This window comes from Stegodyphus dumicola, chromosome 11 (genome assembly GCF_044657685.1).
Source record: "Stegodyphus dumicola isolate Sdum_Otavi_A_Nest chromosome 11, ASM4465768v1".
In the NCBI taxonomy this organism is placed as follows: domain Eukaryota; kingdom Metazoa; phylum Arthropoda; class Arachnida; order Araneae; family Eresidae; genus Stegodyphus; species Stegodyphus dumicola.
In genome coordinates, this window is record NC_140778.1 from 86,387,787 (window position 1) to 86,459,875 (window position 72,089).

Sequence of the window (72,089 nt, forward strand, 5' to 3'; positions counted from 1 at the left end):
AAACACACGTTTAGAATCCTTTCGAGTACAACTGCGAAGAATCCAGAATGAGATCAAGTCTGACATTAAAAAGTATGCAGATGATAAATACTCAAATTATCTTAAGTCCTTAAAGACTTCTGACAATAGCCTTTGGGTTGCTAGTGCACGGCTTCGCAAACCTAAACATGACATTCCCCCCCCTAATGGGCACGGTCAATGACCGGATGGCATTAACAGATACTGAGAAGGCTGAACGCATAGCGGACAGTCTTCAAACACAATTCTCATTAAACACTGGACTCATGTTCGATTCCTGTGCAACGCACACGCATGAAGTCCAACACCAAGTTGAAGAATTTCTCCCCTCAGATACACATTCTGAGGAACCCATTACCACAACCATGACTGAGATTTCTGCAATTGTCAAAAATCTCACCCCTGCAAAAGCACCTGGCCTTGATAGGATTTCTAATCGCATGATTAAAAATTTGCCTATTAAATTCATATTTTACCTAGCAGTTTTGATTAACTCAATGCTAAGGTTAAAATATTATCCTGATAGCTGGAAGAAGGCTTTAGTCATTCCTATTCTAAAAGCTGGTATGGACCCAAAGGTCCCTCAAAATTACAGACCGATCAGCCTCCTGTCTTCACTTAGTAAAATCTACGAAGCTATACTGCTTAGATACCTGAATGATTTCTGCCGAAACCGAAATATTATTATTCCTCAACAATTCGGTTTTCGCGCAAAACACTCAACTCAGACCCAGCTACTGAGGGTAGTAGAAATCATTCACACAGGATCTCGCAGTGGAAAGCCTACAACTATAGTCTATTTAGACGTAGCAAAGGCTTTCGACAGGTGATGGCATATCGGAATTTTATTCAAGCTCATGCGACTTGAAATTTCGGCTAATTTCGTGCACATAATGCACTCTTACCTCAATAATCGTACCTTTTCTGTCAAAGTTAAATATTCTGTTTCTTCTCCTCGGCCTATCCTGGCGGGGGTGCCTCAGGGAGGAATTCTTAGCGCTGCGCTCTTCAACTTGTGTGTAAATGACATACCACAATCACCAAGTGTCGATCTAGCCCTTTACGCAGACGACACGGCCATCATTTCTCAGCACCCAACACTTAACGCCACTCTCAATCACCTTCAACTTTATTTAACAGACTTGGAGTCCTGGCCCATTACCTGGAAAATCAAAATTAACGTCGCAAAAAGTGCCGCCACCGTTTTCTTTTTCAGAAAGAGGAACGTCCATAGTCAACTCCCACCACTCAGGTTATTTGAAGAGGAGATACCCTGGGTGGATTCCTATAAATATCTGGGAGTTTATCTAGATGCGAAGCTGCTCTGGAGTACCCATATCAACTATACAATAGCCAAAACAAGAACTGTCAGAACCCAACTAATGTCACTTATCAACCGAACCAGCAACCTCTCTCTCAACAACAAGATCCTCCTTTATCGCAGTACTATCCTTCCCATCCTCACCTATGCAGCTATCATCTGGTCAACCGCAGCCAACAGCCATCTAAAGAAACTCCAAGTATTCCAGAGCGTCACGCTTCGCATACTCACCAATGCTCATTATTTCGTCCGGAATGAAGTGCTCCATAACGATCTCAAAATTTTACCCCTAGATGCCTTTTTTCGGCAAAATTCGGCCAAGTGTTTCAATAGACTTTCTCAGATTGAAAACCCAGTCTTGCATTCACTTCCTGCCTATAATCCAGCAGAGCCCAGCTCTGCTAAGCGACCTAGGAGCGTTCTTGATAGAACATTTAACATCTTTCCTAGGAAGCCAAAGCGGAGGTGCTTGCTTGACTAGGAATTCTTTCTAATCTTAAACTTTAAACTTTAACCAGCACTTCACGGGCCTAACCCGGCGACCCTTAACTAACTCTCTTTTTTACATCACTGCCCGCCAGACCTAATCTGGCCTCGTTCATCGCGACCTACATCTGTACCACTAAACATGACCTCCCCCCATTTATCAGGACCTCACCTTTTCATATATCACGGACCAGACTTATAGCATCAATGTTAAATTTAAAATAGGCAATAATAAAAATTAACTTATTAAACTAATTTAACTTCTAGTAAAAATTCGATAAATTTGAGACTTAATTAATCCTGCAATAAATTATCTATAATTTAATCATTCCTGCAGAGCACCTTTTACTTAAATTTAAGTTCCAATTCCTTATTTTTTCACAGGTATTACAAGCTTGCATTTCATCACTTCACGACCTAAATCCATAATTAAATTTAATCTAGTTTCTCTTTTTAATCCTTTTTCCTTCCTTTAATTCCCCTGCTTTCCTCCTTTAGCTCATTACTAGTCCCTTTAATTCCTCTTCCAAAAATTTCTCCGTCTTTTTCGCACTTAACTTTCTTCACGGTTCTTTTCCGCTCGAAAAGTTGCTCCTATTCTCTACTCGCCACGGGCGGTCGGAGAACTTTTCGCCTTCCTGAATAGACTATCCCCCCCTCCTCTTCGCTCCTTCTTCCCTGGATTCCAGTTTTAGTCGCAAGACTCTCCCCCCCCGCTCATCCCCAAGGCATTAGCAATCACTGCGGCTGTCCGTATTACCTAATATTACCTTTCCCAAGCCCTGGAACAATATGTTTCCCGGCTGTTCTCTTCCAACCTTTCCGATTCCATTAACGCAATGCGTTCCGGAATTCGCCTCAATCAACACCTCTCTCTCTCTTTCAATCTTGGATTACAAGTTGAAAGCAGAGAGAATTACTCGTCCCTTACGTGGACTCCTTATTCATCTCTTTCATAGTAAACCCTTAACGGTTTGTTCATTTTTCCTTTAGCCAATACTTTTTCTTATTCAACTCAGTTTTCCTTATCGAAGTTGTGGAGGTAATTGCATTAAGTTGCAAAGGTACTCCGGAAGTCAAACGCCTTGGGCCTTGGGCCAAGACACGGAGGAAGGAGGACTCAGACGTAGTACCTACGAGGAGAAAGTTATGCCAAAGTTTTTATGCTACAGATGTGTTAAATTTCTTTTACGATGTGAAAGTTATGCTTCAGATGTTAAATCGCTATTTTACCAAAGTTATGCCACTGTTACATACTGCCACATTGGATGTCATTCAACACTTCAAGTGTACTGGTTTATTCCAATACCTGGAATTTTTTTTTTTTTTCACTTTTAGGATTCCTATTAAGGACAGTTATAGATAGGTAAAGACTTCAGGGTCGTATACCTATTGAATAAGCGAAAACCTAAGACCTAAAGCATGTATGTTTCTCTCGCACTGTGAAAAAACCAACGAAATTTAGAGCCATCAAATTGTGAATAACGTAATCCTCCATCTGAATATGGGCACATGGACGGCCTAATTTCGAATTTGTTTTAATCCATTTCATATTTTGTAACTTTAACGAAGTTTTGATTAACAAACTCAACGATTTCAAAGCAAGCAATGGCAACCCTGTACAGAAAATAACATCTTTCAGAGTTTATCATTTTTTTCCTCATTACACTCAGAAAAGTTTATGCTTCAAATTTTATGAATTACTAAAATAAATAATCATCTTGTAACGTTAATAATTAATGAACACATAATCAAATAAATGATCATCTTGGTATGTTATAATAATTTTAAAAACTACTGCCGAAAATGCACATAATATCAAAGAAAATTATCAGATCTTGTTTAATTTTACCTTATCTGTTTCAAAGTATCATGTGCTATCAATATCATTTAATTTTACTTTATTTGTACACAAAAATAAGTTCATACGTTCCGGGTTTAGAATTTTTGGTACTATTCGGTTTTGAGGGCCGTAAAAAATCGCTAAACTATTGTTGATGCCAGTGCTGCCAAAAATAATTGCGGCAACCCTAATGCTAGAAAGGAAGTATAATAGTAAATAACTAAGATTGATGTTTTAATTTAGATGAAAGGTTAATTTCATGTAATACTTTTTTATTATTATAATTTATATAAAAAAGACTAAACATGACTGAATGGAAGCATAGGAGTAAATAACTATTTCAGATCATTATTGTAATTTATATAAAATTTGCTAAACATAACTGAATGGATGCCTGCATCGCTATTTCGCTACCGACTTATTGCTAATCGCTCACTTATTTGCTTGCCGCTTTTTACAAGGGTAAAATCAATTGGATTTTTTGCAATTTTCTTTTACTTTTCAAGTGAAAAATAGGTCGATGTGTACATAGTGGTCAAGGGTGTGCGCAGTGCCATTTTTGTGCAATTCTGGGATTTTTTTTTTTTAATGAAAACAGGTCGATGTGCACATGGATACTGAGCATGTGCAATTCTTAAAAACACGTCAAGCAGTGGGCACGTCAGCACTTTACCCAAAATTCTATTGCCGACTTTTCGTCATGGGCAATTCCCGAATTGTTAAATCCATAGGATATCAAAAAAGGATTTAAAATCAAAAAAGGATTTAAAAATTAAACTAGTATTTTAATGGCGTTTTAAGAAATATAGAACTATATAAACTTACGCAGTAGTCTGAAATTAACGCGAACGCTAGATTTGGCGCGCTGTTAAATATGCGCGCCCTTCAGGGGATCATCTTCTTGATGAGACGGGTGTCACGATCCTGGAGCCCCAGTGATCTATCCTCTTTTCCGTCTCCTCTCCTCTTGGCTGGAACTTTTTCCCTTCCCTTCTCCCTTGTGGTTTCTCTCTACGGAGTTTGGGGCTCGTCACGAGAGGCTGGAACAGACCTTGTTTCTAGTTTTCGAGTGGCGAGAAAACTGCCCACGTGTTTGCCGTGCGTGGAGACCCGTGTCGCTGGAAAGGAGGGTCCTGGTAGTTGAGGGGCGAGGTACTGTCCCCAACACACTGCTTTGGCCTCTGCTTCAGCTAAACGGGAGGCACCTTAGTCGTCCTCACGGGTGTCAATCGGCTGGTCACTAGTCCTTGTGTCAGTGGCTTGGGGTCAAGCTCTCGGGAGTACCTGCTTTCGGGAAAGCCGACTGTGGGGCTTCAGTTTGCGTATAGGTCCGGCTAGCCCTAACACAGGAATCTGTGTTCCCTTGTTGGAACACAGGAATCTGTGTTCTCCGTGGTGGGCGGGGCCGTCGGACCCGAATCTTTTCTCTTACAAACATGGCAAATTCACACATTTTTTTATTAAAAGATTTTGAAGTCACTCCAGTCTCTCAACCTAGTTCTGAAACGTCTACTACTAAACCAGTCACTCAACCTAGCTCTGAACCATCTACTAATAAACCAATCATTCAACCTAGTTCTGAAACGTCTACTACTAAACCAGTCACTCAACCTGTCACTCAACCTAGTTCTGAAAATTCTGCAAAAAAATTACGGACAGATGCAAATAAAAAAAATCAAAACAATAGTCCCCGTTTCCTAGTCATCTCTAGTCCTTCTGGCGAAATGCATAAGTTGTCTCCTTTCGTAATAAACAAATACATCCAGTCTTGTATTGGTGAGCCGAGAAATATAAAGCGTCTCCGCTCCGGAGACTTGCTTATTGATACAAACTCAGCCACCCAGTCTGCTTCTTTACTTCAGATAACTAAACTTGGGCAACACCACATAAGTCACTGAACTATTGTAGTGGTGTAATCTCAGAATTCGACCTTCTGTATGTTTCTGAAGAAGAGATCGCTTCTGAGTTATCCGAACAAAATGTCTGCGGTGTAAGGCGGATCAAGATGCGTAAAGAAGGTAAGTTGATAGACACGAAACACGTAATCCTTACCTTCAACACGCCTGATCTGCCTAAGAATATTAAGGCCGGATATCTAAATATTCCTGTAAGACCTTATATTCCAAACCCTATGCGATGTTTCCAATGCCAGCGTTTCGGCCATTCTAAGACCTCTTGTCGTGGCAGCCTCACATGCGCCCGATGCTCACAGATTGGCCACGATTCTGAAAATTGTACCGCTGCGCCTTCGTGTATAAATTGCAAGGGTCAGCACCCAGCATTTTCACGCCTGTGCCCAAAATGGAAATCCGAAAAAGAAGTACAGACTCTTAAAGTTACCAGGAACATCTCGTATGCTGAAGCCAGAAAACTAGTTCAAAGCACACAGTTCCAACAAAACAAATCATATGCCAGAGCCGTTAAAACAACACGTAGCACTGCCACCCAAACATCAATAGGCATGCAGACTGTACCAAATAAAACCCAACCGAACACATCCAACAAGAAAACGGAAAAGTCAACTCATTTAATACAAAATAAAGAAACAGTCATTCAAAGTAAACCCAAAACTGCCACTAAAAAAGTATCAAACAAAAATAGAAGTTCCAGCAATAGCTCTTTTGATGAAATGATTTCTGAATCTGGGGATTCAGACACTATGGAAGTAGAGGAGGGTCTAGAATTTCCCAGGCATCTACTTCCAAGAAAAACCAAAAAAGAGCACAGAAAGAACAAACACCAGTCATAATGGCCACCCTCGTCTCATGGAACTGTCGCGGTTTCCACCGAAATTTGCTCGACATCAAAGCCATAATTAATGCTTATCATCCTGTATGCTTCGCAATACAGGAATCAAATCTAAAACCAGAACAACAGGCAAAACTTCGGAGGTTTTACTTCGTCAGGAAAGATAACCTTGCAGGTGAGCGTGCCAGTGGAGGTGTAGGTCTCCTCACCTCACTGGATTATCCCTCAAATGTGCTTTCTTTGACGACATCCCTCCAAGTTGTCGCTACTCAAACAAATTTTGATATTGTTGTTACAGTCGTTTCTCTGTATTTGCCTCCAAATGAGCATATTGATCAGCAAGATTTAAATGGTCTTTTAGAGCAGCTGCCTGAGCCTTTCATCATAATAGGAGATTTTAACGGCCATAATCCGCTCTGGGGTAGTAAAGATACAAATTGCCGAGGAAGACAAATTGAGCAGATGATCGAAGATCATAGCCTTTGTCTCCTAAATAATGGGCAGAATACGTACTTCCATGAGCCTTCGAGGACTTTCCACGCTCTCGACCTTGCCATCTGTTCACCGTCTCTGTTGCCATTTTGCACTTTTAGTGTCGGAAATGACCTGTACAACAGCGATCATTATCCCATTTTTGTATCTCTTGCACGAAGAGGAGCAAACCCCATGTCGAGACTCCCTCGGTTTATACTGGACAGGGCAGACTGGGAACTCTTCTCTTCCTCCGCAGAGCTCACAGAGGAAATGGTAGAAGATGTGCATATCGATGACGCTGTGGAAGCTGTTACTAATACTATTATTCAGGCAGCTATGCTTTCGATTCCTAGAACATCAGGAAAAATACTAAAATATTCGAAACCGTGGTGGAATCGCGACTGTCATGAAGCACTGAAAAAACAGAAAAAAGCATGGGGTATTTTTCGTAGATATCCTACTCTGCGAAACCTCATAGCCTTTAAAAGAGCCAAAGCAAATGCACGAAAAGTAATAAGGCAGAGCCAGAGGGATTCCTGGATTTCATATGTGTCGTCAATAACATCCTCTACGCCTAGTAAGCGGGTTTGGGAAAGAGTTCGAAAAGCATGCGGCATATATAAAGACCACTCACTTTCCTTTTTGGAAAAAGATGGCCGAGTGATTAGCTCCATAGAAGAAATTGCAAATACTATTGGAGAGACATTTGCTGCCGTTTCTTCCAGCCGAAATTACTCACCTGCATTTCTTTCTATCAAGCAACGCTCTGAGAAAAATCCCATCGCTTTCAACTCTTCCAAATTTGAGCCTTATAATAGAGATTTTACTGTGCTAGAGTTAAAGAGAACTTTGTTACAGACACATAGGTCGTCTCCGGGTCTCGATGGCGTGAATTACGATATGCTAAAGCATCTGTCCTATAAGTCACTAAATGCCCTTCTCACGCTTTACAATAGAGTGTGGAAGGAGCATACTTTTCCCAGTGCATGGAAGAGAGCTGTTGTAATTCCTATTGCCAAGCCAGGGAAAGATCCAAGGAATCCCTCCAACTATCGGCCAATTGCCCTTACGAGTTGCCTATGCAAGCTGTTTGAAAAAATAGTAAACAGCCGCCTAGTCTACTTCTTGGAAAAGAATAATATTATATCGCCTTATCAAAGTGGCTTTCGAAAGGGGAGGACTACCGTAGATAATATGCTCCTCTTAGAGACATCCATTCGAAAAGCTTTTTTAAGAAGTCACCTAGTCTCGGTATTCTTTGATATTGAGAAAGCTTATGATAAGGCATGGAGATACGGTATACTTCGGGATCTTCACGAGAGTGGCTTGCGCGGCAACCTACCAATTTTCATTCAGAATTTCTTGAATACTAGGACTTTTCAAGTAAGGATTGGCTCTGTTTTTTCAGATATTTTTGAACAGGAAGAGGGTGTGCCTCAAGGCTGTGTGCTTAGTGTAACTCTGTTCAGCCTAAAAATAAATTCTGTCTTAAAACAACTTCCTCCCACCATTTCAGGATCTTTATATGTTGATGATATACAAATTAGCTGTCGGGGTGCGGATATGAGACATGTGGAGAGGCAGCTCCAGATCGCTTTGAACAGGATCCAGGAATGGGCAAAAAGACAAGGATTTATGTTTTCAAAACAGAAGACTGTGTGCGTGCATTTTTGTAAAAAGCGAGGTCTGCATCCTGAGCCTGAATTATACCTCAATGGGTCTGTAATTCCAGTTGCACCGGAAGTAAAATTTTTAGGGGTGATGTTCGACCGAAAATTGACTTTCCTTCCTCATGTCTTAAACTTGAAAAAAAAGTGTACCAAAGTTTTAAATATTCTAAAAGTCTTGGCGAACACCTCCTGGGGTGCAGAGCGTTGCTCCATGCTTCGCATTTACAGAGCTCTAATTCGCTCTAGACTGGACTATGGCTCAGTTGTTTACGGATCCGCCCGGTCATCAGTATTGTTAAAACTGGATCCTGTTCATCATCAAGCTCTACGGATCTGTTCAGGAGCTTTCAGGACTTCTCCTGTCCAGAGCCTGTATGTTGACTGTAATGAACCATCACTTTATCTGAGGCGTGAACAATTGTCCCTTCTGCAATATTTTAATATTCTATCCCAACCTGAACATCCCAATAAGCTGTGCTTACTTGATGATGTGTGTAACGCGTTATTTGAAACACGTCCATCTTGTGTTCCTACATTTCTTTTAAGAGTTCGCCCTGTCATTGAGGAACTTTCCCTCTCTGATATGCACCCCCAAGCAGTACAGAATTTTGAAATCGCACCTTGGGAAAATGCACAGATTCAGCTTCTTGATGTTTTTAAGTATCATGTGAAGGCAAGCACTAACTATTTACAGACAACTCTTCGCTGAGCACAGGAACAAATATAGCAGTTATCTTCCAGTTTATACAGATGGGTCCAAGTCAAAAGATCATGTCGGGATGGCATTTGTAATTAAAGACCACATAGAGGGCAGACGCTTGCACAATGCTTTCTCTGTCTTAACATCCGAACTAACTGCGATATATTATAGTCTTTTATACATCTCAAGGCTCTGCTACAAAAAGTTTATAATTTATACAGATTCGTATAGTGCTCTTAAATCAATAGAAGCTTTTCCAAATACTCAAAATCCAGTAATAGTGGATATTCTCAAAATACATATAAACTTAATGAATCGTGGATATGAAATCCTGTACTGCTGGGTTCCCGGGCATGTGGGAATAAAAGGGAATAAGCTGGCAGATATCACAGCAAAATGTGCTGTTGAACTGTCCAGTCGTCTCATCCCTTTTGCAGACATCTGTTGTGTTGTGAAACAAAAGATCCGAAAAAAATGGCAGCAACTTTGGGATGTTCAGCTTCAAAATAAATTAAGACATGTATAACCTAGAATTGAGCACTGGGAATTAACCAAAAATTGTAAGGAGGAAGTTCTTTTGACTCGCCTCAGAATTGGTCACACTAGAGTGACACATAGCTACCTTTTAAAAGCTGAAAATGAACCTGTTTGTTTTAACTGTAATGTTTGTTTATCTGTTCGTCATATTTTAATTGAGTGTCCATGTTTTAATAGGCTTCGCCAGAAATATTTTAATAGCTGTGACTTGCCTCTCGACCGTTTAATCGGAAGAGAGGTCAATTGTAATTTATTTTATTATTTAAAAGAGACTGGCTTTTATAACTTAATGTAATTTGTTTTGAAGATTGTGTCTTGAATTTTAAATGTGTGGTTTAAACTTGGTTTTATCTGACTTCATCCTCTGGATTTGATACATTTGTCTACTTGTTTTTATTTATTGTATTTTAACTTCATCACTTGTAATCACCTCATCTCTTGTTTGGCGCGTTTTAATCATCCTTGGTTTTGCGCCATAATCTCTCACTCACTCACTTAAATATGCGCGTTTGCTGGATTTGGCGCTTTTACGCATACATTTTCGCTGCAATTTTTTTAAGGTCCTCAAAACGCAATTGTACCGCATCCTCTATACCAGCAAGCAGTGACGTTTTTATTGAACTATTGTTTTTCATTATAAATGGTCCCTCAAGAAGGTTAGAACACATAGAGTTGGCGGCTGTGCAGTCAGCGTAAGAAGAGGGAGAAGCTGAGAACTTTTCTTACTTGGATTATTTCATTTTTGAATTTTACCCTGATGAGGTTCTGAATACTTATGTACTTTTCATCCGTAAACCCAGGTATTTATGATTTAATTTTTTGCATAGATTCGCATGAAAGAGGGCGACTACCTGCTACAGGTTTCAATCATGTCGAATATCATTGATTGGCTCACCTTCCTGTTAAATATGAAAGATTTTGAAATCTGGATTGACAACGCTAATGAAGCGAAATCAAGGAAGCCGCATGCAGATTACATGCACAAGTTATAAATCACCATGCCAACGGATCAGACATCTGTAGAGATGAAATCATCAATAAAGCAAAATCCACTTAAGTTAAAATTCTCAAATGCACCACTAACATATCGCACGATCACGTTTCTTACAAAGTCACACCAGACATGAGAACACAGCGAAACACAGTTAACGACAGGAAACAATCCCGCGTTCTTCGCTCGCCAAAGACAAATATATAAGAGATTTCAGTAAGAAGTTGCCCATGTTTACAAATGCAAAAGACATAAAAAATGCTTTAAAAGAACTCGACATACCAACAAGAGTCAGCAGAAAAGAAGCAGGAGAAATACAACACAGTAGAAAATAAGATGACACCACTAGGAAACTGCCCCACCTCCACTCTGAATTTGATAGAAACAACAAAGGGAAAAAAATCTATGATCTAACTAAACTACTACAGCGCAGTATCTTCGCAGAGCCTCTTAACATCAAGCCGGGGTCAAAGCAATGTCATAATTCCCAACATTATTGTCACAACAAAATAGGTAACAGAAAGTCAAAATAGATATTGTCACAGAATTCTGTCACATCTATATTGTCACAGAAACGTCAGATGCCTAATATGTGGAGTGGGCTATAAAACTCTCACATGCAAAAAAACACAAGTCACTACTAGGGAAGTGTAACTACTACCAGGAAGTAATAGGGAAATTACAACTTAGTAAGTATCATAACTAAACTAACAGTATCAGGTATCTTTCATATTATTTGGTAGATAAATAATTTTTTTAAATACACGAATTAGAATACTCTTACACCTTTCTTTTTCTCAGTTGAAAATATTTCAAGTATAAAAACACTGACATTTGTGTGAGAAATTTCATGCCTTACAAATTAGAGGGCTTTGATGGATCGGAACTCATGATCATCATTCTGAGCGTTGAGCTCCTAGAGCAGTGGTGGCGAATCTTTTTGGGGCCGCGTGCCCAAAATTCAACGAAAACCTACTTATTTATAGTAAAGTGCCAACACTCCAATTAAACCTGAAAATGGGGGTTTGGCTTAGCAAAACAACTCACATTTGTCTTAAGACTTAAAGAGAAAAAAACAAGTGGAGAGTTTTAACCCTTTGCGGCACGGTGTGTCTGGTCTGGGCACACCTAAAAATTTCCTTCTGTACGCACAGAAAAATTGAATGAAAAAGGATTTAGAAGTCACTATAGGTTACTCTGAACCTTCTTTATTTATAGTAGATGGCAGCTCAACACAAACCAGCCCATATATTTTAGCCATGTTTTGTTTTTTAAGACCCTCATTTTTCAAAGAAATCTTCCAGATTTTTTTTTAGGATATAAAAGCAATTGTTTGAAAAGAAATTTCTATGTTATTTTTTTTTGGCTCTATGCTAATCTCCTTATTCTATATTACTTTTAAATTTTTACCTTGAATTCTTGGCTAAAATCGAACGGCGAACCCGAGGTATGCCCAGACCGGACACACAAAGACATTAGGACTACTGATAGACTGTATTCTTTGTTTCTCCGCATCTCATCGGTCAGTTCATTGGCAACTGAAAGGTAGGTTAAGATTTTCTCTGTTTCATTTCCTGTTTTCCTCTTTCAGCTTTTTTCTCTCTCGCTCTCTCTCTCTTTCTTTCTTTCTTTCTTTCTTTCTTTCTTTCTTTTTTTTTTTTTAAGGATACGTTTGGTTATTAATTAACAAATTGTTGGGGTGATTTTTTGAAGGTCAAGGGTAATTTTATCAGTTAGCTGTTGGGTTTTTCACTAGAGCAGTTCTTCTTTTCTGTTTCGCTTTCGTTCAAAGTTTCGCTAGCGCTACGTTTAGTAGTTTTGAGTTGTAGACGTTTATTTAATTTTATTTTACAGTTTATAATTTCTAATTGTAGATATAATATTAGTTTATTATTTCGGATTTTTAATTATTTTCCAAACGGATCGGAGAGGGCTGACCATTTCTGAAGCACTGAAAGTGCTACATGAATTGGTTTAGATAGCGAATCTGATAAGGATCCTGGTACATGTGCACAACATAGAATATTCCGTTGTGCTTTTTCAAAGGTGTTGTCACTTTATTCAAAAAGCACAACCATGGAAAAAATAGACTAAAGTGTAAATATGAAATGTAAATAATATGAGGATCATATACCCAAGTTACGTTTTTTTTTTCCCTTCATACGCATGTATGAAGCATCATATAACCAAAAAAGAGCCTTTTAGGGGATGTAGAGCAGCAGGTCTCCCCGTGGCGAACACTAGGTAATGCTAAATCTGCTATGGTATTCAGAATCTAGTGTTTTTTTAATTGTAGGCAAAATCTCTTACTCTTTTATGCGCTTCCAGCAATACTCGTTTCAGCATTTTTTTCGAAGCTCTATTCAATCAGGCACACCTACAGAATTAAAAGGTAAGTGCTATGTTCACAAAATTTTAAGTGTATATTTCTCTAGGCCTAATTAGACTGCCTACCTTTTCTTTTTTTTAATCGAAATTCCAACTTTAAAAGGTAGCTTGCCGGAAAGGGTTAAACGGCACAAAAAACTTTTTATTACAGATTGGTTTTGCGTAATTAAGGGGAATTTCGTTGTTGTATACATACTGATAAATCGTCAAACCTTGGCTCATACTTCGTTAATTTAAGCGCAATACATGCAGCACTCAGGTTATCTGCCAATTTGCTTCTTGTGTCACATTTCATATATTGCAAAGCTAGAGACAGCTGTTCACACGCATAAGATGATCCAAAGTAAGAATAGACTCTCCAAGTGTTTTGATTGATTTAAATGTATTTAGCAGAGAATTCCAAGGTTAAGGGATTTCATTTTGATAACTATCAGTTATGTTGTCCTCTCTTTTGCTGCTATGCTATTATACTATTATGCTGCTATGCTCTTTACAACCATCTTCTCTAGTGTTGCATGTACATCAGAGAATTTTCTTTTTTCACGTTGTGCTTTCTTGAAATTTCAATAACTCCATTTGCAGATTTTCAAGATCTAACCATTATAAGCAAGACAGATCCCGTTCTACAAACTTAGATTTACCTTGAGAGAAAACACATGGTTGTATCCATCTGACAGAACTATAGAAAATTTGTCATTAAAATTCTTCGCTGCTACGTTGCTCGAAAATTCCTTGTAGATTTCTTCATGCCTTGAAAGATTATGTGCAAATTGTGTAGAATTTTTTAGATATATCCTTAGATTTGGAAAATATTTAAGCTGCTCACGCGCAAGATCTCTTTCAAAAGTATGCAGTTTTCTTTCAAATGTTTTTATATCGCAAAATAACCTTTCTGCCGTTTTTTTCGAAGCCTTGCAGTTGCTCTGTACACTGAAATGTTGTGTAAAAATCTGTAGAAAACATAACGTTGTCAAGCCAGACCATATAAGTGAGCTGTGGATAATCCTGCCCTTTTCCATTCAAAAATAGCCTAATTTTATCCAAGCAACATATACATCTCTCTAAAACCGGTCCTCTGCTTAACCATCGACATTATTGTACATAAGCAAAGTGTTATACAAGTGGAACCATCTTGCACAGAACAATTCAACTGATAGATTTTGCCAATGATATGGATATTATTAGGCGATCAAAACGAGCTATGGTGGAGGCATTTGTTTCATTTGAATATGCAGCAAGAAAGATGGAAATAATCATTAATGAAGACAAAACGAAATTTATGATTGCATCTAATAAAACTTTTGATTTACCCCCCATTGAAGGTAAACAGTTATACCTTTGAAACCGTAAAACAATTTAAAATTTAAATATATTTTAAATATAAGAGCATATTGATCATAAGTTGCAAAGATGTTAAGATTGAAATAAAAAAATAGAATATTTATGGCTAACAGATGTTACTACGGCCTTAAAAATAACTTAAATCGGAAGTAATCAACGTAAAAACTAAATTAAATTTCTATAAAACTTTAATAAGGCCTGTTGCCATTTACGGAAGTGAATGTTGGATACTTAACAGAGCAGAGAAAAACCTGATATCAACTTTTGAAAGAAAATTCCTAAGAAATATCTTTGGACCGGTTCAGCAAAACGGCATGTAAAGGATGCTCTATAATCATGAACTATATAGGAAATATGGTAAAACTGATATTGTGAGAATCGTAAAGGCATCTCGTATGGTATCAGATGGCTGGGTCATGTGTCTAGGTATGATGACGCATTTCCACTAAAAAGATAACCTTTTCGAGAATTGAGGGAGTAAGACGAAAAGGAGTACTCCTTAGCTCCTTAGGTTAACTGGAGTTAGCCAATGGAGGGCTGTCTTGCCGAATGGAGTCAGGCGGAGGAAACTTGGAGAAACGGCCTTGGCCTGTAACAGGCTGTGGACATTGTGAAGAAGAAGTGAGGCTGAAAAATAAAATTTGGCAATGTGTATGTTTGTGATATATAAATAACTTTTTATAAAATAAACGTTAGCATTATAACATTCATATCCCTTATAATATCTTTAATATGTGAATTTTCATTTAATTATAATGATTCCAATAAAAAAATAATAAAAAAAATGTAAACTAAATCATACATATAATGAAACTTTTTATTCATTTAAGAGTTCCGCAGACAAAAAGACAATGAAAATAAAATGTCATAAAAGGCAAAATTCTAGTTACCGTATATGCTGGCATATAAGACGCAGCGCTCCCTTTTTATAGATATTTTTGAGGGATAAAACTTTATTACTGATCATTATAATGAATTTACAGTACTTTAAATATAAAGTAATACAAATAAAAATATTATTTTAGTCTGCATACATAGCTGGTTTCTCTGCGTGAATCTTGAATACCATAATATTGATCCAATAAAATCGGCAAAGTCTCAATCAATCGCCATGTGTTGATGAATAATCATTTTTGTAGAGATTGAAAGTCCCTCTTTTCTGAGCTCTAAAATCCAAGTATTCAGCTCAAGTTAAGGCTACTGTGCACTTCCCCTTCATAGGTTATGCTTACTGTCAATTGCTTTTTATAGATCTTCTTCCTGATTTCGCCAAATTTTTATGATTTTCTCAGTTGGGGGTCGCCCGAAATGCCTCCCTGCAGACCTGCTTCCATGGTCTCTAGCATACGCAATCCCATGTAGCTTGTATACTATGATATAGTAATTCCGATATTGTTTTTGAGCCATAACTTACCAATAAATTAAAGAAAATTGAACAGTAGAAATTTCACACACTTAAAAAGTCGGCTTAGGCGTTCCTTTTGGAGCCGCGACTCGGGTACCTGAGCGTCAGCGCGATCCCAGGATAACTAGTTGAAGATTTTTGATCACATTGAAGTTGCTAAGTTCGTTAATATCGAGAATAACATATAGTCCATAGGCACAGTAGATTGCATAAGAATGTGAAGTCTCAGCTAGTATTACAATGGGCCAATCGAAACAAGGATCAAGGAAGTGCAATTTACGGAGTTCATAGGCAATTACTCCTTTACATCCACATCATCACAGGAATTTAGATCATCAAAAGAGGGGATTGTCTAATAGGGTAAAAGTTTTGAAAAGCCGAATGACTTGGAGTAAGTGCCTTCACACTGAGACAAAAAAAAAAAAAAAAAAAAAAAAAAAAGGCAAAAACTCAGAAGGTCTGAATTTTGTGCCTAATAAGGGCCAGAATAATTTAGATAGGGGCAGTCATCATAAAAGTTTGACCAGATTGATAAAAGGTGAAGTTTCCTTGAACCTTGAACCCGCGTTTTGCATACTTCAGGAGCGAAGAATACGCAGGGAAGAGATCAAAAGATCTTTTCCGATACGCGTTCTTCAGAGGAGGGAGGGAGGGGGGGACCTGGTTACAGGTCGAAAAGTTCTGCCAGTGATCAGCTGGGAGGGAGAAGTTTCGTTTTTGACCGCTATTCAATGCGGTATTTAAAAGGCCGAAAATGACGCTGTTAAACGCCTGAAAGAGTTCCTTCTTAAAGGAAGATAAGAGCTGTTATCAGTAATCTTTATCAGTTAAAATAACACTCATAAGCGTTTGCAAGAATAAAGTAGTTAAAAGAGATAATTTATATGCATTTTAAATCAGCTTTTTCAGATAAATTTTAGAATTTAATTCAGTCCTTTTAGACTATGATGTTTCTTATTAAAGAAACGTTAAAGCGGGTTTCTCAGGTTAATGCTGTGTGCATTAAAGAACTTTAGAGGCGGGGGGGTTAAGGAACAAGAGGTAGTTATTCACATGGTCGTCCGTGCGTTCATACCTAGCCCGTTTAAATGGGAGTGCTGAATATTCCGGGTTAAGAACCCCTCGGGGTCTTTTCCAGGAAGAAGCGACAGCAGGATCATATACGGGTAGCATATGTAGCACAGGATTAGCAACATGTTGAATATTTTTGAAAAATTTTCCCGAAAGTTGCTGTATTAAGCGATTTATGGGCATAATTTTGAGATCGTTATGAATCTCTTCGTTCCTTACAAACCACGGAGCTTTTAGTATTTGCCGAAGCAATTTGGATTGAAAAATTTGAACATGTTTTCTGTTAGTCAGTGCAGATGGGCCCCAGATGAGACACGCATATGTAAGAACAGGCCTTATCATAGACTTGTAGAGCAAGATCTTGTTATCAAGCGACAGGTCGCTCTTTCTAGCGAAAAAAGAGCGTAAGTTGGTTTTGACAGCTGTTGCATTCGCTATGATTTTGCGAATGTGAGGCTGCCAAGTTAATTTTGAATCTAGTAAAACACCCAGATATTTATAAGACACCCAGGGAATGGGTTCATCGAAGAGGATTAAATTAGGTAAACTTGGGATATTTCTTCGGATGAGCATAGTGGCAGCACATTTTGCGACATTAAGTTTGATTTTATACACACCGAGCCAGAGTTCTAAGGCCGAAAGGCAACTCTGCAATTGTGAGATTACCTGGAGGGTGTTGGAATGTTGTGAAATGATGGCTGTATCGTCTGTATATAATGCAAGATCGATATTTGGGGCCTTAGGAAGGCTACCTTGGGCTAAGCCGGCATAGATTGGGCGGGGAGAGGAGAATTCGTGGTTAACTCGCACGCGGAAACTGCGTCCGGTCAAGTACGAGTTAATAGTTTTAATGAGATGAGCCGAAAAGCCAAGCCGCATGAACTTGTATATAATTCCGTCATGCCAAGTCCTGTGAAAGGCTTTGGCAACGTCTAAATAGAAAATACCAGTTTTCTCTCGCTTACGAAAGCCTTCATGAATGAATTCCACTACACGTAGTAACTGGTGTCCCGTGGAGTGTTTAGGTCGGAAGGCGAATTGTTCCGGGATTAATAAATTTTGATTCCGACAGAATTCATTCAGGCGATTAAGTAAGACAAACTCATAGATCTTTGAGAGAGAAGATAACAGACTTATGGGTCTGTAATTGACGGGCAAGTTTAAATTTTGTCCCCGTTTAGGAATGGGGACGACTGCTGCAATTTTCCAACAGTCGGGGAAATAGCTTCTCCTGAGCATTAAATTAATGAGTACCGTGATCCAAATGCTAACCATTAGGGAGAAGTTTTTGATCATGCGATTCGAAATGGAATCTATGCCAGGTGCCTTGTTAGGTTTCAATTTATCTATGAAAACCATAACTTCAGTAGGATCAGTAGGTGGGAGTTCAGTTGTGATGGGTTGTGTTAAAATATCTTTAACCCGTGCTTGTATGCGCCTCTGTGTAACCGGACGGTTACAGTAGGAGTCGTGATTTGGTGTGAAGGCTGTCAGCAATGACTTCAGCCTTTTCTGAGTCTGTGTAGGCCATCTGTGCGCCATCTCCCGTTTGAAGGGGCGGAATGGGTGTTTTATGTTTGCGTAATCGGGCGGCCGCGCGCCAAATCGATTTGTCTTCAGTCGTTAGGGCCTCAAAGTATGTTTTCCACTCCGCTTGTTTTAAAAAGCGGGTTTCAGTCCTTATCTCGTTCGGGATCTTGGGAAACTGGGCACGGATATTGGGATCTCGAGACTTTTGCCAAACTCTTCGCAAGTAGTTCCGCTGTTTAATTTTAAATTTAGTCTCAGGTGGGGGCCTGGCACCTGGGTGTTTAAGTGGTTTTGAAGCCGCAGCTCTCGCTTCTTTTAATAAAGACTCCAAACTTTTAATATACCTGTCAAAGTCAGAATTGCTGGAAATTTTGATGGAAGGGAGTGCTGTTTTTTCCAAAATAAATCTAAAGTCGTCCCAATTTGTTGAGACTTGCTCCTCTAATTTTGAGTATCGATTTTGAATATCTAAGGTAACCAAAACAGGGTAGTGATCAGAATCCAAGTCCTGAAACACTTTAATTTCATGCCGAAAAATTATATTATAAAAGGCAGGCAAATCAAGAACTGCAGGGGACCCTCTTGCAGGGTAGTAAGTCGGGAGGGTAGGAGCTATGATCCGTACATGGTTACTCTGGCACCATGAATTTAGACTAATACCATACCTGTTCCTATTTGGACTAAACCATGCGGTATGGCGTGAATTTAGATCACCAGCAATTATTAGGTGATTTGAAACATTCAGAAGTGTATCAAAATCACTGACAGGAAAAGTTGGCCTTCCACGTGCTGTTGATTGTGGAGGTAAATAGGCTGAAACTATTGTCAGCGGGGGAGAATTTTGAAGGAAAATTTTGATGATAGTTGCTTCCAAAATATTTAAATCAGGGGACGGTATCAAGTGATGCTTTAAAGAACGCTTCACATAGATACAAGTGCCACCACTGGGATTTCTGCTCTGTGACACCCTGTCGGTACAGTAAATGTCATAATTCCCAATTTTAAGAGTATTCCCTGGGGTGAGGTGAGTCTCTTGGACTAAGAACACGTCAATATCATGCTCTACGACAAAATCACGAACTTCGTGAATTTTTTATGTTAATCCATTGGCATTCCATGTGCCAATGGTCAGTTCTCTGATGGTGTTTGAACTATTATTCACACAATTGAATTTTAGGCAGTTATATAGAGGTTCATCACTGAAAAACAGAAGACATGGGTCTAAAAATATGCCGAATTAATTTGAAAGCTCAACATAGTTTTCGTACAAATAAAATGCCCTCATTAAAGCATCATTAAGTTTGCCTGAGTTTAGGCATTGCTTTTTTGAAGGCAAGAAGCAGAATATGCTTATCTACCGCTGTGTCGTGGGAGATTTCGATTAAGCATTTTAGTGTAGATGAGAAGACATCTTCTGAATCATTGCTACACTCTGCTGTGGTTGATACCGCTGGGGCTGCAGGGGCTTCTGCAACCGGCAGTCTTGGATTCGTGGATTTGAATCCGTGCTCGGTGGTGTTCTTTACCATCTGTGCATAAGATGGTGTGCTGACGTTGCTTGAGGGAGCAGGCATGGGACGTCTTGTCTCAGCGGGTACTGTGGGCTTAGAAGAACTCTGCGGGGGGGGGCTGCCTGTGCAGCTGCCCTATTTTTAAGCGTGGAATTTTTGCCACGAGCCCGTTTATTTCCTGGGCATCGAGGACAAGATTTATAAGAAGCAGGATGATCTCCACCGCAGTTACAGCAAGTTGCAGGTACGTCTAATCCTTTGGTACACTCACGTGCCCAATGGGATCCAGAGCATCTGACACAACGGATTGGAAGGGTGCCGAGTTCCGAGGAATGGAAAAAGCCCTGGCACCGAAAGCATTGAGTAGGGCCCTTGCGGCCGCGGTAACGCTCAATACAGATCTCTGTGCCCCACATGTCAGTGACGGCCAACAGATGATCGAGGAAAGAGTGTGGGATGACTTGTAAATATACAAGTGGCATTGGGTGTCTGGAGCCAGGCTGAGTAAGCCCAACGATGCGATGCAATTTAAATCCCATCGCCACTACTTCCTCTTTGATGTCCCCGACGTCAGTTTCAACAGGGAGGCCTCTGATTACAATTTTGACTGGCCGGTCTTGCTTCAAATCAAAAGTCTTGAACTGGATGCCGGCTTGTTTCATCCAGCGGGTGACCTCCCTGAACTCCAGCTCTGTCTGTACAAATAATTTCAGATAAGGTCCAGTCAGAATGCTCCGTAAATTTGGGGCAATTTCCCTGAAGAAAGACACTTGTGTCTTCCAGTTCTTGCTACTTTTGAGATGTATAGCCGGAATCTCCGGCTGCGGGTGGGGGGGGGGACGTTCCGTGCCTGCTCGGAATTTTCTCCCTCAGTAATACTATCGTTAGTCATTTCAGAATCATTATTTACAGCATTAACATTTAAATTATCATTAATTATTGAGTTCTTAATTTTCTCATATTTATTTAAAGTCCTCTCCTTTTTAGGAGTAGCATTTTTTAAATTAGTGGGCAATTTAGAATTTTGAATAGTACAATTAATTTCTTTAGCGTTAGTAGCCAAATCATTCATTGTAAGATCAACAATAGGTGCCTTTCCCTGCTTTCGAGCTGCGGGGTTATGAATCCGTCTGAGTCGATTGTCTGCGTCTTTCGCTTCCGCGATGACGTCGACTGAACTGGTTTCCCCCGTAGGTCGCCTCGTGCTTTTTAAGATCTTCAGCAGATTGAGCGGCCGCCATCATGGCTAAGCGCTCAGTTTCCAATATATTCGAAAATTCTTCCTGGTCGCAGGATCCCGCTGCCTGTGGCGCCAGCCAATAGGGGGTACTAAATTCAAGCAGACAGAGTTCATGAAGGCAGAGATCAGTAATCAGTTGATGTAAAAAGCAATACCAAAAATTGCAATCGAAGAGAGAGTACGTGTGGGTACGGTCAGTAAGTGCAAGATATACAGTAAGAACATAGTAAGCCAGCATAAAGTGCGTAGTAAATGAATAAACAAATTAAGAAATAAATCAATCAGAGACAATTTGGAAAATAGTATAAATTAAATTAAATTAGCATGGGTGTTAGGATGGGATTCAAAGAAAACAAGTGTGAGGGAGGATGTACGGTAGATGTAATGATATGACATAATGGAGTAATAGAAATGGTGATTACTGAGTAATCAGATTAATTAACATTTGGGAATTGGGATATCTCCTCGAGTATGAGGTGTAGTATTTGCATTTCGACTAATAGGTTGGTGCATCTTTGACTTAAAAGTCGGTCACAAAAATTGGAAAGTTTAAACGAACCCAGCTACGATCGTCTATGAGAGCGCATGCGCACTCACTGAACTCTACGTAACTTTAATATTTCCCACACTCTACAAGGATACAAGGAAAAAATCGCACACTTCTGAATAGAGGAAATTCTAGAAATGAATGTAATCAAAAACTGAGTGTCGACGTATAAGACGCCCCGCGTTTATCAGACCTACATTCACAGAAAAAAGAAGTACGTCTTATACAGCGGCAAAAACGAGCATTGTCCAGCCTGCCTGGAGAAAATAAATTCACTTTTTAATCAAAAATGAGCTGCACTCAAAAGAACAATAGAAAAAGGAAAAAAAACTAAAAAAAAAAAAATTAAAAGCAAAACATATAATCACAAGCACGGACAAATCACAAATCATACCAACATACTGCACACATACACGCGCGCAGAGAAGGGGGGGGGAAGGAAGAGATCCCTAATAATATTTTAATATTCTGCGCGAATTTTATATTTCTCTTAGAGAAATAATCACACTCACTAGCAATTTTAAGATCACCTCACAAGTGACTTAAACTTTCCCACCTAATTTCCGTTATGCTATATAAAATCTTCACTCTGTTAACTATATTAACATGTATTTCATTATTTTATTATTTGTATTTTCCCAATTTCATGTATGTTTGCTTATTCTCTTTACACCACTTCACTCAGGATCACCTTTCAAATTTGTTAGGATGTCACAAACCTCGCGACGTTGGTACTTGCGTCAGTACTTTTGCACGGTATTCTCGGCCATATCATATCACTTAGTCATTTTAAAAGAGTGGATTCGCAAGGTACGGTCTTGACAAATTTTGTGGAAAGTCGCCATGGCCAATAACAAGCTGATTGAAGTCGATGTTGTTCACGACCCTCATTTTCTTTTTGACTTCTAAAAACACAAGGGACCTTTATTTTTAGACTTACACGACCATGTGTTCCAAGATTTCAGTATATTTTTAAACATCATAGAAATGGCCTTTTGTGCACAAAATTCCCCGCTGTTGAAAATGCTCTTCCTGCATCCACGGTGGTTAATAGTCGGTGGTTGATAGTACTGTTAATAATAAGCAATTTACTTCTTCTAAATATTTGCTTTGAAGTCATTATCTTCTGACAACTCCGTCTCTCGTTTGACGGTTTTGAACAAATATATATGTGTATCACATTTTTATTATCATTTGTGGCAATTTTTTTATTTAGAGCTAACTGTAATTTCTTTCCGAGAAACAATTCTTTCCGATATTAACATCAAAATCATCTAATTCAGAAGTCAAACAACAAAAATCAGTGTTATATTTTCAAATTTTCACAGGACTAGTTTCGATGGTTTTACCGAACCAAGCTGCAAGAGCGCAAATGAACGAGAAAGGCTATAATGATGAATTAATTATGTTTTAGTTCTGCTTTCATCAACAGATGGCGCCACTAGCTTATCTTCTGTTCAGGCTTTCTTCTATTACCTAATCATTATATCCTATCTCGTTCATTTGCGCTTTTGCAGCTGAGGATGGTGGTTCTGTAAAACCATCGAAACTAGTCCTGTGAAAATTTCAAAATATAACGCTGCATAACTTGTCATATATACAGCATTGTGGAAGAATCATGCCAGTTTTGGTTTTTTGCAGTATGAACTGATTTTCCGCTATGTTCAAAATTTTCTCAGGGCCACCTATTCACATATTTGGTTGGCGGATCATATGCAGAGAATATATCTCTTTCGTAAAAATTTTTCAGTGAATAGTCACATTTTTCTAGTGTTTCCTTCATTTTATGCTGTTACAAACAGTATTCTGAAACCACTAAACCAACTGTTAAAACATATACTTTTCTTTCATTTGCAAATTTTCAAGGTGCACTTCTAAATGCTTTCACTGATGTGAAATTTTATTTACTGTCCAATTTTGCATATTCGAATGTGATGTAAAATATGTGCATTTCTTGAAAGAAACATATAGCAAGCTTCTTCCTTACTTCTCAGTAAATTATGAATTTTAAGATTAAAATATAAATAAAATTCATTAACATGTACTGAGAGCTCTTCTTGTGATGAGAGAACTCTGAGTGATTATGAATTATTAACATTTGCATGGTAAGAAATATTATCACATGATCTCCTCAAAGCTCTTCTCATTATAAGCAAACTGTAAATCATCATTGTTGGGGCTCCCAGATGTTTCAGAATAGTTTACATTGGTGATTTATCAAAAATCTTGACACCTTTAAAAAACAAGATCCATAATAATAAGGAAGAAACAATATCACATCCTTAACAAACCTTGGCTTAATTTATTTGATTATAGTACGTAAGGGCTATCAACCTAAAACGATGGATGCCTTTGTGAAGGACTTTCTGGGGAAAACTGGCTCGGATCTACACTAGAAAAGCCTGGAATCCATCTTTGAAGTCATATTTAAGCCTTAAATTGATATTAGCTTTCTATGAAAATACCTTGGCAGCTTCACAAGAGCTCATTCATATTAAAATTTGAGTGAATTTCGCAGGATAAAAATTTGTTATTTAAATTTAGTGTGGGTGCAATATATTTTTTCAATTTTTTTCAGAACAAAATTATATACACATTAAAAATTCTGAACATTCAAAAACTAAAAAAAAAAAAAAAAAAAAAAAAAAAAAAAAATCATCCAGTAGATCTTTTGTTTAAATACATGATAGTTTTTTCATCCAAAGATTGTGTAAATAATTTATATTTAAACCAGATTCCTTTCAGATATACAATAAAATAAGACAAGTTGTCACATTTATTACAAAATGTTCGTAATTTTAAATTCATTAATTATTCATTTGAATATTATATAGAGAAACAAATATTAATTTTTTTTTAATACAATGATGAAATTAAAGCATGAAACACTAATTATTACATGAAATGTACTGCAAATATTAAAAGAATTAATTTACAACTGAAATCTCATATATTTCACAGTGATTTGTAATAAACACAAGAGTATATTGGAAAGCTATACATGCTAAAATGTTAATATTTGGTATGTATTTAGTTAGCATCTGTAGTATTTTCAGAAAAATTTTCTCTACTGAAATTCATATTGCACAAGCATTTTTAAATTTATGCGCAGAAATTTACTGAGCATAAGAAGCGTATCTCAATCAGTCAATCAATCAGACAAATTATTGCTGGGATAGCGCGCGAAGCGCGCTGTTTCCAGCTCATGAAGAGTTGCACGACTTTAAAATTTCTGAAGTTGAAGCTGAACTATTGAAGTGATGAGAAAGAAGGCCTAGAGCATGGCAGGCGTAGAGGGAGGTGTCAGTCATGAAAAGTAGGCGTGTCTACTAATCAGAGCAGGAACGCAGAGTCCGAAAGGCGGTGCTATCCCCTGAAGCCCGAATACACTAGAAGTTAAGCAAAGTTAACATCAAATTCATCATGCTACAAAATAGAAGAAGAATTACAAGTCCATTTTTATCATCTGTTCAACCATTCCCAGGGCAAGTAATATTTTGTCCTGCGCCGAATCAATTTTCTTACATTTTCCAACAAATTCAAGGAATTTGACTGCAGTCTTCTGAAGGTTTTTATCCATCGCGAAATCCACTTTAGCTGGAGTACTAGCACCTGAGTGGGAGTCTGATGGCATACTATTTTCTTTCTGTAATGGTTTTTCAGTCAACGGACACAAATTCATAGACTGCGACTTCCGCGCTGAAATCCTTTTCATCCTGTCAGAGACAACACGAGTTTTTGGTTTAAATTTGCATAACTTCGAAGTAGCAATACGATCCTTTTTACAGTTCGCGCAAGTAGGTTTCAGTTCTTTGGCTAATTTGCATGTGTAGGTCAGGTGTCTCTGCCCACACTTGAGACATCTTGGAAAATTGTTACAAAACATCTGACCATGTCCATATCATTGAAATCTGAAGCAAATCATGTTGCTTAGATTGCATCTGTAACTTCTAAACTTGACTCTAAGGTCCAGCAGAGTTTTCTTTCTTTAGATGTTTCTGCTCATATCATTCCTCTTGAATGATGCAAAGAAAACAGATAACTTCATTTCTTTTCCATCAATTTTCTTGGTAAAGTGCGTTACGTTTAACACAGGGAATCCATCATTAACCAACTCAGCCTTGATTTCCTCCACAAACGAGTCGTCAGGCAATCCACGAATAACCACTTTAAGCGATGTATCTTTCTTAGGGCGAAAGATGCTAAATTGCACTCCATCTTTCATTAGCACAGCTAGTGCTCTATCTCTTTGCTATTATCCGGTCTTGGGCAGAAAATCGGAGGAAGTCGTTCACTTTTATGATCAGTCTTGGCATTAGAAACGAACATAAGATCTTTATCAGCTTTCTCGGAATTATCAGCACAGTCCATAGCCACTGGACTAGGAACTGTAGCGAGAGCTTCAAAACTATTCGACGTTACTACTTTGGAAACCTCAGTAGCAGCGGGTCTTCTTCGTAGGTGGTTTCAACGGTTCCTTAACAGGAGCATCGAAAATCATAGCAGTCTTCGTAGGCGTTTGCCATTCATCATCTGTAGATTTATCTGATTTGAGAAACTGCTTTCTCTTCCTTTCAGCTTGCCTTCGGTGAAATTCAATCAATCGGATGCTTTTTGGGAAAGTCTTTCATGAAATCTTTATCACAGAATTGATCAAATGAATACCTTTCCTTCTCCATAAGGGCAAGGAAAATCTTCTCCGCTTTCCTTAGCGCTGACTTCATTGGCCTGCCGTTTCGTAATTGTTCTTGCAAAACATCCACATTGTTAAGAGCTTCGTATATCTCTTTATTTGCAGGATCATCCAAAGCATGACCAAATTTCTTTAAAACAGCATACGACTGGTCCACAAAGACCGAACGATGATCATTAGGCATAGCGAAAATGCATGAGGCAAGGGACGTACTTCGAGATATTCACGTGGTTACTAGAGAAGTGTCGGAGACAGACAACCTTCACGAATGAAAGCCACACCTCGAATGAGGGGCGTATTTTTGTTGACGTGACATCATCTTGCACGTAGTTCGGATGTCACGTGACCTCCCTGCGCGTTTGGGGATTTAGCGCTGACCTTTGTATTGTACCTGGCCGAGGCTTTACACCTCCACGTGTACAGGAAACTGAGAAACACGAGTTAAGATGAATCAGTCTTTGACTTTTCGCGATATTTTTAACTCGAATTTTCGTGCTTTTTTGATTTACTTGTTGAACTTGCCTTATCCATTTCACAGTGTGATGTCTGATTTTATATCTGTCAATATATAGGAAACAAAAGTGAAGTCACACAGCTTTAAACTCTTGATAAACGTGACCATCGAACCTGTTCGAACTTCGACATCAGCTTCGAGCCTCTTGGCGACAGATATTTCACACATACTCAGTTATGTCTCTTTTCGTTCGGAGGGAGCCACTACAGCTAATACATTTTCCATGGCGTAACCCTCGCAGAGTAAACACGCTACTGGGACAATTCCAAAACTATTGATATTATACCGTCTTATTCAACTGCCGCAACAACACTTAAGGAATCACTGCAGCTATCTTGAGATGTAGCCTATGGCAGAAACTTCCACACGTTCATTCATTCATTCATTACAAATTATGCCGAAATATTGCATGTGATGCAACGTGTCCGGCTCATGACAAATACGCCCATTGGGCACATGACATAAACAGTGTCTGGGCCGAGTAATAGGAGGCAATAGGAAATGAAAAAAGAGGGGTGACTACATGACGCCACAAGCAGAGTAACGAACTTAAAGCCCAAGACCAGGAGAGGCAGCAATGTGTGAAGTGTCAGGGTGAAAGTTATTCCTGATAGGTATGTTACGATAAATCGTGAAATATTAACAAAAAACAATAAGGTAATACATACGGAAAATACAAAAAGTGAGCAAATACAATACAAAATACAAAATAATACGAGTTATAATACGACAATTTATGTACAATATATACAAAAGATGAAGTTTCATGAAAAATAGTTTAAGTCGGAAAATTAGTGTCCCTGGTAAGGAAGGCAGCTAATGGTCTGATTTTAATATCTTCTGGGAATACAGTGTATTCGAAGACTTTGAAATGATTCATGTACGAGCAGTTTCTCGCCTTGTCAAAAAATTTTCGATTCGCATTATGGAGAAAGTTCTCGACATTCTCTATTTTTAAGTCTCTGTGCAGAGTTTCATTGGAAACATAAAAATGAGCATTGGTGATTTGCCTTAAAAATTTGTTTTGTGTGATCTGCAACTTCTTGATATTATTTTTCGAATAAGTCGCCCAGGCAGGAGACGCGTAAGAAAAGATAGGCCGAATAATGGCAGTATAAATATGTCTTTTTCTGCGTAGGTCAAGTTTTGATTTATTTCCGATTAACGGAATAAGATCTTTGATAGCCGCAACAGTTTTGCCTCTTACTTTCTGGATGTGGTCTTTCCATGTGAATTTATTGTTTAAAATAACTCCAAGATAAGTAGCTTTGTTGACAAGCGGAACTTCAACATTAAAGATTTTAATTTTATTAACAAATGGACTTCTAGAGTGCCTTTTTCCAATAATAACCAGCTGGGATTTTTGTGCATTGATGGCAATGCGCCATTTCGTGCACCATTGCTCAATTTCTGGAATTTTATCCTGTAATTTACAAATGGCAAGTTCTTGATTGTGAGATTTATATGCAAGCGCCGTATCATCGGCGTAACATCCTAAATAAAAATTTGAGTCAGTGCAAATTTTAGGGAAATCAGAAACATAGAATATAAAAAGAATTGGTCCCAAAATTGATCCTTGAGCTACACCAGCATTGAGTCTTCTGGGATCAGAGTTGTCATTACCAATATTTACGAAGAATTTTCTGTGTTTAATAAAAGAATAAATGAGTAATATCAGATCTCTGTCAAAATCCAAGGATATAAGCTTGAGAATGAGCCCCTCATGCCAAACGCGGTCGAAAGCTTTCGCCACGTCTAGCATGAGTAAGGCGACACTCTGATGTTTAAAAAGTGCAGAACCGATGTATTCACATAGTCGGACAAGCTGCTTGGTCGTAGACAGTTTCTTACGGAAGCCAAATTGTTCAGGAGGTATCTTATCCATGTAAGGCTCGATTCTCTTATAGATAACTCGCTCGTAGATTTTGCCCAGACCGGGCAGTAAGCTAATTGGTCTGTAACCCTCCGGGGAGGTAGCATTTTTACCAGTCTTGGGTAATAAAATTACTTTAGCAGTTTTCCATTTATCTGGGAAATAATTATTTTCAAGACAGGCATTTAAAATGCTGACATATTTCGTGATAACATTAATAGGCAAGTTTTTGATGGCGACGTTAGTGATGTTATCAAAACCGGGAGCTTTTCTATTTTTCATTCTTTTGATAATTTCCTTAACTTCATTAGGTGAAGTATAATTAGTCTTGTTTTTGGGTCCCGGGCCATTAATCCAGTCTTGAACAAAATATCTAGTGTCATATGAAAATAAAGGGTCGCTTGGATCTTGGTTGGGAACAAATTGTTTCTCCAAAAAGTCAGCCATTACATTGGCTTTGTCTTTGTTAGTGACAGCTATAATATTATCACCGTAAATTGGTTTATTGTTCGGTTTTTTACCTCGAAGATTCCTTGCAAAAGACCAGAAAGCATTATTTGGCTCATTGAATGTTTCAATTTTTGCATTCCAAGACTCATCTCTGTGTTTATAAATACTTTTCTTAATTTCTCTGTTCAGTTTATTTAACTCTTTTTTGATCCTAGGATCCCAGGCAATATGCCATCTTTTGCGCAGTTTGTTTCTTTGTGAAATCAGGTTTCGAATGTTACTAGGCAATCTAGCACTGTACTTATCAGCAGGAATTTTTTTAGTAGCCCTGTTATATGCACTAAGTATACTATTATTGAGAACATCAATTGCATAGTCAATATCAAATTTTGTTTTAAGTTGCTTAATAGCCGGAGGGTTTTCAAAGAGGAAATTATAAAATTTATTCCAGTCCGTAGTGATTTTAAATCTTTCGTCAGTGTTTTTATTTGTACCAAGCGTAGCTAAAACCGGCACATGATCTGAAGTTAATTCAACTTTCACATCAAGATAAATCGGGATTGAAGTGGTGGTAAGAAGAACATCCAGGATGTCTCCTTTTCGAGGGTCGTCAGGAAGATAGGAATATTCAGTAGGCGCATAAAAATAAATAGGATAATTATTAATAAATTCTAGTAAAAGTTCTCCATTTCTGTTGGTGCGTCTGCAACCCCACTCTACATTCTTCGCGTTGAGATCGCCAGCTAAGATGATATGTTCTGAATTAGGCAGCAATTGAGCGAGTTTATGTTCATCAATAGGAATATGTGGAGGGTTATACAATGCAATGAAATAAATTATGCCATAATTTGGTAATAAAACAGAAGCTGTAACAGCTTCGTAGCCGTTATCTCTATCTTCGCTAATCAGGCATGATTGCAAGGAGTGCTTAACATAAATAGCTGCCCCCCCACCACGGTGACTCAGTCTGTCACATCTGTAACAGTTGTAATTTGCGATCTTAATATTCATACAAGGAGTCGCAAACGTTTCGGTGACAAGAGCAACATCAATATCATAGGTTAGTAAGAAATTATGAAATTCCTGGATTCTATTTAAGATGCTATGAGCATTCCAAATCATGATTTGGATAGGAGCTCTATTAATTCTGTGCGGGCCCATTATCAGTATTGTTGGGTTGATTGCTTTCATGATGTTTTCTGTTCAAGTCCTTAACTTGTTGTGTGAGCTGGAAAAAACCAGCGGATTTTATTGCTGAAACCAGTTCAGCGAGATCAGTGAAAACTTTTTTGGCCTCAGTAATAGTATCTGTGTAGATACCAGTCGAAAGAGCAGCTGCGAAAGATTTACCTTCAACTATTCTATTAGAAAAAGTTTTAGGCTTTTCAGTTTTATTTTTTGGAAATTTTTCACATCCTTTGAAACTGGATGTGTGATTGCCACCGCAATTTACACAAACTAAAGGAACATCTTTCTTATTTTTGTCCGGACAGTCTTTTACATAATGATTTTTACTACACCTGACACATTTCGGTTCATAGTTACAGCCCGCCTGAGTGTGGCCAAAACCCTGGCATCGAAAACATTGCAATGGTCCCTGTCGGCCTCTGTATTCAACAATTTTGACTCTGAGGTCGCATAAATAGCGTTCATGATATATTTGTTTAGAGTTTTCATTTTTTGGTAGGGTAACAAGGAAAAGTGGAAGTTTCTGAACTTCACCGCCTCTACGTCGTGACATTTGCTTTATTTCAATTATTTGATAATTTAATTCAGTTAAACTTTCCTTAATTTCATCAGTTTCAGTCGTGAGAAGTAGTCCATTAATTACTACCTTGAGATTTTTATCCTCTGGCAGAATGTACGAATGATGCTCCACTTTCATCTCTTTTAAGATCCTAACAATTCCCTTATAACTGTCAGGATCAGAAGTAATAATTTTAACACCATCCTTGATATTCTGTCCAATGAATTTATATTTATGTTGATGGAATAATCCAGTCAACGCTTTATATTTGAATTTGGTTTCTTTGAGAATTATCGGAGGGAGTTTGTTCTTTTTAGGTGTTTTGACCTGTGTGTTATTATCATTAGTGGAATTTTGCTGATCATCAGCATTAGAAGTATCCATTTCAATGTTATCAGAGATAGTGTGTTGTTCAGGAATGACTGATTCTTGACTAGTATTCTTTGAACTTTCCTGCGGTACATTCGTACCATTGTTATCTATCTGAGTGATAACTGGTGAAATGATTTGCGTGAAATTATCTAATTTAATCTTTTTAAAACCCTGTCTGGGATTTCTTGTACGGACTGTTTTGTCTCCAAAACGTTGTGGATAGTCTTCGTCAGAGCTAGTATCTTTATCTAATGTTTTTTCATCTTCAGAAACAATTGCGTTATCATGAATACTAATTGGGCTACGTGCCCTCTCATTTTCTTCGTAATTTTTACTTGTGGTTGGAATTTGAGGTTGTGTCTTATCTTGATTTAAAACTGAGTCAGTTTTACTTTGAGTAAGGAGTGCATTGACAATTTCAAGTGAGCTTAACAAAAAATTTAAGAATTTTGTTTCAATTTCTGTGAGTTCACCTTTATCCAATTTGAGTTGTTCCAACTCATGTATTTGTAATTTGTAACTTTCTACGAGCCTCTCCATGGTCGCGCTAAGCCAAAGCAAAACGCAGAGAAATCCAGAAATCCAGCGCCCATAAGGCAGTAGTCCTACACCCCGGAATGGAGCCCTGGCTCGACAGCCTTCTCCACAGACGGATGTGTAGGCGGAAAACACACGAGGCCCCTGACAATCACCTGAAGCGAAAGCTTGGGGGTAACTACGTGCGTTATAAAATCCAAAAAATTCGCGCAGAACAGAGAGAATATATCTGATTAATTTAAATCGCGCAGTAAAGCGAAATTTATCGTTATATGGCAAAAAACAAGTAACCAGCAATTAGGCTATTTGGCAAGACACGCGGTATTAAATTTCATAATTTTAAAACTCAAAAGGCCAAAATAATCGAAAATAATAAATTAGTGAAAGCGTATCAGCATTTCACAAATCATACAAACCATAAATAGCATTAAAAAATGGTGATGCAGTCAGATAAGCAATGCACTTGTTCGCAAAGGCAAACCACGTTGAACGGACGTACTCCAGAGACAGATCGGAAGCAGGCACAATATGAAACGGTGAACCTTCACCCACCAAGTCCCCGCTCAGATATGACACGTTTATAGCATAATTTTTATGTATTACACAGCTGTTTATAATGTTAGTGGTGGTAGAGAATGCATATTCAATATATTTTCAACGAAATTAAGAAAAGCATTCCAGCATTCAGTTTGCAAAGGAAAAAACTTACATTTTATTCTTAATTTGCAGAGCGCTGCTGTGAGTATAATTTATAAAGTTTAAAGATAAAAAGAATGGTGCAAAAGTGCGTTGAAATTTCGCGATCACTAGATGGCAGTCTGGTGCGTATTGACATTCCTAATGGAATTAGCCAGAAGAATCATCGATGTTACTTCCTACCTCCACGGTTAGAATAAATGGAGACAACTGTTCCTTTACGAGGAATATTTTTTTTTTTTTCTGGCTCGTCAGCCGTCACCGAGGAAGGTCGGACATCTCGCTGCTCCTCATCTCTAGTGGATTTCACCTCGAGTTCCGGCTCGTAGCCCTGCTGATCTACCTACTATTTTAGCTTTCCTTGTATCTCGCTCTGAAAAGGTTAGATTCTCGTTGAACCTCGTGTTCTGAGAACTGTAAAACGGCCTTGTGTGGGATACAAAGCGCACAATTATTTTTCAGACGCAATTAAAGTAGGCCGTCTGAGCTTTCACTGAATTAATTTTGTGCATTTATTTTCTTGGATAAATATCTCTGTGATACCTAATTGTAAGATGGCTACCTTCATTCAACAACTGGTTACTGAATTCGGAAGATTGTCTGATCTCGTTAAAAGAAACGAGACTCTCACCCCTGCTGATGAATTTGCCTACCGCATCCTTAACAAGATGATGAATTTCATCTCGACGGAGGCATCCGCTCTGAACCCAAAGGATTTTCCTCCACTTACGGAGGAAGCATCAAAAACTGAGGCAATGGATTCCACGGATTTCATCCAAACAAGATCTAAGAGACCACGCAGTCCCAATAACGAAAACCTGGAAGCTACGGAAAATCTGCATCACAACAAATTCTCCGCATTAGAGGATGATGTGGAAGATCCCCACTGCCCCACGACAACCGACATCTCTGCTAAGCAGGGTAAGAAGAAAAGCAATAAGGCAAAACCTAAAGCACCAAAATTACCAGAAAGTGCTTCTAAGGTTTTATCCATCGGAGCCATGAAATCACCCAAATTGCAGGAACCCATCTCTGGAACGCCTAAACCGCAGGAAACCATCCGCACACCAAACCCCCAGGCAGCAGCCAATGAAACTGCTACTCCAACCAATAGCTTACTTCCGACCAATGAGGAAACACGGGAAGAAGTGCTAAGTGGTTCTGCAGACACGGAAGGTTTCCAGTACCCCAGGAGAAATACAAAAATTCCTCCGATTATGGTCCAGGACACAAACATCACCTGGAAAAAGCTAAACGATCTCCTTGAAAAGGAAAAATTGGACTTTAAAGCGAAAATGAAAAGCGACTATGATTTCGAAATCAAAGTATTCAGTAGCGATATGCATAGGCAGATCACTGCCTTACTGGATAAAAACGAAATCAAATACTACACGCATATGCTGCCGGACGAAAAAATGCTAAAGGTAGTTATCCGTAGCATTCCCTCATATACTCCTCCAACAGATGTCGGAGAAGCCCTTGTGAACCTAGGGTTCACAATCAATAAAGTGGTTCAGCTTACAAGAAAGGCGGCACGGAAATCCAAAAGATGCCCCTATACCTCGTCATCCTGCCTAAAAGTGACAAAGCCAGGACGATTCATGAACTTGAATACCTGATGAGACTTCGTGTCTCAGTCGAGACTTACAGAGGCAGACGAGGCCCCACTCAATGCTACCGCTGCCAAAATTTTCACCATGCCCAAGCACAGTGTCATCTCCCTCCGCGGTGTGTAAAGTGCGGACAGGGGCACGAATCTAAAACGTGCACCAAACCATCGGATGAACCAGCCACCTGCGCAAATTGTGGTTTAAGCCACACTGCATCCTTTCGTGGATGTAGTTATTTCCCCAAACCCCGGCAATATTCACAAGGAAAAATGTTGTATTCGGACAGAGTTGTCATGAATAGTGCTCAGCCACCTCAAAACAGGCAACCACCTGAAATTGCCGAGCTCACAGCAAAACTCGAAGAGGCCAAATCATTGATAGCAACCCTCACGGCCGCTATCTCTATCTTAAAGGACACTACTGCACAGCTCAATGCTGCCGCAGTGCAAAATTCAGTCATGCCTCCTCAGAAAAATCATGACTAATCCCCATCAAAGTTTTGCTCCTATTACGATTACTCTGTGGAATGCACAGAACATTACTCAAAAAATAACAGAATTTCAGGACTTTTTAATTAGGCATGAAGTGGACATCTGCCTGGTCACTGAAACGCACGCAAATTCAAAGCACAACATCAATATCGCAAACTATAGCACCTATCGATGCGATAGAATCAGACACCGTGGCGGAGGTGTCGCCATCTACGTGAAAAGGACTCTTTGCTCTGGCTTATTATCTGCGGATAATACAAAAGCATTCGAAACTGTCAGTGTTAATGTGGTTTTACCCAAAACCGGACATACAAAAATTTGTGCACTCTACAACCCACCTGACAACAAAATATCTGCGAGTGATTTACATCATTACCTGCAAGACTCAGCTCCCACAATCATTGGAGGTGACTTCAATTCAAAGCATGTGGACTGGGGCTGCAATCACAGCAACGCAAACGGACACACCATCAGAGACTACGTAGAAAATTATCCCATCTTCCTATACACACCCGAAGAAACTACATACCGCCCAAACACTCCACGCAAAAGACCTGATATCCTTGATTTTTTCTTCACTAATTTCAACATACCCCTTGCAATGGAAGTTACTCAAGAGCTGACCTCAGATCACGTCCCTGTAATGGCAAGACTGGGTTACAACAAGCCGATAGATGCAAAGAAAGAGAAAATTGTAGACTGGAAATTATTTCACAACCTTGCAATTACATCCCCCATAAACCTGGGTCCTCTAAAAACCACAACTGATATAGAGAAAGCTGCAAAAATTTTTACGAACTCTCTTCAGGATTTCCTTGCATTAGCAACTACAGAAAAGAGGCATTCCTCTCATTACGGCGCCCTACCCATGCACATCAGAGAATTAATCAAGCAACGGAACAGAACCCGAAAACTTTACAATCACACCTGGGATCCTACCTTAAAACCAATTATCAATAGACTCACCAGAAAAATTAAATCTAGTATCCAGCAGCATCGAAACGAATCCTGGAATTTAAAAATTGAAAACTTAAATCTTGAAGACGGTTCCTTCTGGAAGTACATTCGTAAACGGAAAAACCCTACAATTAGCACCCCTCCAATCAGAACGCAATCTAACATTGCGTACACCAATGAAGAAAGAGCAGCAGCTTTTGCCGATCACCTGACCCAGCAATTCACGCCCAACGATTTCCCTGCAGACCAAACAAGCATTGCCGCCATTACTGACCACGTCAAAAACTGGCTCAGTGCACCATGTGAACAAACTGGGATCAAACTCACTACCCCGAGTGAAGTGACAAATTTAATCAAAAACTCAAATAATAGAAAAGCTCCTGGACCTGACCAAATCTCAAATAAACTACTTAAACAGCTCCCGCACAGTGTCATCTGCAAACTAACATCTATCTACAACGCCTGTCTCACGAACTCTTACTTTCCAAATGTATGGAAACACGCTTCGATCTTCCTTATTCCAAAACCCAAGAAGCCACCTGACAAACTTACCAGCTACCGACCTATTAGTCTCCTGTCTACGCTGGGAAAGATTTTTGAGCGAATTATTTACAATAGACTGCAAAACCACCTTGACTTCATCCCAAAAGAACAGCATGGATTCAGGAAAGGACTCTCGACCACCCATCAGCTGGTTCGTATTTCTGAATTTATAGGATCGGCGCTCAGAAATAAACAAAGTATTGCTTTCCTCATGCTAGACGTGGCCAAAGCTTTTGACCGCGTCTGGCATGAAGGCCTCATCTATAAGCTTATACAACTGCATATCCCGAGAGAACTCGTCCTCATCCTGAAGTCATTCCTCGAGAATCGAACTTTCTCAGTTAGACAGGGTGATCATCTTACTAATCCTTATCCTATCCTAGGTGGGGTCGCCCAGGGTAGTATCCTAGGACCCATTATCTATATCATTTACGTCTACGACTTTCCTACCTTCTCGAAAGACTGCAACTTTCAACTTGCCTGTTACGCGGATGACACCGCACTCATACAAAAATCCAGGAAACCTAACAACGCTCTCGTCCAACTCCAAAAGAAAATGACCCAGATAGAAGAATGGTGCACGAAGTGGAGAGTCAACATCAATGCTGACAAATCCCAAATTCTGCTTATCCGGCGCTACAAGCACCTGGATAACATTTCCACTACAGTTACCCTATTTGGCACACCAATCCCGATTGTAACTCGGGCCAAATATCTCGGAATTACTTTCAATAGAACTTTCACCTGGTCTACGCACATCAACATCACCAGGGGGAAAATCTTCGGCATCATGTGCAAACTGTTTCACCTCCTGGCTGAATCTTCAGGTCTGAGCCTCAATAGGAAGAGACGAATATACACAGCAATCATACGACCCATCATAACATATGCATCCCCAGTCTGGGCAAACGCCAAACAAAACGATCTCAAAAAGCTGCAGATTATACAGAACAAGTTTCTCCGAATCATCACAGGAGCCCCATACTACATCAGAAATAAAAACCTGCATCGAGATTTAAAAATTGAATATGTGACAACGTACATTAATAAGCTTAACGAAAACTTCTACAAAAAAGCAAACCATAATAGCATAGCAGACTTCTCCAACATTTTAAATTACGAAATCATAGAAGACGATTACTTCAAACCAGCGCTGGCTTCTGATTCGTCAGCTCATGATCCTGGCTCTCCGCCCACGGACTGTGAATTTCTCGTTAATCAACATCACCGCCACCAGATGGCGACACACCGGACTGATGCTACTTCATTCTTTTTCTCACTCACAGCTCCCTCCAAGGGGCTTCTTCAGGTTTCTCTCATCACCATGCCCATTGTGGACTTACTTCAGGTTTACAGGGAAGTACTGCAAAAGCAGTAGACCCCCTGTATAAATACTTCTGTATCAAAGTATTGCGAGGAGGCTAATCGCCGCGCTTGCGTGGCCACGTGCCCAGAGATTTCGAGTTTTGACTATCGTACATGTAAGACGTGCATCTGCTCGCTCCTGATTTTGTGATATTAGAACTCTTCTTTTATTATACCTGATCAGAGTGCATGCCGCTGTAACAGTAGGCCGGCATTGCAATAGACTCTGATTGCTTTCCCCGTTGCTATATTCTCTGCCATCCGCTCCACCATGGATCGAATGATTGATTTTATTCCCGCTGAGATTACCAACTTAGAATGCGTTGAAGAAGCTGATGGATCTCTCTCATCTAAAGATGCACGAGACCTTAAATTCCTTCGTCGTCTCAAACTTTTCATCGACAGAGAATTGAATGCTGATCGTTCTTCTACTTCTCTTCCCAAACCAAACATAGCTCCTAAGGTTAATGACAACGATTCTTCAATAACTGGAATCAACAATACTAATGCCAGACGAGCCAGCAGCCCTGCGCGCTCAGATGAAGAGCAATCGAAAAAATATAAAGCATTGGATGAAGACAGCTCCGATACGGACTCAGGTCCTAAAGGAGATATTACTAGAAGACCAAGAAAACCCTCTCGAAAGCCTACCCTGACGAATTCCTCTGATTCGACAGCTGAGCCGACCACGGAAACAACTTCTGATAATATGGATACAGCCCCAGAAGTACAGGTCGCAGATCCGGCTACTGAAACACCAAAAAATAACGTCATGGACACTTCTCCCAGTCCGCAACCAATGCTGACGCTACCATCGACCAATCCTAACACGAGCTCAAGAAAACCACCGCCTATCATGGTTAAAGATGAAAGATTCAAATTTTCAGAAGTTAAAGCACTCCTCATCGGTGCAGGCTGAAATCTGCAGGCTGAAAAGGATTACTTTGGTCAATTAATTCAGAGTGGATTTAAAATCCAATCCAAATCCCCTGCGCTTTATAAACAAATCGTACAGGTCTTCAAAGACAAAGGTATTCGATATCACTGCTTCGAATTGCCTGAAAACAAATATGTTAAGGCTGTTATTAGACATCTCCCCAATGACACGGACGAAAGCGAAATTGCTGAGTATTTAACTCAAAAAGGTTATAGCATCATCAGAGTGAATCAACTCAAACGAAGACGAGACGGAAAAGTCATAAATATGCCTCTCTTCTTGATCACCCTGGATCGTAAGGAAAAAAGTAAAAATATCTTCGACGAAGAATTCATCCTAGGAATGAGGATTAAAGTAGAAAGATACCGAGGTAGAGCTGGACCCCTGCAGTGTTTTCGCTGCCAGGGATTTCACCATGCTCAGACACATTGCCACCATGAACCTCGGTGCGTTAAGTGTGGAGACGCTCATCAATCGTTTTTATGTAAAAAAGACAAGAATACTCCCCCTACGTGTGCGAATTGTAAGATGACTGGACACACTGCGAACTTTCGTGGTTGTGAAAAGTTTCCAAAGCCTAAAGCTCAGGTTCAGCCATCATTTTATGCAGATCGAGTAATTAGTAACAAATCCTACTCGCAAGCCTTAGCCAATGGACTTGCCCCTGAAGCGGTAAGCGAAGCTAAAACCATTCTACATGAACTTAAAAGCTTTGTCGCAATTATTCAAAATTCTGGACTTCCCCTGCTCTTCAAGCAACTAACCCAAGAAAAAAACGCTCTACCTCAAGAAAATGTGATCTCAGATAATGGGCCAACACACTAATAAGGCAAATTTAATCCGCTTCATGGTGTGGAATTCAAATAGTCTCCGCAATAAAATCTCAGAACTGCAAGAATTTCTGTACGAGCACGATATTGACTTCGCGCTCATTACTGAGACACATGCTCAAAGATGTTACAGTCTGAATATCTCCAACTACAGAATCTATCGCTGTGATAGAACTAGCCATCGAGGCGGAGGTGTCGCCATCTATGTGAAGAGAAATTTACCATCTTGCCTAGTTAAAGAGTGTAAAGACTTTGGTTGCGAGCTGATTACAGTGTGCATTACCCTTCCGGTGTACAAAAATATTTATTTCAGTGCTTTTTATAATCCACCGCATAATGTGTTAACTTATAACCTACTAGACTCAATCCTTCCTCCTGATACTCCTACGATCCTCGCAGGAGACCTAAATGCCAAGAGCATCGCATGGAATTGCCGTAAAGGAAATACAAACGGTAAAACTCTACAAAATTACATTTTAAGCCATCCTGTTGTTATTTACACACCGGACGAATACACTTATCGCCCGGACAGAATAGAATATTCCGACATTCTGGATATTGTTTTGTCCACCACAACTATCCCTATCACGCTTAAAGTATTGCACGAACTATCCTCGGATCACTTACCGATCATTGCTACTTTAGGAGTGAACAAAAGTAATACTGCTTCCACTAGGAAAATTACTGACTGGCAGCGCTATGAACTCTTCATGAAAGACAGTGTTCTTGATGTCAGAAATTTGATCTGTGTTGATAACATCGACTCTGCAGTATCCTCATTTACCTCAAAAATTCAAAGGGCTATTGAAAATGCTAGTGATACAGTTGTAAATACAAACACGCTCTTCCGACTGCCGCCTAAAATACGTCAAATGATGAGGCATAGAAATCGCCTCAGAAAAATTTACAACCTTACCTGGGATCCTGTCGCCAAAAGGGCGATAAATCGCCTAAACCGGGACATCAAAACTGCTGTGAAGCAACACAAGGACGAACTCTGGTGTGAAAAAATGTGCAACTTAGATTTCCGTGACGGATCTCTTTGGACTTTAATAAAAAACCTCAAAGCAAATTTTGTTACCAATCGTCCCATCTTCCATAACGGAGTTGTTGCCCTTTCAAATGAAGATAAAGCAAATGTTTTCGCCTCGCATTTGGAACTACAATTTACGCCAAATGATTGGTCTGTGGACAGAAACTTTGAACTTTTCACCCTTACTCATGTGAAAGATTGGCTAAATGCCCCCACAGCACGAAATATTCCCAAATTTGCTACCCCTGTAGAAGTGTCTCAAATTATTAAAAAACTCAAATCACGCAAAGCTCCCGGAAATGATGGCATTTCAAATACTGCAGTTAAAATGTTACCTCCCTGTGCAGTAGCGAATTTCACTAGCATTTTAAATGCGTGTTTATTTAACTCCTACTTTCCACAGCAGTGGAAAAGTGCAAAAATTATTTTAATTCCTAAACCTGGAAAGGACCACACGAAACCAGATGGCTATCGACCTATTAGTCTCCTGCCTGTGCTCGGAAAAATTTATGAGCGCATTATTCTCTCACGTATGCAATCCTATCTAAACATGTTGCCTCCGGAACAATTTGGTTTCCCCCAGCACCTTTCTACTACGAAGCAGTTGTTACGCATTACTGACTTTTGTGGCTCTGCTTTGCATAACAAACAAAGTGTTGCTCTCCTCATGTTGGACGTGGCGAAAGCCTTCGACCGCGTCTGGCATGAGGGGCTCATATCCAAATTAATTACTGCTAACGTGGACCGAGAAATGATCTTGACAATTCACTCCTTCATTACAAACCGGACTTTTTGTGTTTGTGTGAACGGTGCTATCTCCTCGTCTAGAAATATCCATAGCGGTATTCCGCAAGGGTCAGTTCTAGGACCTTATATGTATCTATTTTATGCTGCTGACTTTCCTCAAGCATCTCAAAATAACGCTATTTTGGCCTGTTATGCAGACGACACTGCCCTGGCAGTAAAGTCTGTTAATATGAATCACGCCATCAAAAAACTACAAGATGTCATTCCTAGCATCGAACGATGGTGCGCGCAATGGAAAGTCCAAATAAACGCAGCCAAATCTCAACTTCTCCTCATACGCAGAAATAAAAGGAACACACCTGTCAAAAGAGGACTTTATCTATTTAACGAAATTGTTCCAATTGTTCCCCATGCCAAGTACCTCGGAGTGATTATAAATGATCGCTTAACGTGGACTAACCATATAAATTACGTCAGGGATAAGGCCTTACAAATTATCAAATGTCTCTTCCCAATTATTGGTAAATACTCCACTCTCGACCTGGGAAAAAAGCGGCTCATCTACATGTCTGCGATCAGACCGATCATGACTTACGCCTCCCCAGCGTGGGCCGCCCTGACCAAAACTGACCTCAATAAATTATGTGTTGTGCAGAACCGCTATCTCAGGATTATTACGAATGCTCATTATTTCGTGACAAATAAGTGTCTACAAGATGACCTCAAGATCGACCCCTTAGATAAGTTCATCGCAAAGCAAAATCGGAATTTCTTCAGAGAAGCCCAGGACTGCAATCATATGCGTCAATTTAACCTCTTTGAATATGAAATATTGCACGAAGACAGGCACCTTAGACCATTTACTGCATTTATCCTCAATGAAAATCAGAACTTTCCAACCTAAGTTTTTACCCTGTGTTTACTTGGAAAACTGAAATGCTTAAAGTTAAGCAGCCACTATCGGGGTCAAGGCACGGGAGGGTGACCTCCCACGGGCCTACGAACTAAAGTCTTCTACTGCTTACTGTAGATCTCTCACTGCTCCTATTGGTTTCAAATTTCTTTTATTTTATTTAATTTAACTTTTAGTTTACTGGAAAGTATGTTTTTATGTCTCTGCAATTGAATATTTTGTAAATAGCAAATTCTCATGATTTTCGCATACACGTCTCAACAGCCAATCAAAAGACCTCTACTAAGAGATATCTTTGACTGCTTCTGCTGGACTCCCTGCGGAATTTTACTTTTGTATATAGTCTTTCTAGTTGTGAGAAAAATGCACTTTGATGAGTTTATGCACTGAATATTTGTAAAAATGCACACTGTACCTGAAACTCGGACCAGCATCTCTCCAGCCTACCAGACACCGCTATAGCCTCACGTGACAAAGTAGTCACACCTTCTTTCATTTTGCATCCTGTCCTCCGGACACACTCAAGCATTTGCTATACCTGCAATGTACTTTTTAATTCATGACAGCCGGTATACAGCTTGCTATCAGCAAGCTACACACGGCAATAGTGGGAAAAGGAAAGGAAGGAATATTGCGAGGAATATAAAGCGGGTGAAGCAAATGAAGAACCGCCAAGTGGAGGCATTCCCTTTAGAAGCCAAATTAGGCCAAAAGTGTACTTACACAGTTTACAGATTGTTTCTGCAATTTTAAAGCGAGATGCAACAGGACTAAAAGTTCAGAAATTCTTGTAGGAAAATAAAATTTATATATTTTTTTAAAAAAGATTAAAATATAAATGAAATAATATACGCTTGAATAATATTCACATAAGACAAAGAAAGACTTTTCTGTTGAAATAGATAAAAAAATATGATGCGCGCCAAAATTCTCTTCCATATTATTAATCTGCTCGCAACTGGAATTTGATGTAAAAAACAAAGTAGGCGGAAAAATGCGGAAAAAATAGAAAACTTGCAAAGGCTAGAGTACAGTTTAATATGCCTTAATTTAAAGGGTTACCATTTACATTACAAACGTGTGTTTGTAATGTAACTTTTTTGTGTTTAATTTTATATTATTATTTCTCCCTAATTTCTGCATTTTTATTTTCATAAATTGTCACGCATATATATGCACTAATCTTTTAGTTCATATTGAGAAATGTTGCATATTTAAAACACATTAATCAAATAAATACATCTCCATTTTCAAAAAGTAACACATAAGTATTAAGTAAAAAGCAATTAAGAAAAGAAAATATTCCGGTTATTAATTTTTTTAATTTAGAAAATATTCATAATCGAATTTTAATAAGAAGTCCAAACATGGTTCTTGCATGGCTGCAGACCACCATGCATGGGCACAACCCAGTGCAACGCAAGTCCCGCCTATTAAGATTAGTAGGCGGGACTTGGAGGGCATCTTTGCTGATGTTCTTACTTCCAGGATGCCATATTAGAAAGGCTGCAAATTTATGCCTGCTATGCCCAGTATAACAGCGGTAAATGGAATGGAGTGGAACTTGGCGGGATTAATCTGAGACTAGCTTCATGTTTAGCTTCTGTATGCGAAACAGAGTTTGCAGATGATGATTTTACATAATTTTAAGCAGTCTTGGGGAAAAATAAGATAGATCTTTAATTAATACTATATAAGAATCTAGTTCATGTCAGGTAATAGCTCCAAATACCGACCTAAGTAAATTAGACGACTTTTCTAAGCACATATCGGTACTTGCGTATTATCGCAACCAGGTTGGCGCGATTTGTAAGTTTGAGTAAAAAAAGTATGAATAGAAAGAAAATGTACATTTATTAATTACAGATAATTTTTAATACAGTTTTTTATATTATTTTGTTTTAAAATATAAAATAGGAATTAAACCCTTCCGGTTTCGAATTTGAATAAGTTGCAGAATTATTTTTTCAGCGGAAATCTGTTGGCTATTGCTTTTAGCACTGATTGAAAACCGTCTTCGCCATTAACAGCTTGAGCTTGGCGCCATATAAATTCGATAAGGTATGAGTCAAGATGATGATGGACTGTTCCTCTCTGTTTTTTGTTGCGCCATTTGGCTGAGCCCCACATGCGCTCTACGTGTTGTGTGTGAACGCCCGTGTTGGGATCCACAAAGTTATATTTGTGATTAACAGTTCCATGCAGAAATCCAGCATTTTCGAAGTCACTTGTATTGTATCCTTTCCAACAATCCGAATAAATGATGCTTCCTTCCTTTATATTTTCGCAAATTTTTTCCATGAGGGTAACGGCGCTTCTGTTAGGTACAGTAACCAAAAAAGTCTCTTTCTTTTCTCGGCAAATTCCGCCGAAAACCCATTGCTGTGGTAGTACACGCCCAGTGTTATTTTTTCATTTTACAAATAAATTCTTTTTACAAAACTACGTATAGCACGTAGGGTTGCCGTAAGTAGGGTCGCCAAATTTGGCGATTAACGCGAATTTTGGCCTGGTTGCGTTAATACGTAAGTACCCAGATATCATATAAGGGCTTTAAATAGTTGCAAAAATTAGGATCCACATTCGGAGCTACTTCAAAAAATTTACACTCAGGCTAAGTCTAAAGAAACGCATTTTAAACTGGCTCAGATGCTGCTCCATATCTAGGAGACATGAGAAAATACATACATTTTGAAAACGTGAAAATCTTTGTTATGTTCATTATGTCTTCGTAAAAGATTCATACGAAGACATAACGAAGATTATTTTGATGATTTTGCTGTTTTAGCCTCTTTTTACGAAATATAGAGCTTTCAGATTTAGATTTTGTAAATCTTTGAGCATAGTTTTAGAGACATCAATGAAACAATCTTTAATTAATAGTATATAAGAGTTTAATTCCTTTAGCGCTAACTTTATTTAATAAACTTTAATACTTTTAATAATGGCAGAGGCGTGGTCAGTACAAAACGACACAAGAAAGACGCGTTTGATTGCAAGACCCGCAGTCCCATCCCAAAGATGTCGGAAGGAAGTGCTCATTCTGCTTAATATTTTCGAACTTGAAAATAATTAATTCTCCTTCAGCTTTCCTGACAACCGCCTGGATTTTTTATGTAAGTTGTTCACCACGATCTGACTTAGTCTCTACGGCGCGGTTTTCAAGCAGTCCGTGGCAGTATGAGGACTTGGGTGGGTGACCACCTGGGAACTCCCTTTGCTCCGCCCACTCACGTTGCAGGAATTCGTGGTCGACTCGTTCAAATTTTAGGTAACTGTATTTTTCACGTTGTGATCAAGATAACATCTTTATGGAACCTTCCCACTTTCATGACTTGTGGACTCTATTTTTCGGGAATGTTTTTCTACTTGTTATTTGCATATATGTTAGAAAATCATCAACAGTTAGTGTGGGTTAGCAACAGTTAACATCAACAGTCAGTTAGTCATCAACATTTAGTCTTGTTAGTCTGGGATAGCGCAACAGCGTATGAGCCCGTTTACGAGAACTGCGTCGTCAGAAGGAAGAGAGTATGTCTATCTTATAAATCCTTTTAAATTCAATAATATTTATTTGTCTTTATCTGTTATAAATCACACATGGCTTAGAAAGAGTTAAGCACATTTCTCTTACTCTTTCTAATTCCCACCTACTAACGGCATGCTTTCTTCACTTTTTGGCTTCACTTGACTGCAACGAGGGCATCTCCGTTTATTTTAATCTCCTTGCCAAAAACACCACCGAGAATTCCACTATATTTTTTAGTGCTTTGTGGCAAAGTTAAACAAGAATGTTTCTGTAAAATATCCATAAATGCATTTAAAAATTTTAGATGTTATACATCATTATTTGAGACTGTAGAATGTTCCGTATTTACTATACGTTATATATGTCATTGTTAGTACTTTCGAACAAAAATTTTAAAACGGTCTTTCATTTCTTTAAAACTTATCATATGTTATTCTTTAAACATTTATTTAGATAACATCGAAGAAAGTGGTGCATTTGTGTTTAAGGCCTGTTTAAGAGGTTTGCTCTTTGCAGAGGCGGCTTGCCGGCCATTTAAACAAAGATTCACAGCCGAAAATTCAAATGTGCAGATACAAAGTAAAACAAATTGTAACTTGTAAGTTAAAATACCGTAAAGTTTTCACAAGTTAAAGGAAAACAGTTCAACTAAAAGAAAGTAAGTTATCATAAGTAACAGAAACATTTTATTTCTTACTATGGAATGTAATAAAACCATACGATTGTTTACAATATACCTTAGAAAGTTGATTATAAAATAGTCAAATGCAGTTTTTGTAAATTAAATGTTAGTTTTTTCTTTTATTTAAGCATACAGATTAATAATTTTTAGCGTTTCATTGTCTCATTTCAGTGTTTTATTGGATTTAGGTGTATTATTTATCTTGTTTATTTAGTTGAGAGCATGGTTAGAGTGTTTAGACGAACGACAAAAGTTCTTTTCCTGCCAGCTGGTTGTAGATCATCCAGCTTCGATGTATATTTTGACTACTTCCTTCTGTGGCAGCACTGCTTTGGTGATTCGCTAAGGTTAATGTAATTTTCACTGTCTTTGATGATGGATATGGTTAAGGATTTAGATCCGATTGTTAGGATTAATGTTTTTAGACAAAATCTGATTTATTCGAAGGGAAATTTGATTTCATAGAATTGGGAGAATTCAGTCAGATTAAGAATGAACCTTCCCTAAATATTGTAAATCCACTTAGAAATAATGATCCTCACATAAATGAAAATTTAGCTTTAAGAGCTCAAAGGCTTATTCAAGTTATTAACATTAAAATTTTCCAAAGTACAAATCAGAAAGTAGCTAAATATAACCAATCAGAAGAGCGCAAAGAGCTTACAGGCAAAACTGTCCCAGCTAAAAAATCTGGAAAGGAATGGATTCACCCTCGTAAAACTCACAAACAGTCAGATATCAAAAATTCCAACCCTGATTGCATTCACCAAAACAAGTACTATAGTACTTTATCAGATAATATTGAAATTTCAGTTAATAATGTAAATGCAAATCCCAATAATGGCTTTACTACACCGCGGAAATGTCAGGAAGAATTCCCCCTATAATTAGTTGCGAATGTTGATGACTGGACACTGATCAGGGATGACATACGTAAGCAGGGAGTAAAAAAAATTAAAGTAAATTCGAAAGGTGGAGGCCTCTACATCAAATATTTTACTCCCGATAACTATTGTAAAGTAACTGCTCTGCTTGACGAGCGACAACGCTCCTATCGCACATTCCGTCTAGCACAGGATAGGCCTATTCGTGCAGTAATAATAAAACTCCCAATCTGCACTCCAGTTGCTGAAATCGAAGTAAGCCAAATAGAAAAAGAAATACCTGTTTAAATCAGTAAAGCAAATTAGAAAAATTTACAGCGAAATTAAACTTTACCACTGTTCCTAGTGGAGGTAACTAGAAATAAAAAAAGCAAACAAAATAGATGACCTAACCCAGCTTACGGAACTTGCTATATCCGTAGAACCATCTAAACTTACGATTCTCAACCGGTGGTACGAGAACCACTGGTGGTGCGCAAGAGAAAAATAAGTAAGAGAAAAACTCTATGGTGATTCAAATACGATGAGCCTTCAGAACCGAGACCCCACGTGGGATTCCTTAAGTGATTTCCTAGGAGCAGATTAATTCTTGCTGTACACCAAAATATGTACCAAAGCATGAATATGACCGACTCATCGCAAGTAATACCAGGAGTTACCCATGCTAGTGTTACTCAAAATTAAAATGTGAAAGCAAAGGAAGGAACTTAAAAATCGTAGTGACAATAAAAAAAAACTAACTGTCTTGGACTGAACTCTTTTATGGGTATTTTCAAACTTTTTAAAGAACTAAATAATATGTTTAAAGATTTTTCCTTGTTAAATATAATCTCCAAAATATCGGCTAAAATGCCTGCAATTAATGCAACTGAAAACGCTATTGATAAACTCTTTATACTGTTCAATCTGTGCGAAGAAATTTTCACTGTTAATAATGTTACTAATTAAAAATAATTGCATGTAATTTTAAGTTACAGTTGTAGTTCTTGTTTGCTTTATATCATAAACGCTCCTTGTTTATTTCTCCCGTATACCTTTAAATAATAATTACATATAATTACCCTAATGATTGCTCCCTCTTACATTGTAAAATACCGGATCAGTTTTGCTCCTTTTACTCTCTCTGTTATTGATATTTATGTGTATATAATCTAGCATGCTATTTATTTAATTTATTTGATATGTCTTTATCTTATTGCAGTGTTATTACTTTTAAAATCTCCATTCATGCCGAAAGCCGCTGGCAATACTCTCCTCAACCTCCTCTTCAAGTAATTATGAACTCTGATGTGGATACAACTATTCCTCCTGGTACTTCTCCAAAGCAAATCTATGCCTTGAACAACCGAACCACAGAGCACAGCTTCAAGATTCAGCGGATCGAGAATAAAAGACTACCCACCTGAAGCCAAAGACAACATGATAAACAGACGTGTGCTGAAGGTGAGAAACTCTTGACTTTAAGGAGTTAATTTGTTTACTCTCCCTGCCACTGAAAGTGAATTTCTTGCAAATTGCAATAAACTTCATGAAAAAGATACTGATGCTACCTCTAATTCCAAGCAATCTCCACCTCCTAGGCTTGCTAATTCTAAACCGGATAATAAGAAATGACCTAGAGCTACTGATTTGGAAGGCTTTACACTCCCACCTAAGCATCTTGTTGTTTGTTGCATTGGCAATTATACCTTATTTTAATTTAATGTGTTTTACTTATCAGTAACTTTAGTCCTCAGTTCGCACTGCTTTCACCCAGATCTTTATTTTGTTTTTGTCTATTGAATTTCTTCGCCTCTCTCAGAAATAATTGTTATCAACCCACTTACTTTTCGGCGTACTATTTTGAATCTTAATCGATTATGTTTCTACTAACTTTACTCAAATTTCAAATTTGCTCATAAATAGTTGCAGTTATTTTCTTGCATATGTGTTAGGAAAGTTCCAATATTGCTCGATAAAAGATAGGGCCTTCGCCCCAGGTACCCTGGTGTTTACACCGTTCCCCAGTGAGAATGTTACCAAGTTACAATGTGCTACCATGATTCTCTAAACCGAGATGCGACAGGCCTAAGAGCACAAAAAATTCTTGCAGGATAATAAAATTTACAATTCGCTTTTATTTTCAGCGGAAGTAAATTTTTCACGATGCTAAAATAAACGACGTAACTGAAACCTTATACATGTGCATAGTATTCACATAACCTCTGCACGTTTTTTTTCCTGTGTAAGCACCGAAATTTCCTTCCATATCATTAACCATAAATATGCTACTCGTAATTGAAATCTGGCGCAGAAACAACAAGAAAAATATATATATATAAATAAATTTTTAAAAAATCGCAAAAGAGAACTAAATAATATGAATAAAGTTGTTGACAGGTTTGAGGTCCGGATTTTAGATCATTCCGGATATTGGACGCCCGTATTTCGGACTTTGTCCTGTATTATATTAGGAACGTTATATTTTATCTGAATTTTATATTATTAGTTTTTACTATTATCTGCATTTAAACATAAAACATATTTTAAACAAACCTTAATGTAAGAGTATTAACTAAATAACCCAAAGTATAGTTATATAAATTAAGTGATATCATTTTCGCATATGTAAGAAAATTAGGAAACTTGATAAATCTGTAACAGGAATTACCATAGAATTAAGTTTATTTTTTAAAGTCCTTACTTAAACAATTTTAAACAATTTACTTAAACAATTTTCTGTTTAAAATCGGAAATTTCGAAGTATTTTTCTGACATTAATACGCTGCGTATACCTATGAAAAATTTAAGAAAATATTCAGACATGTTATATATTTAAAAAATATCAATAGCTGATTTTTATCAGTAGCTATTTAAAAAATATTTTTAAAAAATGCATCTCCATTTTAGAAAGGAAATAAATTATAATCCGTTAAAAGCAATTAGAAAAATGAAATATTCTGTTTTTCTATTCTTTTATTTTTTAATTTACAAAAATATTAATAACCGAATTTCAATTAAAAATTCAAAACACTGTATGCCCTTTTTTGCAAAATACAAAGATTGCAGGTTTAGATTTTGCAAAAATTAAAGCACGGTGTTAGGGAAAACAATGAAAAAAATCTTTAATTAATAATGTATAAAATTTTATCTCTTTCAAGGCGAAATATTTTTGTAATGTCTGATGGTAAACCCATAATCAGTAAAAAACTCACACACAAAAACTACTCTGGTTATAAGAATTTTAATCTTATCCCAAAGAAGTAAGAAGGAGTATTCGACTGCTTGCTCCTGAGCGTGAAGGTGCTCGTTCCCTCGCTCTGCGTTTTCGCTGTTCTGCAGTATTAACCTCTCGTTTTTCTGAGTTTGACCATCGTGACTGAGAAACTGCTGTGCTTTCTCGATTGTGCATTCAGGTCAGTATGCAAACCACTATGTTTAGTATGCTGTAAAACGACCTGCTTTTACCCTATGCTTTTTAAGCATAGACTTTCTGCATTTCACTACTTCATCAACCGGCATCATAGAACGTTTCCTGGACTTCATTGCAGCTGAGATTACTCAGCTGGCACTCCGTCAAGAAGACAAAGGTTTTCTTACCCCTGAAGAAACAAGAGACCTGAATTTGTTCAAAAAATTCCGAGCTCTTGCTGAATTTGAGGAATTTGTAAACTCCAGAACACAGGACGACCGTGCTGAGACCAAAACTGATGGCTTCCCGCCTCTCCCAAAGATCAACGCTCGACGTGCTGAGAGTCCCGCCAGGTCGGATGAGGACTTTACAAAATACAAGGCTTTAGATGTCAACTCTGACTCCGATGGAGAACCCAAAGGAGACAGAACCAGACGCACCAGAAAACCTGCGAAAAAAGCTGTTGCACCCCTGGCTGCTGCAACTGCTCCTGAAATTCCAAAGACTCACCCTGTTGCTGATCTCACTCCACAACAGAATATGGACACAGACCCCGCCCCAGTGCAGACACCTCCAACCAATCAGAACGCTCCATTCAACAGTGCGAGAAAACTGCCGCCGATTATAATCAAAGACAGCAGATTCACATGGAATGACTTAAAAACGCTGTTTAATAATAAGAATTTTTCTCTGCACGATTTCTATGGAGAAAACATGAAGGACGGAATCAAGATTAAAGTGAAACTGCCCACCATTTATCGGGAAATGGTATAAGTGCTAGAAGAAGAAGGCATCAGGTATCACTGCCATGCACTTCCCGAATCTAAGCATCTAAAAGCTGTGATACGTAACCTCCCGTCTTACATGGACCCTGAGGAAAGTATGATGGATCTAAAAGAACATGGACTCGACGTCGTGCGGGTCAACCAACTTACTATCAGGCGTAACGGAGAAATTATTAAGCTTCCCCTGTTTCTCGTTACTCTCACCCGCAAGGAGAAACACCAGTTAAAATTTGTGCTGGGAATGAAGATTAGTGTTGAGAGATACCGTGGCCGTAAGGGACCCTTGCAGTGTTATCGTTGTCAAGGGTTCCATCACGCCCAATCGCACTGCAATCACGAACCACGTTGTGTTCGTTGCGGTGAACCTCATGAATCATTTGACTGTGACAAGGATAAGTCTACTCCGCCTAAATGTGCCAATTGTCATGAGATAGGTCATACAGCTAACTACAGATTATGTGTGCGTTTTCCAAAACCAAAAACCACTCCGGCTGTGAAAACATTCTCTGATCGGGTAGTGCATAATAAAACTTATGCACAAGCTTTAAACACCGGCCTCGCTCCTGAATTTCTAACTGAAGCAAAACAAGTTGCAGCTGAGCTACGTATGCTTGTCTCTGCTCTAAAAGAAACTGGATTTACTCTGATGGCAAAATCAAACGTATCTCAAGATCATACTCCTGCAGCTCCTGTTAATGGCTAATTACATGAAAAAGTGTACTCCCGTACAAATAATGATATGGAATGCCTGCGGGCTACCCACCAAAATTACTGAACTGCACCATTTTTAAGTGAGCATGATATTGACATTGCAATCATATCAGAGACTCATGCAAAACCGTGCTCACCTCTCAACAACGAAGCAACTTGTCCGAATAACCGAATTCGCTGGTGCAGCTCTGCACTGCAAACTTAATGTTGCTATACTCATGCTAGACGTGGCGAAAGCATTCGACCGCGTCTGGCATGAGGGCTTAATTGCTAAATTAATTGACCTTCAACTGGACAGAGAACTCATTCTGCTAATCCATTCTTTTATCAGGGATCGGACATTTAGAGTCTCGGTAAAAAATGAATTATCCAGCACTAAAATAATGACTAGCGGTGTTCCACAGGGTTCTGTGACTGGCCCTATATCTATTCTACGTTTCAGACATTCCGAGATTACATTTAAATCATAATTCTATGTTAGTCTGTTATGCAGACGACACTGCTTTGGCAGTGAAGTCTGCTAACATCAATCATGCTATTCGGAAACTCCAAGACACTATTCCCTCCATAGAACAATGGTGTGGATATTGGAAGATACGAATTAACGCTTAAAAATCGCAGCTCCTACTCATAAGGAAAAGGAAGAAAAATGTTCCGATCAGGCAAAGTGTTTATCTTTTTAACGAGGCTGTGCATATCGTGAAACAAGCCAAATATCTGGGCATTACCATCAACGACAAGCTCACATGGCAGCATCACATCCAACAAATCAGGGATAAAGCGATTAAAGTCATGAAATGTTTATATCCCATTATAGGGAAATATTCAAAACTTTCGTTGGACAAGAAACGACTTATTTATCTAGCCACAATCCGACCCATCATGACGTACGCTTCGCCAGCATGGACTACCGCTACGAAGGGTGAAATCCAAGAATTACAAGTTGTGCAAAACCAATTTTTAAGAATTATCACAAATGCACACCCGTATGTGAAGAACAAACGTCTCCATGAAGATTTAAAAATGGATACAATAGTGGAATATTTAAGAACTAACGCGGCATTTTATGAGGCCGCTAAGGAGTGCCAACATATGGACATTTTCAAACTATTTCACTATGAAATTTTACACGAGGACAGGCACCTCCGTCCATATGCCGCTTTTCTACACAGTGGAAACCAGGATTTTCCAACATAATTTGTGTTTTTAAGTATGTAGTACTCTGAAAACTTATTTGACTTGTAAATAATGATGTTTAGAAATCTTAGCCGGATGATCATGTGACACACACAGCCACGCCCACAAGATATTACTTACATTTTTCCTGTATATACTATTATACCTTTTGGAATCGTATTTTATTTTCTGCATTTATGACTGCAACACACACCTTTTATGAACTGATTTAGTACTATTTTATGTATAACTATTGTAAAACTTCAGATTTACAGCGCTACAATGCCTGGATATCTCATCGCCAACCAGATGTCTTATCGCTCATCACGTGACATTGGTCACACCCCCTGCATCTGCTATCCTGTCTCCACGAGAACTACGTTCGCACAAGAGTTCACCCCTGACTTTCGAGTTAGACGGACGCTTTTCTCCTCACTGCTGAAATAACGACCTTGGGCGTGATTCTGAGTTCAACGCGGAGCGTGAAGGAACTTCAGCCTCCCGCTTTGATTCTCCCTGCACTTGATTTTGCTAATTCCTTTTGCTGTTAGGGGCTAATAGTAGGTTGGTGCTTTGGCCCAGGCTACGAGCACTGTAAAAAGGCCTAGCGAACCTAACAGCACGGCCACGTGTCTGTTGTTTCTACGACCTCTGCTCTTTCCCTATTGAACAATGATTGAAAAGCTCTTTGACTTTCTCGGAGCGCTAATCACGGAGTACGAAGTGAGACCTGATGACAAGCCACTCACTGATAAGGAGAGTATGGAACTACGAGTACTTCGCGGTTTCAGAGCCACACTCCACAAAATGACTCTCCAAGGATCTGAAAACACTGACGTTAAGGAAAATATACCTGCTAGGAACCAACCGGAACCTGGACAATCTATGACAAACTTGGCTGCGGAATCTATGATAGTGGATGAGACGCGGACTAGCAGTAAACGCCCGCTCAGTCCCACCATTGAATTCAATATTGCAGTCGCTAACAGATTTTCCTTTGCTGAAGAAGGAACTCCACTGGACATGGACAGTTCAGATGATGGAAATTACACAGAAATTAAGAAATCTGTCCGGAAAACTAGGCGAACGCACGGGAAACGCCGTACCCCGGTTATATACCCAAAACGTAAAGAACAATCTGTGAATCCTGTTCCTCAGGAAGAGAAACTTCTGAATCCTGCCGCTCGGGAAGAAGAACCACGCGATTCGTCTGCCGTGATCGACACTGCCTTTCATCAACCAATCAGTATGGATGGCTCTAACACTCGAACACACGAGGTTGCTACCAGTAGTCATGATAATGTGGCGCCATCTATTGAGGCTACTGAGTATGTCTTTGACAGAAAGCTTAGCTCGGCCAATCAACATCTTGGATGAGGTCACGTGCCCGGTTGGGCCAATGGGTAGGGATGCTCGTGAAACTCAGACTGGAGCAACCCGAACTGAGGGTCAGTTCACTTTCCCGCACAGGACGGCGAAAATGCCGCCGATTTGCATTCGAGAATGCAAGTACAACTGGAAATCTTTCACTGAACTGCTCGAAAAGGAACAACTGACCGATTTCACCGCGAAAAAGAAAGGTGAACGCAACTATGAAATACACACAAAAAATTCGGATAACTTCCGAAGCATGACTGCCCTTTTCGACAGAAAAGAATTTTCTTATCACTCGTTCCTTCTCCCTGAGGAGAAGAACCTCAAAGTTGTGATAAGAAATCTTCCCATTGATGCGAAACCCACGGACAGGAGAAACTCCGTGAAAAAGATTTCACTGCGCTCAAAGTGGAACAACTGATGAAGTACAGAGGAAAAGGTAGGGCTAAAATGCCCCTATTTCTAGTCACTTTTTCTAAGACCCCTAAAAACAATGAGATATATCATCTGAAATATCTAATGTACTTGCACATTAAAGTCAAAAGATATCGTGGTCGGCGTGGGCCGACACAATGCTTTCGATGTCAAAGGTACCATCACGCGCAGGTGGCGTGTCACCACCCGCCTCGCTGCTGTAAGTGTGCAGGCCCTCATGAAAGCCGGGATTGCCCGGAACCTAAAGATTCTGAGCCGAAATGTTGTAACTGTCTCGGGAACATACCAGCAACTGGAGGGGTTGTGAGGCCTTCCCAAAGCAGAAACCCAATGCCCCCAAGTTCGATGAAAGGGTCATTGTCAATAAATCCTACGCCCAGGCTGTTCAATCTGATATTTTCGCGGGGAAAATTCAGAAAGCTGTAGCGGACGCTCAGCAGGTCATGAAGAACCTTGCTGATCTTATAGCTCTTCTACACAATACAACTGCCATGGCAGAAAAGCAAATTACAGTGAGGCCCGATACTAAGATAAATTATGGATCGCAGATCCTTAGTAAAAATGACCCCAGTGACGATCATGACATGGAATGCGCAGAACATTATCACCAAAATTAGCGAACTGCAGGACTTTCTCACACACTACAACATCGACATTGCACTAATCACTGAGACACACGCTACGCCAGCGTATTGCCCTGAGTATTGCTAACTATCGCAGTTATCGCTGTGATAGGATCAGACATAGAGGCGGAGGTGCCGTAATCTATGTTAAGCGGAGTTTGGACTCCTGCTTCTACGCTTCTGACAATTCTCACGGGTTTGAAGAAGTTAGGGTAGTCGTTCGGATCCCTAATTGGGAAAATATGCTTGTATGCGCCCTTTACAACACTCCAGATCTCAGGCTGCAAGATCAACACTTACAGAATTTGCTAAATAATCCCTTTCCCACTATAATCGGAGGTGATCTTAATGCTAAGCATGGTAGCTGGGGGTGCCGCAAAACAAATAAAAACGGTGATATCCTTCAAAACTTCCTGTTCAATTACCCATACTACATTTACCCTCGAGAAGATTTTACTTTCCGGCCTACTCACCCAAGACAATATCCAGACATACTGGATCTTTTCTTCACATCTGATAACTTACCGATCACTACGGAAGTAATCAATGATCTTTCTTCAGATCACGTGCCAGTTCTGGCACACCTTGGTATTGGCAGGCCTGAAGCAAACACCACTTACAAAATTAATGATTGGGAAAAATTCAAATCTGAAATTAATCACCTCCCCAAAACAGAGCAACTTAAAAATACGCATGATATCGACCAGGCTATCACAAGTATCACCACCTGCATTGATACGGCATTACAAAATTCTACTACAGAAATTATTAATAAAAAACATCACTTCAATCTTCCGCAAGAAATTAAATTAATTAGCCAAACACGAAATAGACTCCGCAAGATCTTCGCCTACCCACGTGACCCAGCAATTAAATCGCAAATTAATAAACTTAATCGCAATATTAAAAAGTTAATTGACTCCCACCAGACTAAACTTTGGAATAACAAAATTGAAAAATTAAACGCGGAAGACGGAGAATTCTGGAAGTCCCTCCGTTTAATGAAGTCGACAAAAACAAGCAACAAACCTCTACAGGACGACACTGGATTCAAATACAGCAAAGAAGACAAAGCTAAAGCCTTTGCCATCCACTTCGCCAAGCAGTTCACTCCGAATGAGACCCCTTCAGACCGAAATTTCTTTAGTCACATTAACATGTTTGTCGATAATTGGATTAACCAGCCCAGTGTCAAAAATCTCCCTGTTTTTACCTCTCCCACAGAAGTTAGCTCTATTATAGCTAAACTTCATAATAGAAAAGCACCTGGGAAGGACAAAATCTCTAATACAATGATTAAACATTTGCCTGGTAATTTCATTAACAAACTCTGTAGCATTTACAACGCCCGCCTGTAATGCTATTTCCCAGCTGAGTGGAAACAAGCGGTTGTCATCTTAATTCCCAAACCGGGAAAAGATAATACAAGAATGGATGGGTTTGCCCAATCAGCTTGCTTCCTGCACTGGGAAAGATCCTAGACAGAATTATTTGCAAAAGACTACAGCCAGCCCTAAACGCGCTTCCAAACCAGCAGTTTGGATTCCGTAAAGGATTGTCTACCACAATGCAGCTTGTCAGAATCGTTGAATTTTTAAGCGCAGCTATTCATAAGCACCAGACAACTGCTTTCATTATGCTGGACGTGGCAAAAGCCTTTGACCGCGTCTGGCATAACGGACTTATCTACAAGCTTGCTTCCCTTGATCTCTCCAGGGAAACGATTTTGATTCTTCACTCCTTTCTAAGTGATCGATCCTTCTATGTCAGGCAGGGCGATGTTTATTCTGAAAACACATTAATTAAAGCCGGCGACCCCAGGGAAGCATCCTTGGGCCTATTCTCTATCTTATATATGTTAAGGACTTCCCTATGATTGACAATACAAACTGCATCACCGCCTGCTACGCGGACGACACCGCCATCCTTTCTAGTTCACTTAATCCACGACATGCCATGATATGAATACAAAACCACACACAGGAGATAGAAGAATGGTGTCGCAAATGGAGGACGTCCATTAATGCCACAAAATCTAAATTATTACTGATAAGACGGCATAGAAGAAAAAACACTGATGCAGATCTGACCCTCTTTAATGAAACGGTGGCCAAAGTCAGAGAGGCTACATACTTGGGAGTTCGTTTTAACGGCTCGCTTACATGGGGTCCTCACATTTCCATGACCATCGGGAAAGCCATAGGAGTCTCTAGGAAGCTCCGAAACTTTCTTGACGCCTCTTCACCACTGGATCTTGCTCACAAGAAGCACATTTACGTATCAATATTAAGACTCCTCCTTTCGCATGCCTTCCCTGCATGGTGCTCTGTTCCCCCTTCCGTATTAAATAAATTGCAGGTTTTCCAAAACAACTACTTACGAAAAATCACAGGAGCACCCTGGTTCGTTCGCAATGAACAGCTACACAGAGACCTTAAACTCCAAAATCTGGTGTTATTCATCAATAAATTAAATAATAATTTTTTCAAGAAAGCTATCACCAACGCGGAGGTAAATTATTCTGACAATTTTAAGTACGAGCTCCTAGAAATTGACATTAATTTAAGGCCCTGTGCAACCCACATTTATCGGAATTCCCCATAAATACTCCTAACTTCTGCCAGCCAATTTTTGAAGTTTCAAAGTATGGATTCTTCATTTACACTGGCCTGGGCCACATCTACACAATCTTCCTGCAGTCCCTTATCAAGGTATTCCTGCGAAGCAATGTATGTTATGTCTCCCCTAACCGGGGTTATTTGAGGTGCCTGTTCCTGCTGAAACAGGCATATCAAAAGTATCAAAGAACTACGTTCGGCATTTCCTTACCTGCAGCGCTCCTAGAAGCACCAAAGTTCGATAGCCGGAACACAACCTGCAATTTCGCAGGTTAATCGCGGCAAATAAAGCAAGTTGGAGTTGGAGAGTATTTCCATCATGTTTATAATTATCATGGTCTTTATAAATTTAATAATATAATATACTTAATTGACTTCATTCATTAGAAATAATATTAAAAAAACTGCGATATAAATTTTACCATTAAATTAGCAAATGGTGCGGTTTATTTTTAAATTTTGGACTATATACCGCTGAATCCGCGAACCAGGTACAGTTTTCTAAGTTAAGTGGCAAATTGCAGCATCTCTCCTATATAAGAGTTCTAGTTTCAGCAGATAGTGAAAAATTTATAATAAATTTTTCGTCATTGTCCTGTTAAAAAGCAGTTTGCAATCTTGAAATTAAAAAGCATTTATTATATCATTTAAGATTCAAAATCAAAATATTTAAGATTCGCTAGAATTAGAGGTAGTGGCATTTTAAAAAATGTCAAAGGGAAAAGAATAGACATTTCTGTTTTCGCCAGATGGCACGCAGCTTGAAATGTCACTTTTTACTTCCTTGTACGAAGTAAAAAGGAAGTACTGTAATCGCGAAAAGTTTCAGGCAGCATATTTCAACGAAAATATCCATTTTGACCTCTTTCGAATGCAATTTAACGATGTTCTTGTTTGATATCTGTACGTAAGAACGGAATAAAAGACTCTTTTCCTCCAAAAAAATTATAAAACTGCTTTAAAATGAATTCTGAAGAGAATTTTTCATGGCGGCTGTACGAACGTATGTACGTACTTACGCACGTACGTACTCGCATAACTCAAAGGCGAGTAGCCTCAGAACGTTGAAATTTTGTATGTGCTGTGCACCTCGTATTTTGGTTGCAATCGGCAGCGCCAAACATATATAAATATACTTATATATATATATCCACTCTGTTACTCGGCTCAGTGATCACAGTTTCTTTACTCTTATATGTTTGTAAATTGTACATTTTTTGTTTTAAAAAATGATTGCATTAGGTTCTTTTTATCTTCCGGTTACGGTTTTTATGCCTTTAGTAAATCTGTATGCAATATTTTTAGAATTATCAACAATTTTAAAGTTGTTTAAGAGCCGCTAAGCCTAATAGTATTTTGATGGCGCCATTGCTTGTTTACATTTGAAACAGCAGAGTAGTGGATTTGTTGTCAATCTAGAGAAACGTAGGTTCGCAATAACAAAGATAACGCCTTCATTTATTATTATTGCCAATTAAATCATGCTTAATCCTTTCTGGAAATTTTTCAAGGAAATAAGTGTTCGTAATTTTTAATACAGATATTTTGAGTTTTTATGTATTTTTGCCTTGTAGCGAAGTGAGAACTGAATTAATCGAATGAGAAATGCTCAATCGTCTGTGAAAAACTGTTCCTTTTTTGTTTTGTTTGCTTAATTTCTTTTATACATCGTTCTAGCTTTATTATAGTATTTGAATAGAACGTGTGGCAAAGATTAGATAATTCTTCAATGATATAAATTTTGTGCATTCTGAGTTATAATATGAACGAAATATAAACTGTTAAGTGAACCTAGCGCTAGAGCAAAGCCAACATATACACAAGGCCTGCCAAACCAAAGAAAGTCTATTGTAAAGAAGGAAAGGCTCGATAGACGTAATGTAAATCAGTTTGTCTTCTACGCTAGAAAGAAGAGGGACACTTCGCCAAGGGATTTGGCGACGGAACCTGTTGGCGAGAATTTTTCCCTTTGTGATGTACCTGGCCGAGATTTTCCACCTCCGCCATGTGTACAGGAAATTGAGGAACACGGGTTAAGATGAATCGTTCTTTGACTTTTCGCGATAATTTAAATTCAAAATTTGTGCTTTACTAGTTGAACTTGTATTATCCATATCGCAGTTTGATGTCTGATTTTATATCTGTCAAATTGTAGGGGATAAAAATGGAGTTCACAGCTTTAAACTCTTGATAAACGTGACCATCGAACCTGTTCGAACTTCGACATCAGCTTCAAGCTTTTATTTCACACATGCGCAGTTGTGTCCCTTTTCGTTCGGAGGGAGCCTCTCCCGCTGCTACGAAGCTTTCCTTCTTAACAATACATTTTCTTTGGTTAGGTTCTGTTTCATCGGCGCGTCAATCCTTGGTCCATGCGTCGCAAATATTGACGGCATCCACTTTAACTGGGCAGAGGCGATCTCCAATTTACAAGAAACATCATTCAGTGAGCTCAATATTTCGTACGAATTAAACACCTTGAACATTTAATCCCTCCGTAGCACGCAGCGAGAGAAATTACGCTTTAAAGCTTCACAAGAACTGAAACACTCCCAACTAATAGACGCGTGCGCCTGGTATGGAATATTTCAATAATTTCGTTATCGTTTTTAGTGGTTGCTATTAGATTCTATCGTCATTATTATATTTTAAAGTTTTCACAGGTTATAGGTCTTCGCTTATTTAATTATATACGACCCTGAAGTCTTTACCTATCTATCTTCATTCAATCATTCATTATGTGTTATGCCGAAATATCACATTATAATGCTACGTGTCCGCCTCGATGATGCTTATTAATCTACTTCACACCTCTTATCTAATGAAGGAAACAATGGCTATTTTTCAGTGCTGTGTCAGGCACCTCGACGAAGTTCGAACCGAGAATATTAAATGAATATCAACAAGTTTCGCTACCTGCAGGTAATTCGCTTTTTAATTGCTTCTCAATGTAATAGTTTTTGAAAATTGGAATGCATTTTTTCAGTATAAAGAATTATTAATTTTTTTAATTTTGTGTAATTTTTCTCTATGTACTAAAGATTTATAACCGTAGTTGCATCATAGCAACAAAAAATATCATTTATCATTAAATATCATCAACCATACTGGTCGACCTGTCTAGGCCTGTGAATTTGAAAATTTAATTTTGTGTTTCCGGTCCCCTCTGTTATCTCCCTGCTGATCCTATAACTTGCGCAGAGTTTAGCAGAAGGTATAGCGGAATTTTCGTTTTCGTTTTTGGTAATCGAATTTTAACATTCCTGTATATGGCGCTTTGATCCCAAGTGGCTTCAACTTCCTACCATTTCATTTTCCTTTAAATGTACCAACATTTCATTTCCCTTTAAATGTCCAAATTCACCTCTTTTACATTCACTAGGTTTTGCTTTTTCTTCTTAACATACACACTTAATTTATGTCGTCTTTAAATTTTTATATCAGAAGAAGGGTTGTTTTATCTGCTTGCATATACTATTGAAATCCTTTGCTATGTAATGCTCCTCATTTGACTGATTCAAGTTAATTTTAATATTTTCATTAATGATAATTTTTATTGCCTAGAGAAAAGTGAAGTAAAATTTCTGAAAAGTAGTATTTATAAATTCTAAGAATAAAAAATGGAGGAAGCTGTGTAATCAGCCATCATTATTGCATTTGAAACTCTGTCATTTCCTAATTTTGGTACTAAATATTCTTAATTTCAAACTTGAATTTTTGCTTAAATTTTTTCGTGAAAGGGTGAATTTGCATTAAATGCTTTAAAAATATATTCCAAACATTTTTTAGAAGTAATACACATTTTTATTAAGGATTATTTGGTAACTGAATCCTTGATAAAGTTCCAATAGTTTATTTTAATTTATTATTTCTGGTATTTTCACTATGTAAAACTCATCTGAAAACAAGTATATTTACTTGAGCACAAAATATAATGTAGTTAAACACATAAAAGGTGTGTAATTGCTATAATTACATATAGTTACATACCTTATTACAATATTTTCCTGCAATGTAATACATACAACAATGTAATACATACAACATTTCCTGCAATGAAATACATTTTCCTGCAATGTAATTATGCTCAGACATTAAAGTAAACTTTTTTTTTCCCCTCCCATGCGGAGCTAGCCACGCCCCATACTTTAGTTTACTTATCGTTTTGCCTTAACATATAAGTTAATTACGAATATTACTTTTATTAATTTTACGAAAAGGTAAATCTGAGAACGAATGTTTTTTCGTGTACTTTACACAAAGAAAATACTCATACTCATACTTTTTTTTTTTTTTTCTTAAAGGCCATTCAAACACACATTTCGATTATGCTACTCTTTTATGCACATTCTAAAACATTCTTTTACATGGACATGAATTTGAAATATAGACATTATTTCGCTGTAGCAATTCAGTGCCTTTTAGGCCTTTCACATCTACGCATGCAAAATCAGAAAATACACTAAAACCTTGAAACCAGCTTTTACCTCACTCCACTTAGTAAGGTAATATTTTCCTTGCCTTCATGTGGCGTGGCTTATTTCCTTCTCCTGGCTTCACTTTCTTCGTCCTGCAATAGCAGAGACGCCATCTCCATGTATTTCTACCTCCTTGGTTATCAACATGAATATCAAAATCCTAATCTAAAATTTATCGCTTGCCGTAAACAAGAAATGTGCACTCTCCCTGTACCATGTGTAAAATTAGAAATTAAAAATTCATTTCATAAAAATTTCATGTAAACTTTCTACTTTTCTTTTGTTTTTGCACTTAAGTCCTTAGTAAATTCCAGTTGATATTATGCTAGAAAAAAGCAAAAACACCTTTTTAGCAAGCAGAAATAAATATTGTTACGAATTTGGTATTTAAAAAGCTAATGTTAGTTCAGTTATAAATTAAATGGTTTTATTTCCCGCGAGGTGCAGCACGTGACGAATATTAAAAGAACGCTAAGCCGGAAAAATTGAAAATACAACAGCGCGTGCATTTAACATTTAATAAATATCTCTTTTTGATTTCTAGAAAGTACTAGAAAATTCTCGCACGCGATTTTTAAAATCTTATAAAAGGAGGAAATCCTCTCAGTTCCTAGTAATTAAGTAGTAATACAAGTTGGAATTGTGAATTGTTTGAAGTGTGAAATTCGTTACTGAGGTAAGTAAGTTGGTGTGAAAATAGTACTTTCGAAACGCTTTAAATTACATCAGAGTATAAAGTTATACAAAGCTGCGGCTACCAGTAGCTAAAAGCTAGGTCGGAGCTAGCCATGTCAGAAAAAGAGATAGATGATTTACGGAAATATCTAGATGAACGGGTTATCCGTAACCTACCGAAGGAAAAGTTTAATGAGATTTATAATCTGATTATGGAAAAGATACAATTAGAAAAATCAGGTTTGAAAGCAGGACCGGTTACTGAAAGAATTCAGCATATTTCAGAGCAGTTAAGTTATCTCCAGCTAAATATGCAAGCGCAGGAAACCCCTAAAATTAGGACAAATTCTAAGCTTAAAAAGAAAAACGTGGTCGATAAGGACGGATTTATTGCCCCTCGCAATACTCTAAAAAGAACGCGATCTGAGACTGAGATAAATTAACCACCTCAGAAAAATAAATTTGCGGATTTACAGGATAACGACAAAATGGATAGTGCAGATACCGAAGGTGAATTTATTGCCCCCAGAAAAACGGCAAACCATATTCCCCAATCGTGTTAGGCGAGTTCAGTGGCGACTGGGATAAGATAAAAGAGAGAATAGAGGAAGATTTACAAATTAAAAGTTACAAAGCTGGAACGAAAGGAGATACTCTAACCATTCGAGCAAAAACTCCTGATAATTATAGAGCGATCACCGGCATGTTCGCAAGTGAAGGAGTCCCTTTCCACACTTTTAAAATTAACTCAGATAGACCGCTAAAAGCGGTGATAAAAAAGCTACTCAGAACGATGAAAGTAGAAGTTATTGAAAACGAGCTGAAGGAGTTAAAAATACCCGTAGAAAAAGTGAGGCAGCTATAGGGAAGGTCAGATAGTGAAGCTACCCTTGTTTCTAGTTGAAACCAAGCGAAATGATGATGGAAAGAAAATTTGGAATTTGGAAAAACTTCGAGGACTTGATGTCGTAGTCAGACAGTACAAGAAGCCTGGACCTGTGCAGTGTCACAGGTGCCAGCGTTATGCACACTCAAGAGAGAAAGAGAGAGAAAACGGAGGACGTGGGCACTATCCCTTTATCAAACGGTTAATTAGTATAGCACCACGTCCACCACTAACTATAGCACCCCTTCAAAATACATAATGCCACCTGAAAGGTATTCAACGTGCACGACAAGACATACAATATAATATGTTACAGAGTTACAGATTAATATTCAAGATACATTACTGATACAAACATGACAGACGCTGAACTGATAAAAGGCTGATATAATGCTAATATTAACACTGATTAATACTGATACAGTACTGATACATTGATATAACACTGAATATTATTACTGATTAAATGGGAATGATTTTGCATAAGTCGGTAAATAAATCCACGAAATAATATGTTACAGAGACTCAAAATATTGCGAATTAAAATATCACAAATTAATGTTTTACTGTTACATTTCTTGTACTATTGTACTATCTATAGCACCCCTTCAAAATACATAATGCCACCTGAAAGGTAATCAACGTGCACGACAAGACATACAATATAACATGTTACAGAGTTACAGATTAATATTCAAGATACATTACTGGTATATTACTGATGCAAATATGACAGATGCAGAACTGATTAAAGGCTGATATAATACTGGTACTGATATTAACACTGATTAATACTGCTACATTACTGATACATTGATATAAAACTGAATATTAATACTGATGAAATGGGAATGATTTTGCACAAGTCGGTAAATAAATCCACGAAACTATACGTTACAGAGACCCCCCCCCAAAAAAATTAGAATTAAAATATCATAGATCAATGTTCTACTGTTACATTACTTGTACATTACTGATGAAATATAACTGATACACTACTGATACAAGGCTGATATATTAGTGATACAATACTTTACTGATTGTAAGACTGTTTTTATTGCTCATGCGATATATGCATGACCAAATATGCATATACAATACTTTACTAGTATTAATACTCATACAATACTTAACTGATATTAATACTCATAACTGATATTAATACGTTACTGATATTGATACTCATACAACACTTTTATTGGTATTAATACTCATTCAATACTGACTAATGGTGATTAATTGTAAATGGGAAATACTGATACTGATACAATACTTTACTCAATTACGACTGTTACATTACTGATACAAATGTGGATATACAATATTTAACTGTTAACAGTACTGATACAATACTTTACTGGTATTAATACTGACACAATACTGATTAGTACCGATACTATACTTTGCTGGTGTAAGACTATTATATTGTTGATACAAATTTGCGTATAATCCATACGGAGCATACGTTTATGGCAGCAGGAGAATTTACGCTGTCTGACATAAGTCCATGTCCAGCGCAGACAGTTTGTCCATTAAATTGACAACCTTTGTAATCAGATATCTCTGCTTTATGATAAATTTGCAGAAGGCCTGCCTTTTGGTACTTGGCAGTTGAATATGAAGATCAGATGTCAATGGACAAGTGGTCAGGTAATGCTCTGGGGATCCAATATTTCCGCAGCAGCAGAACTCAGTATGGCTGAGTCCGCGTTTTGCAAAATATTGCGGAAATGGACCATGGCCAGTGATAAATCGAACGAGCTGAGGGTTGGAAATGATACGGTCAGTGTCCACATACGCTATGTGATACTGCGTTCGTCGACCGGTTGAGCCCTCGTCCCATTCCTCTTGCCATCGTCCAATGGCCTTCAATCTCAGGCATTTCTTTAGATAAGAAATAGGCCATGGGATATTGACTTGAGTATCTGCATTGCCTGAAGCTGCCTCTTTGGCTAGACTGTCTGCAGTTTCGTTTCCGTAATGCCCAGCATGAGCTTTGATCCACTCAAGTTTAAGCTAATGGGGGAAATGCTCTCTTAGGTCCTGTTGAATGGGACACTTAAGAGAGCATTGCCATTACAGAGCCCGCTGCATGAAATGTGCAGGCTGGCATGAAACGTTCACGTGCAAAATTCCCAAGGAGAAACTACCGGCGCGCTGTGCGCTCTGTGATGGAAGTCATGTCTCGTCGTACAAGGGATGTGAAAAGTAACCTAAAATCCAAAGAAATGAACCCCAACTCTCAGCGAAAGAGCAGGAAGCTAGATTTAATTTGAATAAAGATGACTTCCCCACCTTGCCAGGTGGAAAAACTGACGAAAACGCCAAATCTTGGCCCAGTTGGGCGAAAGGCGAAAAACCTGAAGAGAACATATTTGATTGGTTCAAAAAGCAGCTTTGCAAAGTGAAGGAACTTTTTACGAAGTTTAAGTCAGCAAAGTCCCTAATGGGTAAAATTGAAGTCGGCATGGAAGTCATCGAATACATTTCAAATATTGAATATGAGTTCTAATAACCATGCTCACGTGACAAATCTGATCGATGCGACGCATTCTTACTTAAGGATATCCTTTTTCAATGCAAATGGTTTTACTACAAGAAACTTAAATTAATGGACTTTTTATCGGCTCATGATATTGACATTATGTTGATAAGTGAGACTCATCTCAAGCCTTGTGATAAGTTCAAAATCCCAGGTTATAGCGTTATTAGAAGCGATAGGCTCAGGACTACCCGCGGAGGTACTGCAGTTGTGATCAAGAAACACATTAAATTCAACACTATCAAGCTCCCGACGACGACGAGATTAGAATACACTGCAATTCTTGCTAGCAGTACGACCAATGAGAATTACCTTATAGTAGCAGCGTACAACCCCCCGCAGGATATCAACTTACAGGACTTAGACATCATAATGTCGACGAATTTCCCTACCATACTTGCGGGTGATCTAAATGCAAAAGATCGCTCCTGGGGAGGCAGGATGGGTAACAGAAATGGTAATCTGCTTAAAAGCTATATCTATGTAAATAACTTACAGCTAGTCACCCCAAGTGAATACACTTTCTACTGTCGAAGTGGCGGAGACATACTAGATATTACATTACTTAAAAATATTAGTCAGACTCCCTACTTAGAAATCAAGAAAGAACTGTCGTCAAACCACTATCCAGTAGTGTTTGATTTTCACGGCTTTTACCCTGACCCTCCAAGGAAACGCACTAAAGTGAATTGGACCAGCTTTACAGATAAACTACGGAACATGCCTTGTAATCCCCATCTGAGAGACAGCGGGGAAATTGAAAGTGAAATTTATTCGCTGAATTCCAAAATTCAAAATGCGATTAAGAGTTCTTCGTATGCTTGCAGAGATACCTTAAGGAATAAACTCCCTGAAGATATATCTTACGACATAAAGGAAAGAAATAGAATTAGGAAAAGATTTAATGTTACGCAAGACCCTTCACTTAAAAGGACTATAATCTACCTCAACAGGAAAATTCAGGCCGGCATCATGGAATTCAGGTCAAGTAATTGGGATAATCTTTAAGAGCATTTTAGCACTGATACAAGCTCTATGTGGAGAATTGTGAATGCGATGAAAAAAGATAGGACGTATCACATTGCTCCAATTAGTCACATGGGATCCAGCCACTATTCTGAAGCAGACATAGCCAATGTGTTCGCAGAGAAACTTGAGGAGCGTTTAGGCCCAACCCCTCGACCAACCCTCAGCACGAAGAGGAGGTTCAAAATGTCGTTAAAAACAGGGATAATACGGATTATATAAAATTCATCTCCCCGAAAGAAGTCCATAATATCATTACACATATCAATACCAAGAAAGCTCACGGGTTTGACGGGATCAGCAATCGTGCTCTGAAGGCACTCCCTCCAAGGTGTATAGTGCTATTTAACATCTTTAATGCTTGCATCAGGACGAGTTATTACCCTTCGCAGTGGAAACGCTCGATTATTATCACTATACTGAAGCCGGGGAAAAACCCCTCACTTACAGACAGTTATCGTCCTATTAGCCTTCTTCCGGCTATCGGAAAAATATTTGAGAAAGCTTTAAACAACAGAATTACAAACCACCTAGAAAGATTGGATCTGATAGACCCGGCCCAATTTGGTTTCCGGAAACATCACAGTACAACCCATCAAGTACTAAATATCGTTGAGATTATCACGAGAGCTTTTTTCTACAAGACTGGTGTGGCAGTATGCTTCATAGACCTTGAGAAGGCCTTCGACAAGGTCTGGCACGAAGGACTGATTTACAAGTTAAATAACTTTCTTTTTCCTGTCAGCCTTGTGAAGTTAATCATCTCATATCTAAAAAGAAGAACCTTCCAGGTGAGAGTTGGAGACTCCCTTTCTGGAAGGAAAATCATTGCCAGCGGAGTCCCGCAAGGGTCTGTTATTGGCCCAAAACTATTCAACATTTTCGTTAATGATTTACCCAACCTACTGAATGCTAAAACCCTGAAATGTGCAGACGACACGGTAATTTTATCGGAATCTAAAAGCCCCCAACTTGCTCTTACTAACCTACAGTTTCACATCAACATAGTAGCTGCTTGGTGTCAACTTTGGAAAATTAAAATTAATACCGCGAAATGTAAAATTGTTCAATTCCGTCGCTACAGAAGAAATGTCACTACGAGCACGGATATCAAGATAGAGAATGATGTGATTCCAGTTTGCTCGTCCGCAAAGTACTTGGAAGTTACCCTAGATGATAGGCTCACCTTCAAAGAGCACGTAACCAACCAAGTAAATAAAGCAAACGGAGTTTTCATGTCGCTTTATACTGTTATAGGTAGGAAATCGAAATTGAGCTTAAAAGCTAAACGCATGATATATCTCACTATGATTAGGCCAGTTATGCTCTACGCCGCCCCCGCGTGGGCAATTGCCAATAAGACGGATAGTAGAAAACTAGAAGTCCTTCAAAACAAAATTTTGAGAGCCATCACTAATGCTCCCTGGTTTGTACGAAATAGCATCATTCATGCAAACTTGAAAATAAAGCCCATTCCTGAACAAATCCTCATGGAGGCGCACAACTTCTTCGAAAAAATGGATAATTCTCCAGTGCACACGCTAAGAGAACTCGGTAATTATGACCCTACGGTGGACAGCGTGGTGAAGAGACCTCTGTCAATTCACCATAATGCGCGGTGGTGATGTAAGTATGTGTTTTGTGCTCTATCTAACCTTATTTAACCAAGTACTGTGCTACTGCCAACATTAGCTATTTGCCTGGAAGCAGGCTAGAGACTCTGAATTAATTACTATGTGTTAAGGACTGTGTATTCTCACCACGCCCACTGCTGTGGTTCTACTCCTGATTACCTGCTGGACTGCGCAACCTATCTCAGTAACCTTATGCTACTATCCTGACCGAATGCATCATGCAAGGACTTGAATGCTGGATGATTTTGTTTTCCAAGTACTAATTTCGCAATTTTCGTATATTCAGCTTGACTTCGCCACGGAATGATTGCAATATGTTCTAATGTCACCCCCGCGGGCGGGGTGAAGTAGCACCTTAATGTACTAAAAACCGTGAATGGCCTTTATAGGCTGCACAGATTGTACAGGTCAAAACTCAAAGTAGTTGTATACCTGAGGTGAATCAGAAATAAATAAATAAATAAATAAAGTTCATAGTATTTACTTAGTTTTTTGTTGTTTAGAAAACTGCTCTTGTTGACTGTAGCGAATTCGCGGATTAGCTTTCTTTAGCTGTTGTGAATTAAGTTCTTTTGAACTTTTGAGTAGTTAGAAGATAACTTCTGTGATATATTGTGATACTGCACGATTATTTGAGGACATTTAATCATATTTGTTGTGATAATAATAAATTTTTGTTCATTTTCATCGGACTTGTGCATTCATTTCGTAACGAACCCGAATGCACGCAACAATTTTTGGTGCCGGAAGTGGGATTTGAATGCCAGTAACAAGAGCGATGGAAGAGCAATTAAGACAGTTGATATCAGCCTTTGCCTCGTTTAAAGAAGAAATGAAAGAAGAGATGAAATCTAATTAGGAAAAGATTGAAGCAAGTCAGGAAAAGATGGAAGCTGGTCAGAAAACGATGGAAGAATCCGTTAAAAAGGAAATGGAATACGTTAAAAAGGAAATGGAAGCCGTTCACGAAAAGTTGGAAGCTGGTCAAGTAACTTTTAAAGAAGACATAAAAGCTGTTAAGGAAGAGATTACCTGCATAATAGAAAACAAATTTGATTTTATAGAAGGCAGAATAGACGCCGTTGAAAATAAAGTTGGAGAAATTCAAGAAAGAGTTTCTTCTGTGAAGAAAAAAATAGAAGAGAAAGTTCCTGCTGTGGAGCAGCGAATCGAAGGAAGAGTTTCGGCCGTCCAACATCGAATCCAACAACAAATTGAAGAAAAAGTATCTGTCGTCCAAGAACATATCGAACAACAAATTGATGACAGAGTTTCTGCAGTCGCCAGAGAAGTGGATACTTTAAAGAAATTCGTAGCGACGGCAGGGAGCAATTCGGATGGTTTTAAATTTTTACCAATGCCTGCTCGTCCATCTCTGAAACTGTCTACATATGATGGGAAGACCTCTTGGCATGTGTATAAGACACAATTTTCTATCGTTGCGGATGTGAATGGATGGGATTCCCAAACTAAAGCCTGTCATCTCGCCGCTTCTCTGAGAGCAGACGTAGCGGATATCCTGCAGACTCTTCCCGAAAACCAGAGATTAGACTTTGAAGCTCTATCCGGCGCATTGGAGCTGCGCTTTGGGGAGAAGTGTTTAAAAGACTACAGCAGGCTTCAACTAAAATCCCGTCAGCAGAAGCCCACCGAAACACTTCAGGAGCTCGCCAAGGATGTTGAAAGGCTGTCCCACCTCGCCTTTACGGAGTGCCCGAGAGAAACGAGGTAAATCCTGTCGCTGCAATATTTCATCAATGGCATCCGGGACTCTGAAATACAGAAAGCACTGCGAATGGCGGATGTTAAAGATTTGAAAAGCGCTTTAGTGTACGCCATGAAGTTCGAGGCAGCCCAGAAAGCAACTCGTAGAGATCGCTACCAAGTCAGAGCCGAGTCCACGAGCCAGGGGATCAACCGATGGCTCGTTTAGATGAATTAGCCAGACAAGTCGACGATTTGATACGGAGTAGGAGCGAGAACAAAGTGCCTCTAAGGTGTTGGAAATGTGGTAGTGAAGGTCACCTACGACGGAATTGCAGAACACCCTGAGGTATGGAAAATAAAACAGATGATTTTGCCAGACAAGTCAGTGGCTTTAGACGGAACAGAAGTGAAAAGAAACCAGTTCTAAAATGCTGGAACTGCGGTGTTGGAGGCCACGTGCGAAGGAACTGCAGAACTCCCCAGAGCACGGAAAATAAGACAGACGAGTTGAATAGACAATTAAATGCCATCGGACGAAAAAGGAGTGACAAGAAACCAAAATTCTGGAACTGTGGAACTGAAGGCCACGTACGAAGGGACTGCAGAACACCCCGGAGCACGGAAATTGAGACCATTTCCCAGCAACGACAGAGGAAACAAATTAATGACCATATCAAGGAACGGAGGTTGCCAGATAATGAATCTTGTGTGTTTTAAAGCACACAAGATTTCTACGGTGAGTGGCAATAGTAACGAACTGTCCATCAATGGGCATACCGATGGAGTTCCTTGCAATATGATCAT